Raw genomic sequence first — 65,235 nt, 5'->3', positions numbered from 1 at the left:
TGCCTGCTCCAGGGTGTTGGCTGTCTCCTGGGTGCTCACCTGAGGGGTGGGAGGCTTCTGAGCAGTAAGGGACTGTCCAGTCCTCCGAGCTGAGGATTCAGCGGCCAGTAGGACCCTTGACCCTGCCCTGGAAAAACCCCCTGGACTTTAGCGCCCAGCCCCGTCATGATGCCTTTGCTCTCCCCACTGCAGGAAGAGGGTGGGGTAGGGTTGGCTGGCGGCCCACTGCCCAGGAGGAGGTGGGAGGCCCAGAGGGACCAGTGCCCACCCCTGCCCCCAGCTTCCCCAGGGAGTCTGGGGTTTGTTCCCATCGACAGCAGACACGTGGAGGGGCTGCCATGGGCCCAAGTGTGCCCTTGCACAACCAGAGAGCACTGGGCAAATGTCACAGTGGCCACGCTGCCCCCTCCCTTTCCCGACTTTCCCTGACCACCTCCATCCCCATCCCCATGCCGCCAAGATGCCGGGTACCAGGTGGAACCGACCTGGTTTAGGAAGGATCCCACCTCGGGCCTCCAGAGGAGCTCAGAGGATGGCTGTGGTGTTGGGAGAGCGAGGCCAGGAGGGGAGCAGGGGGCGCCCAAGGTGACTCAGGGCCTTGGTGTCAAGGGATGCCCAGGGGGCAGCCCAGGGGTCTTCCAGAGGCCACAGAGAGGGAGGGCAGTCTGCGAACACGGGGGACTTTCCCAGGAACCAAAACATGTCCTGGCAGCGCCCAGGCAGCCCCCAAGCCACGACCCACCTGCAGCCCCAGAGAGGCCAGAGCCTTGGCCCTAACCCAAGAGAGACCAAAATAGGCCAGCCGGGGAACCGGACAACATACTAGGAGGGTAGCCTTGGTGGACGTGGGTGTCGTTGTGACCCTGGGAGTGTTGTGTGTCTGGGTGTGACCCTGGGTGTGAGGATCTGACCCTTGACGTGGATGTGACCCTGGGTGAGGGTATAACTCTGGGCGTTTGGGTTTGACCCTGGGTATGTGAATACGACCCGGGTATGTGAGTTTGACCCTGGCTGCAAAGGGAAGAAATGGCTTCCTGGGCTCCCCGGGCAGCAGTGTTGCCACGGGGGGCAGCCTGGTCCCTGAGGCACTGGGTGGTGGCCACCTGCCCAGTGGCCTGGAGGAGAAGGCAGCCCTGTCCCAGCATGGGCATCCTGGGTCTGCAGTGGGAGGGGCAGCCCTGCTGACCTCTGAGTCGCCTTGAGGTCGGTCTTCCCTTTCCTTGAAGGATTACCTAAGTTCACAGCCAAGTAAGTGGCCTTGTCGTGCGTCCTGTAGGAGCTGGGAAGTCTGTTGGCTCCTCCCTTTGTCCAGCTCTGCCCGCTTTTGTTCAAGCTGCAGTGTTTCCACTCTGTCATTTCATGATCTCTTTACCCAGTGATGGTGAAACGGAACAGGACCCTATGGTCCTTGCCCTCCCATGTCCTCCGCCTGCCTTTCGTTTGTGGAAAACCTTTAGCCGAAGAGTAAGTTTAATCAGAGACATGAGAAAATGCAGAAACAAAGGAAAGCAGTCAAAGGAGACCACATAATAATAGTTCAGTCATTAAGCATAGTAAGGACACTTAGTTCCTTCTCAAGAGCTACAGATAATATTCTGAGCCATATCCTGGGAGCTGTCTTACAGACACTGATACCCACACCAAGTGGAAGAGGTGAACTACATGGTGACCAGACTGTGGCCATGACATCAGCTGCCACAGTTCCAATAATTGGCCTCAGAGAAATGGGAACGAACCAACGGTGGAACCGAAGATTAACTGTACCTAAAACAATCAAGATGATGCTAAACAGACCACCCCATGGCCAACTTCAAGACGACTATCAGAGCTGACTGTGATGTTTCTACACATAGCCCCCTCCCTCCGTCTATAAAAGCTCTTGTCCAAGGATTGTCGGGGGGGAGGAGTAGGCCTTTGGACGGGAGTCCGCCCTCCCCACTGGCTGCCAGCGTCCAAAATAAAGCAAGCTAAAAATAAATAAATAAATAACCCCAAAATAAAGCAAGCTTTCCTTTCCACCAACCTTGCCTCTTTATTGCCATTTGAGCGGCGAGCAGTCAGACCCCACCTTCGGTTATAAAGGTCCAGCCACTGCCTGGTGTCCTGGTATACACGTATACTTAAAGGAGTATAAGAAGCAAATAAAGGGTCTAGTGGGTAAGTCTCTGTGCTCCCAATGCAGGGGGCCCAGGTTCGACCCCTGGTCCGGGAACTAGATCCCACATGCATGCCGCAACTAAGAGTTTGCGTGCCGCAACGAAGACCCAGAGCGACACAACTAAGACCTGGCGCGGCCAAAAATAGATTTAAAAATAAATATTTTTTTAAGAAAAGAAGAAGCACGTAGAGAGCATGTGTACACATATACGTAATGTCCACAGATAGATGTAGGTATATGGACAGAAGGAGAACAAGATGTACATGTGCCATGGTCACAGTCGGTGATCCGGGTAAAAAGTTTATGGGATTTCTTGCAACTCCTATACATTTGAAATTACTCAAAATAAGCTTTTTTATTTTTAAATATCATTATGTGTGAACCAGGGTTTGGGTTTTCTGGAAAGATGACCCAAACCCGTGTCAAACGAACGTGGTACGTTCGTCCATGAGCTCTGTCCGCACCAGTCCCTTCTCTGGACTCACCGGATCTCTGACCCACCAGGACCCTGAAGAACATCCTTTTTCTGGGCCTAACGCAACCCACCCCTCCGCAGATCCCACATCCCAGCGCCTCTGGAAACCGCTGGCCTGGGCTGTTTCCAGAGCTCCCCTCTCCCAGATTTCCCAGGGATCCTGGCCAGGCTCTGCTCCCCTGAGACTCGGGGTGAGGGTCCCTCTGCATGCTCAGAAGAGCTGTTTTATAGCACAAGCCTATGTCTTCCTGCTGCCCGTCACCCAGCCGCTGTCACCCCCTCAGGCTCCCCCAGATCACTGCCCCAGCGCTTCTATATCCGGACATTGGCCCAAGCGCTGGGAGTGGGGTGAACACTTGCTCCGCCCAGGAGCCGGCCCCTGCTCAGGGGGTGCCCTGAAAGCATGGAGGTCACTGAGATGGAATGCAGGGGGAATCAAGGGGCACAGCAGGGCTGGGGTGAGCAGAAGGGGAAGGACAGACCTCAGCGGCCCCGGGGGACAGGAGTGGGAACCGCACCCTCACAGAGGACCACGCACTGAGCCTGTGGGCCCCACGGTCACAACCCCGTCCCTGTGCCCTAGGTACCAGCGCGCTCTGTGCTTCCGTCCTCCACCTGTGACGTGGGGCTGAGAAGACAGCCCTGAGGGTTCCAGGATGGGAGCCCCACTGCCCTGAGTCCCCTCCAGTGGGCTGCCCCCTTCCTCGCCTCAGAGGTACACTGAGGCAGGCCCTCACTTTTCTGGTCACTCTCAGATAACAGAAGTCACCTCGGTCCTGAGACAGCCTCCAGGTTGGCTGTTAAACCAGCCAGCCCAACATACAAACCAGTGTCTGGGGAAGGCCTTGCTCCCCGCCACTTCCTGCGCCCACCTCGGGCTCCACCAGGCTGCAGGGCAGTGGGTGCAGGGGCGTCTCCTGGCATCCCCCTCCCCTGTCTGGGCAGGGGCTTAGGGGCGCTCAGGTCCTCCCCCAGCACGGCATCTCCACGCTGAACAGCAGGAGATGCACGTCAGACCCTCTGAGCCGCCTCCTTTGACGCTCCTGCCAGAAGACTCAAGGTCAGGAGAAGGCACCTGTCTCCCAAGAAGCCTCCCTCTAGCTGCCAGAGCCCTGCTGCCCTAAGTCCCAACCTCTCACCTCCCTCAAAGGGAGGCAGTGGGCGCCTGTGGTCCCGGGGTCTCAGCCAAAACAGACAGGGAAACCTTTCTGTCTCCGTATCCTGTGCCATAAGACGGTGCTACGGACTGAACCGTGTCTCCCAAAATTCATGTGCTGAAGCTGTAACCCCAATGTGACTTTCAGAAGACGACATGGGACTTTTAGGAAGGTGATTAAGGTTAAATGAGGTCATAGGGTGTGGTCCTAATCTGATAGGACTGGTGGCCTTATAAAAGGAAGAGACACCAGAACTTCCTCTCTCTCTCTCTCTCTCTCTCTCTCTCTGTGACATGTGAGGACACAGCAGGAAGGCAGCCATCTACAGGCCAGGAGGAGGCCCCCCCACCAGAACCCAACCCCACTGGCACCCTCATCTTGGATCTCCAGCCTCCAGAACTGTGAAAAATCAATGTAGTTTGAGCCGCCAGTCTGTAATATGTCGTTATGGCAACCGAGCTGACTAGGACAGATGGCAAAACACATCAAGTGTGCCTAAGCCACCCACCAGCAGATTCCCTTAGCCATCAGGAGACAGCTTCTTAAGTCAAATTAGTGTCACCTTCCCTTCACATCAGCTTCGACAATAACTCCAAGAGCTGGTCTACATGCGGTGCTTCCTTCGCGTCAGGGGTCACTTAGATCCTCAAACTGATCCTGGGCTGGAGGCATCACTCATGACGCAGGTGAAGAAGCCAGCCCCCACCTGCCTGAGGGGAGGGGGAAAAAGAAGTGAGCCCCGGGCTGCCCTGGCCTGTGGTTTGTGCCCCTTGGTGTGCTTCCTCCGAGTTTGCAAAGTGCTTTCACAAGCATCCTTATTTAACACGACCGTTCAACAGATTTACCCAACAAGGCACTGGTGAGCTCCTCCTGCAGCCCACATGCTGCGTGCGTGGGTGCCAGAGGGCCAAGGACACGGGAGACAGACACACCACCGCCCCCCTGCGCTCCATACAGAAGGTGAGAAGCAGTCAGACTGTTACACAAGTATGTGTAAAGTTGCAGCTGTATAAACTACAAATTCGGCGCCATCCCACTCGAAACTCTCACTGGAATTTGTGAGGAATGCGAACAAGGACATTCTAGAATCCGTACAGGACAGGAAAGATCTGCAGACAGCTCAGTGCCCTTTGGAGAAAAAGCAGAGGGAGGACTCGCCCTCCCAGGCACTCAGACTGATTCCAGAGGTGAAAAGCTGGAAGAAAGACCTCGGTTCTTGTCTTCTTTGAAGAGAGAATTCAGCAAAGAGACCAAGATTTTGAAAAAGATAAAAGCATTTCTTAGAATCAAAGTACACGTGGAAGAAGCAGAGTACACGTGGAAAAAAACCAGAATACCTGTGAAAGAGCACACAGGCGAGCTCAGAGTGAGTTGCACCCAATAGGAGTGGCTTAGATTACTTACATAGGGGCAGGTTTCCGGGTTGTCTCTGGTCAATCATTTGGTCCTGGGGTGAGCACGCATCTCTCAGCCAAGACGGATTCTAGCTGGCATCTTCTCCCTCCTTTTGTCCTCACCCTGGACCAAGGACCTTCTCCGCGCATGTGTTGGGCCGGGGAATCCACAGGAATGCGCCCGATCAGGGCCCGATGGGCCTCCTGGTATCCCATCTCGAAGCTTCAGCAGGAGTCAGCTGCTCAGCCTGGGGCCTATATATCTCCTACCTCAAGACCCGCTTCAGAACTTCAATGACAGCAGCCAACTCTGCTCCAAACAAAGGGCCCTTCTGGGGGGCTAAATATTAGAGGGAGCAACGCCAGAAAGCAGAGGAGAAAGGACAGCTTCATGGGAGGTGTTGTTCCTTGCTCCTGACATGGAGACACACAAAGCCAGACCCCATGTCACACCATCTACAAAGGTAGACGCCACGCAGATTAAAGACTTCAATGGGAAAGGTATAATTATAAAGACATGAGAAGAAAATGGAGAATATCCTCGCGACTAAGGGTGAAGAAAGCCTCCTTTAAAATAAAATAAAAAGAATAAGTAAAGTCTTCTTAAGTAAAAGCACAAACCACAAAGTGAAGAACTGATGCATTTGATGACATGCATTCGACTCCACTCAGTGACGAACATCACGTACAAATTAATGGGTGAAACCACATCTAAAACTGACAAGAGGGTGAAATCTCGACTGTGAGGAATTCCTGGAATGAATGATGAAAAGTCAGAAACTCCAACAGATAGATGGGGATGAATAGGAATTATGGGAAAGGAAGCCCAACTGGCTAATGAGTCTATGGGACACTCTCACCCTCACTGGTAACAGGATAAAGCACAGCTTTTAAAGGAGAGGACACTTTGTACCCAATAGAATCACACACAGAATTAAAAAGGGGCATGATGCCAAGTGCTGGCTAAGATGTGAAGAAAGGGGAATCCTCCTGGTCTACCAGGAGGAGAATAAACGGGATTCAGTCATCTCGGAAGGCAATATGGTGACACTCGTGACATGAAGCAGGTGCATGCCGAAGACCCAGGAACTCTGCTCCGGGGTAGACACTCCAGAGAGACCCTCCTAGGGCTCCGAGAAGGGGTCTGTGGAGGATGTCCACCAAGGGATCCAGGGTGGCATCGGGGCATTGCAGACAACCCTGGCATCCTCAGGAAGAGAATGGCCGAGTCAATGCACCAGGTGATTGGTTGACCCAACACTCGGTCCCCACCCCTTTGTCTACCTCCACCTTGCAGCCTAGAGAACGTAAATATTCACTCCTTCCAGATGCCCACACCGATAGATGTGGCTGTCAAAGAGAGAGAAGCAAGTCTGCTGAGGATGTGTGGGGACCCCTTGTTCCCTAACTGGTTCAGCACACTAAGAACGGCAGAGACAGGGAGACGCAGGGACGGAGACGACAGATAGAGCGGGGAGAGACACTACAGGTGCCTGAGGCGAGAGCAGTGAATGGGGAGAGATCTCCCTTTCCACCCTTCCACTGGATACTTTGGTTTTGTGCCTCTCACGTCTCTTGCCTTCTGAACTGGCCTTCAAAGGCATCCAGTGGGGTAGATGCAAGGCCTCCTGCCTCGCTGAGGACAGTAACACTGTTGGGTTCGCGGTGACAGGGTCTGTCTTCCCCTCCACCCTCCCTTCAGTCTCAGGGTCCTCCCAGCTCCTCTGTCTGCTCTGTCTGCTCTGGTCTCTGTCTTTCAGGTTAGAGGCTAAAATTCCCATCACCAAATGCCAATGTGCGTGTCAAGTTTGGGGGGTGGGGACCCACACATACCTCCAGGTAATTCTCTGACACCAACTGGATGTCCTACAATTCCACTCAAATCTGACACTGTCTACCCGGACACAGAGTCGGATCCCACAAGACTGATGCCCTCCCTTCAGATGCCAGTTGAAAGCCCAGGTTGTCACCTGTGCTCCTGACCAGCTGGCTCTAAATTCGAGGTTCCACGACCCACTCCTTCCTTGAGTTCAATACTACTTTTCTAGAGCAGCTCACAGAACTTAGGAAACATGTTTACTCACAAGATCGCTGGTTTATTATAAGTGGATATAATTCAAGAACATCCCAATGGAAGAGATGTGCAGGGCAAGGTATGGGGAAAGGGCATGGAGCTTCCACACCCTCTCCAGGAGCTCTGCTCTCCCCAAATCTCCACGCGCTCACCAACCTGGAAGGTCTTCAAACCCTGTCCTTTTGGGCTTTTGTGGAGGCTTCATTACATAGGCAGGATTGATTAAATCATTGGCCACTGATGATTGATTCAGCCTCCAACCCCTCTCCCCTTCCTGGAGTTTGGGGGGCAGGGGTATTGGGACTGCAAGTTCCAACCCTCTAATCACATGGTTGCACGGTTGGATCTCCTGGCAACCGGAAGTTTCTTTTCCGAAATCACATTATTAATTATTAATTTCCAAAATTAACATAACAAGAGACAACTTCATCACTCTCACCACTTAAGAATTCCAAGGGTTTGAGGAGCTCTGTGCCATAAACAGGATGAAGACCAAATACGTATTTCTTCTTATAAATCACGATATCACAGAGGATCTCTGGAGAAGTCAGCTGACCCTGGACCACATGTGACTATTTAAAGGGAAAACATTGAAACACTGGCTGGAGGCTCCAGCGAGAAGACAGGGCCTGGGGACGGATGTGCCTCGAGTTGGGTGACCAGGCGTGACCACACAGCCTCACTGCGGGGGTCCCCAGAGGTCAGCATGCGTGGCTCTGGCCTCCCAGCTGGGTGGCTCCCTCAGGGGCGATTGTCCAGCCTCCTGCAGGAGCGGGGAACATTCCAGGGAGGAGCACAGAAGGCGGCTGGGCCTCACCTGCCCACCCACACCCTCAGCCTCACCTTTACCCCTTAGCCTCCCTGGAGTCACAGGGTCTCCTGTGGGGGGAGAGGGCAGGGGGAGGGCATGCAGGCCTCACTGCTCACCCAGCACACGGGGCCAACCCACGCCGCTGGAGCCCTGGCTCCCCCCACTTGCCTCCTATGGGCCTGGCCCACCCGGGCCTCGCTTAGGTCTCACTTCCCTCCACTTTGCAAAATCCACCCACTTCTGGCTTCAAACTGCACTGCTAATTCTCCTCGGCTGTTGTTTCCTCTGTTATTCTCTTCTTCCTCTCGTTCCTCCTGGGCAGCTTTAGTCGGGTTTAGGTAAATGACCCTGTTAATCCTCCTCTTTAACCAAAAGTCCTGTCCACAAGTTTCCACCCCGCACCTGGGGTTCTCCCCCAACTGAGGAAGGAAAGGGAGGACTGTGGTCAGGCCAAGCAATCCCACCAGGCCTGCCTGTCTCCAAGCCTTCAGTCGCTGTGTCCCGTCTCTCTGACATCACGCTGCGTCCCAGAACGCTGAGCTTTGCCTGAAAGGGGATGTGTGGAATCTAGACGTCCCTTTTGAAGCCTGGCTTTCTAGACTGTTGCCTCACTAGAAATTCAGGTCAGTCTTGAAACTCAAAGCCAAGTAGTGACTGTCGTGTCATATCCGTTATCGGAGTGGAATTAAGTCAGCAGGAGGGAACCCACGGAACCACCTGATTTATGGGGAACTAGACATGCATCGGTTTGATGTCTGAACAAACACCACCATCCCTCCTGGTACAATGGGCACAGGTAGCAGGGGACTTTGGCCCTACCGGGTCTTCTGGGGAGGTAAGAGACTCAGATTGAAGGATGGGGGGTGTTAATATAGCCCAGGGGGAATGGAACGTGTCCGCGGCCCCGCTGCACCAGCCCTTTCATTACTGACTTCAGTTCTGATGTTTCAGGTTCAGGGCTTCTCATCTCTCGAAGGCTGGAAACTATGGCCATTCAGCAAGGGGACAAGAGGACAAACCTGCAGGTTTCCTGTTTGAAGTTCACGCTCAGCATGGCTCCATCCTGACCCTCAGGTCAATCAGCCCTCAGCAGCGCCAGGCATTCTTCCTACGTTGAGGCCGGGTGAGTTCAGAGCCTTGCTATACCAAGCAAAGGCACTGGGGTCAGCCCTGATACCCAACCTTTCCCTCCAGGCTGGCACCCAGGCTGACCTCACACAGCAGATGTGTCATGAATGGACATGCTTCTCAAATGGAAGCTCTCACGGGCGTCCCAGGAGACGATGGAGGGAAGCACCTTCTCCTGCCAACCCCTGCACAGTGCCAGTTGTGGGAGGGGCTTCTGGATGACGTCTAGCCTTTGGGAAAACACATGCCGTGTGGTCCCACGGGCAGGCGGAGGAAATCCTGCTAGATGCAGTTCGCTGTGTTTTTACAGCTCCTGCAGCTACTCAGAAGTCCAATATCAAATTAGAGGCCTGGGAGAAGCTGTCCCTGACAACCAGATTCCATTCCAGAAACATCATCTCCCAATCCTCAGTCCTAGACGAAAATCCTATCATTTCTGGTAGCCACCAGTCAATTCATGTGCCCAAGAATGCAGCCACAAATGTACCTGATGACTCCCACATCTGCATCTTTGGTCTAAATCTCTCCTGAGCTCCAGACTGAGATATGTACCCCAGGCACCCAAAACCTAACATGTCTAGAACTGAACTCATACCAGTGAGAGGGGATCAGGGATCCCCAGGACAAGGAGACCTTTATTTTTTTAAATAAGCTTATTTATTTGTTTGTTTTTATTTTTAGCTGCGTTGGGTCTTCGTCGCTGTGTACAGGCTTTCTCCAGTTGCAGTGAGTGGGGGCTACTCTTTGTTGCAGTGCGTGGGCTTCTCGTTGTGGTGGCTTCTCTTGTTGCGGAGCACAGGCTCTAGGCGTGTGGGCTTCAGTACTTGTGACACGTGGCCTCAGTAGTTGTGGCTCGCAGGCTTAGTTGCTCCGCGACATGTTGGGTCTTCCCGGGCCAGGGCTCGAACCCATGTCGCCTGCCTTGGCAGGTGGATTCTTAACCACTGTGCCACCAGGGAAGCCTGAGGAGGCCTTTAAATTGGGCTTTGCAGAAGAGTAGGCAGAAATGGGAAAGGGGATGGACAGAAATGGAAACAGATTTGAGAAAATTTTACATAGTAGAATCAATAATGCCTGGAGATCGAGCAGATGTAGTACTGGGGTCAGGTTAATAGAGAGGAATCCAATAATATTAAACAATACATTTTAAAATATTATTTTTAGAATTGATAATACATGTACATGTTCAATATTTAAAGCCTACAAAAAGGTATAAAATGAAAAGTCAGTCTCTCCTTCTCTTGTCCATCTCTGGACTGGGTCCACCAGGGGCCATGAAATATACAATGCTCTGAACCTGACAGCACACCACGGGGATTACCCCCACTCAACACACAACAAATGGACCACCTTGCATTTAACTAGTATTCTGCTTGAACATTCAAGTTGCTCCCAAACTTCTGCTGTAGTGAATGTCCATATAGATTACATATGTATATATGCAAGTATTCAGTAAGACGAATTTGTTGAAGTGAGATTGTGGGCCAAAGGTGTATGCATTTCCAGTTCTGATTGCCAGATATTGCTGAAGTGCCCTCTACAACAACTGTACCAGTTTACATCCCCACCAGCAACATATAAGAGAGCTTTTTCCTCACATCCTCCCCCATGCTCTGTATTATCAATTTTTTATTTTTGCCAATCTGATCAGTGAAAAATTATGGCAGTACGGGCCCAGCCGCTCCGCGGCATGTGGGATCTTCCCAGACCGGGGCACGAACCCACGTCCCCTGCATCGGCAGGCGGACTCTCAACCACTGCGCCACCAGGGAAGCCCTTCATATATTTTAAATTGTATATTTCTTATTATGATGAGGTTGAATATCTTTTCATATGTGTAAAAGTCATCTTAACAAAACATCTCTACTGAGCACCTAGAATATGCTAGGTATTGGGCTTGCAGAGAAGATAAGAAACTGGAATGATTCCTGTTTCTGCCTTAGTCAACTTGGTGGATGAACATAGCACTCACTGAATACAAGAGGAGGAGGAATTTGGGTAAGGAGTGAAGGGGGTGAGAAGAGAGAAAAGGGAAATTTGATAATCCAGGCAAGGGACTATGGTGGCCTGAACTAGCCCAGTGGCAGAGGGAAAGAAAAAGAAAAGACAGAGAGAGGAAGGGCTAAAAATGCATAAAAGATAGACTTTGAGGACTGAATGGAGGTGGAATGCAGGAGAGGGAGGAGTCATATATGATTCTTAGGTTCTGGGTTAGAGAGTTGCCTGAAATATAAATCTATTCCCTGAGAAGAAGACACAACAGAAAATGCAGGAGTAAAAGAAAACATTACGAGATCAGGCTATATGCTTCTGGTCAAGATGGAGTAACAGGACATGCAGGTACTGCCATGCCTGGAAAAAAAAAAAACAGAAAAAGAAAAGAGGTAATGTATAAAATAACAATTTTCAAAATATTGGACCTCAGACTATGAAGGACAGGGATCCTGAGAGCTGGAAAGCAAACAAGATGAGCCCAATTATGGTCCCAGCTTACTGCCTTGGGATAATTTCCAGGTGTGGCACAGGGACAGGGAGTTGAGGAGATGCAGGCAAGAGACTCAGGTGTTTAGGGTTTTCATGACAATGTACCAGAGAGGATACAAGCTGCACAGAGAGAGAGCTCTGAAGGTCTGCATAGGGTCCCCCTTGAGTCTTCAGTTAAGAATGGTCAGTGCATGTGTGAAGAAACCAGGTGAGGTTGGGAAAGAATCATCTCAAAGGTTTAGAGACAACCGTACCCAGCATTGGCACAGAGCTGGTAATAGTGCCTTTTCCCACCATCCAAACTGGATAGTCTCATACTTTGCAGTTCATTGAGTGAAGTACTAAGAATTGTCTAACATCAATCCCCAGAATACACACTGCTCCATCCAGCCTAACAAACCTTCAAAGCGGAACCTGAAAGATTCAAATGGCTTCTATGAAGATAACTGCATCCAAGAACAAAGTTCAAGAATATCTTTATGAAAACAAAAATGCCCAGTGCCAACAAAATAAAATTCACTGTACCTGGTAGTTAAACAAAAGCTACCAGGCATGCAAAGAATCAGGATAATACAACTCAAAATGAACATTAAAATCAGTCAAAACTGACTCAAAACTGACACAGCTATTAGAATTAGCAGACAAGGACACAAAAATATATAGACAGTTATTATAACTGTGTTCAGAAAGCTAGAGGAAAGATGGAGTGGGATGAACTGGGAGATTGGGATTGACATATATACACTACTATGTATAAAACAGATAACCAATGAGAACCTGCTGTATGGCACAGGGAACTCCACTTCGCTGTACAGTAGAAACTAACACAACGTTGTAAAACAACTATACCCCAACTTAAAAAAAAAAGCTAGAGGAAAGACTAGAAAGCTAGACATTGTTATGTCTCAGACCTATGCTGGCCCCACTGAATGAGTTAGAAAACATTTTTCCTCTTCTATTTTATTAATGTAAGATTGGTGTCATTAATTCCTTAAATGTTTGACAGAATTTACCAATGAAGGCCTCTGACTCTAAAGATATTTTTCTAGGAAGTTTTTTTATTAATAATTCAATTTCTTTAATAGCTACAGGGCCATTCCAATTACTTCTTGTGTCTATTTTAATAAACTAGGTTTCAGAAAGAATTTGTTCATTATATCTAAGTTGTCAAACCTAATGACATAAATTCGCTCATAATATCTCTGTGTTCTCCTTCTAATATCAGTAGGATCTATTAACATGGCCCCTCTCTCTTTCTCGATGTAGGTAATTTTGGGATTTTCTTTTTCCTTTTTCATCAGTCTTGCTAGGTTTTCATCAATTTTACTAATCTCTTCCAAGGGTCAGTTTTTGACTTTATTGATTCCTCTATTGGCCATCTGCTTTCTCTTTCATTGATTTCCACTCTTACCTTTAGCATTTATTTCCTCCTACTTATTGTTGGGTTTTCTACTAATTTAATTTTTCTCTAGCTTCTTGAGGTAGAATTGTCATTAATTTAAAATGTGCTTCTTCAGGAATTTTGGTATTAAAATCAGGACAGTACCTAGGAGAGAAGGACATTGCGAGAGGTGGTGAGGAAAAGAATACTTTCTGTGTTATAGTTATTGTTATAATCATCATCATTACTGTCAGTAGTAGTAGTAATAGTAGCAGCGTTATAAACCTTTTGATAGTCATTTCTAACTCTAATGCATGTATCAATTAGAAGATAAAAGAATTTTTTAATTTGTTTAAAAAAATAAATAATGCTTGTTTTCTCATATAAGCATTCAGGGCTATAAATTTCCACTAAACACTGCTTTGGCTCATTGCACAAACTCTGACATGTTGTTTCCATTTTCATTAAGTTGAGATATTTTCTAAAAATTACCTTGTGATTTTGGTTTGACCACAGGTTCTTTAAAAGAGTTTTTGCTTAATTTTAAAATATTTGGGGGGCTTTCTAGATATCTTATTGTTACTGATTTCTAATTTATTTTCATTGTGGGCAGAGAATACACTGTATATGACTCTAAACTTCTGAAATGTATTGAGATTTGTTTTTAAGCTCGGGTAGATGGTCTCTCTTTATGAGAAAATGCCTTCATCCTTGCAAAGAATATGTTTCTGCAATTGCTGGGTGTAGTGTTCTATAAATATCAATCAGGTCACCTTGACAGATGGTACTGTTTAAATCCTCCATAGTTTTACTGATTTGTTGGCCTAATTGTTTTATCTATAAATGAAAGGAGGGTGTTAAAATCTCCAACCATAGGACTCAAAAATATTCTCCCCAAATGATATGAAATAACTTAGCTATGAAATTTCTATGCAAAACCATAGTCTCAACATTTCTTAAAAATAAAGAATACCTAGACTGCAAAATAACTGTCAGTAAAAAGAGAAAAAGCAGCAAACCCCAGCACAAGGTCCCACCCACTGCCCTATCAAGGCTGCCAGAAAAAGACCACAGAGAGGAGGGGGCTGCAGGGTCCAGGCAGATGTGACTCTTCAGAAGGTAAGACCAATCCAGCCTGAAAATGCTCCCTCTGATTCCAAAGAACAATTTCAGGGCTGGCATCACGTTAAGGGGCAGGCATGATTTAAAGGAATTGTCCTCCCAAAAAAGCCAAAGGGGAAGAAAGAAGGGTCCTTTGGAAATTAGGGGAAAACAAGAAGAAGTAAGTACAGGGTCATGCATGACAAAATCCCACAAAAGCAGAGGATTTGCAGCCCCTCTCCCAAAGCAAACTCTCATCCCAAGGACCGTAGTTGCCAGACTGACAGGAAAGGGTCATGCTTAACTAGGAATTTTATTTATAAAATAAATAAGAGGAAATAAAACCCATAGAGAACAGCTGCAAAACATCAGGAAATGAATTTATACACAAACCAGCAGAGGAAAACACACCTATCCTCCAAAAATGAAAAAGAAGAAAAGTGTTAAGTCTACACTCCAAATAGAATTAGATATAGTCAAAGCATTTGAGAATATGAAAACCCATCTGAATCAGAAATCCACATGTCAAGAACAGAAATGGACAAAAACAGAAAGAAAAGGAAAAGAGTTGATTGAACTCAGAAGAGAAGTGGAAGAAAAGGATGAAATTTCTTAGAAAAAAAGAATAAAATAATAATAATAAAGTAGTCAGCAATTAAAAAAAAAAAAAAAGAATAGGGCTTCCCTGGTGGCGCAGTGGTTGAGAGTCCACCTGCTGATGCAGGGGACGCGGGTTCGTGTCCCGGTCCGGGAAGATCCCACGTGCCGCGGAGAGGCTGGGCCCGTGAGCCATGGCCGCTGAGCCTGTGCGTCCGGAGCCTGTGCTCTGCAACGGGAGAGACCACAACAGTGAGAGGCCCGCGTACCGCAAAAAAAAAAAAAAAAAAAAAAAAAGAATAGATCACAAAGTGCCCAAGAGAAAATAGACTTAAATGCAAAACTTTTTTTTTTCTTTTCTGGCTGCTTAGAGTTTATTTTCTACTTGGTGTAAGGCACAGTGTTATGTGTCAGGAAGACTCTCAGGTGGTTTGAATAGTAGAGTGGGGTTCTCTCAACTTCCTTATTGGTGTTTTGCTAAATGCAAATTTAATACAAAGAAATTTAATCAAAGAAAACAGCAAAACAACCATGAGGATAAAAATGACACAAGAGAAAGAAGTAAAGCAAGTCAGAGAGAAAGGAGTAGAAATGGAAGAAATAATATTTGTATTACTGGAATCCCTGAGGAAGAAAAACAAAACAGTGGAATAGAATTATTATTCAAAAGTATAATCCAAGAAAACATTCCAGAAACAGGAAATGACTTGAATCTGTACATCATAAAGGGCTCACTGGGAACCTGAGAAAATTAACCCAGAATGTCCAAGTTCAAGACGTATTTTAGTAAAACTATTACATATCAAAGATGAAGGTAAAATCCTCAAGGCCTCTGGACATAAAGAAAAAAATAACTTAAAAGGCAAAAGAATTAGATTAACCTCAGACCTTTCAAAACACACGAACAAAGCAAGGCAACAATGGAGTGGCATTTTTCAAACACCCAACGAACAGAAGTGTGAAGGAGGATTTAAATACAGCCAAGCTGTCCTTCAGGTATCAAGTCTACAGGAAACACATTTCAAATCCACAAGAACTTAGGGAATCCTTCACCCATTAGCCCTTCCTGGGTTTCTCTTTCTCTTGAGTTGAAAGCAAAACTTAAAATTACCAACGCACAAAAGAACATGCATCCCAGCCATTAGCCCACTCACCTTCCCAACCCAACACAAGATTTGAAGTGGACCCTCTAGCATCCTAGAGACTTCCCCCCTGCACACCCTCACCCCGTCGTGCCCCTAGTAATAAGTGGGATAGATAAGAGGTGTGAGTCAAGTGGGAGAATGCTGTTTGTAAAGGGAAATAAAGCAACCCATCGTTCCTTAACCAAACTTCCCAGGCAGGACAGTTTTAGGAAAGAGCTCTATGGAGGTTAATAATCTAGAAACTGATTATTTAATCTCTCTGTGTGTAAGCACATCCTTTGCAGGTTTTTTCCAGTTTCTGAATTACACACACCTGAGATTGAAGAAACCTGTTTAAAAGCAAATTTGTCATTTCCAACCTTATTTATTTGCATATTTATTCATTAATTTAAGTATATTCCTCTTTGCTGCAAAAAGTGCTTACAGAGGTCTACAGAATACATACAAAACCTAAAAAACAAAAGTCGAAGATAAATAAGTCTAAACATAAAACAGAACAGGGAGTGGGGTTAATATCCAGCATGCCTTCCATGAGATTCTGCATACCTGCCAGAGACAGGCCCCAAAAGTGGCTCTAGATTTCCTAGTAGCCAATAAGAAAAAGAAAACATTACCCGCTACACAGTTTACAGCATATAAAGGAAAAAAGCCATCCAGTCACTTAAGAGAAATGCAACTGTTCTTGAAGCCAGACCAAAAGGGAGTTTCTTCTGGTCATCGAGTGACCCAATGACCATCGAAATTAGTATCTTCATCCCAGCATGGTAGTGAGTAAACCAAGGCCCTTTTCTCAAAAGTCTCTAAAAAGAAGCCAGTATGGAATCTAAAACACACAACAAACTAGTGAATATAACAAAAAAGAAGCAGACTCACAGATACAGAGAACAAACTAGTGGCTTAGAGGGGAGGTGCAATACAGGGGTAGGGGAGTAAGAGGTACGAACTGTTAGGTATAAAAGAAGCTACAAGGATATATTGTTCAACATGGGGAAGAGAGCCAATGTTTTATAATAACTATAAACGGAGTAAAACCTTTAAAAATTGTAAATCACCATATTGTACACCTGTAACCTATATAATATTGTTCAGCAACTATACTTCAATTTTTTAAAAAAGAAGCCAATGTCTTCACCTCAAAGCCCCAGTCAGCCAACTGCTTGCAGTCTTGCTGCTCTGCCATAATCAGGGTGGTTTTAGGATCTCTAAGGCACAGATGTTCTCATAGTCTTCCAGCAACTCTATAAATATTGCGTTTCTTGGCCACGTATTGATGGACGAGGAGACACAGTCTGTACAAGTTTGCTGGTAAGTCAGGGAGCCCTGTTCCTGACAGCTGACCAAGCTGGCCCTGCAGCCATGCCTGGGACACAGATGGTGCCGCTGCCAGAGAGCTCTGGCCCTCCTTACTCAGAGACACCTGCAGACAGACTGACGCCCAAGAACCTAAACCGTGGCCCCTTAAGATGGGAGCAGGGGAACTACTGTGAATAAAGATAAGCATCAAGCACAGGGAGATGGGAAATGACTGAGCAGGGAGTGGTGGGGGTGGGGGACGGGCTAGACCCCTCTGCTGCCCCCACGCGGTCATGGACAGGTCTGTCCTCTCTGTGCCTCCGTTCTCCCAGCTAGAAGGGGGGGCGCGGTGGGGGGGGGGGGGACTCTGGACAGGACCATCCCCTGAGTCTCTGCTTTGATCACCTAGCACCAGGTTAGAGGAAGTGGACGAGCCCATGCTCCAAAGAGCCTCGGGCAACTCCAGGACACCCCACAGTTACAGACAGCCGAGCACCTCACTGCACTCCCCGGGGGCCAGCTGGGTAGGGGAGGCAAAGCCAGAAAGCGCCAAAGCCCAGCAGAGGGGACGGTGAGCTCCGTGTTTCTCTGTCCAGAGGCACTGGCAATTCTCTCATGCCCAAGTCAATACGGGGGTGGTTAAAAGTATATGCGATCAGATAAAACCAGCATTTAACCTTTTCTCACCACTAACCAGCTGCGTGGCCTTGGAAGCACTACTTAGCCGTGCTGAGGGCTCAGTTTCCTCATCTACATAATAGCAATAAAAACAGAATCTGCCCCAAGGGTCATGGGGGGAATCACAGGAAACGGGGCGCTTATGCACAGTTCCCAGAATGCAGTGAACATTCAGGAAGGATGTACTATTGTTTGTTCCTGGAAGCCCAGGTCCCATGTTCCTCCTCTGGTGGCTTTGTTATTGGGAAACACTTTTAATTTCTAGCTAAAGGAGCCACCAAGATCCCTGCCTTCCCACTGCCCCCTCCCTGTCTCCCTCTGTCTCCCTGTCTCCTGGGTCATCCACTTTCTCCCTCTCATGGGAACAGAAAACCATCTCCCCCACCCCCATTCCTGGTGTCCCCCAAACACGTCCTGTGAACTGAAGAACTCACTGTTAGGAAACAAGCAAGGAATAGAGAGAAAAGGAGAAATAAAGAGTTCAGAATCTCCCAAAAAGGTTTCATCTTTGTCCCAGTTCCTGGACCCCTTTCTGAGGTCGTTCTGCTTGCAGGTGAAGCTGTCCTGAGTGATGGAGATTGGGTGGCGGAGCTGTCCTGAATGATGGGGGGCTGGGATCAGGGGGTGCTGTCCTGAGTGATGGGCACCTGGGGTCAGGGAGACTTGAGTCCTTTCTGACCCGGTTCTTCATCTCTGCTGCCGGTGATTGGGTCTCAGAAAGAAGTCACCTCCGTCCGCTTTGGTCTGCAATCGTACTCGGTGCTTTACTCATTTACTCTTTCTTTCAAAAAAAATTGTTGAATGCCTTCCTCTCTGAAGCTTCTGCCACTCCGTTGCCTCTAGCACACGCGTAATTCTTTACATCTTCCATGAAGTTACAGGCCACAGAGGGGCAGGGACCCTCTGCTGATGGGGTCTCAGGATCACGAGAGTACAGGACCCCACTTCTCTGCAGAGAAGAGAGGTGTTTCTGCCTTAGGGCACATCTGTCCCACTGTGCTGTCAAAGAAGGAAAACCAGACAGGCAGCAGCTTGTCTCCAGGGACTCTGCAAGTTAGAGGAGAGGTGGGGCCAGCTCTGCCCTAAGCCAACTCCACTCCCTTAGTCTGCTGGGCTGCCAAAAGGAAGTGCCACATACAGGGCAGCTCAAATAACGGAAGTTTATTCCAGAACAGCACTTAGAACAGTCTAAGTTCAAGGTATCTGCAGAGTTGGTTTTCTCCAGGGCCTCTCTCTTTCGCACGTAGACAGCCGTCTTCTCCCCATATCCTCACATGGTCTTCCCTCTGTGTGTATCTGTGTCCGGATCTCTTCTTCTTAAAAGGACACAAGTCAGATTGGATTAGGGCCCAGCCATACGGCCTCATTTTAACTTAGTCACCTCTTTAAAGACCCCACCTCCAGGGCTTCCCTGGTGGCGCAGTGGTTGAGAATCCGCCTGTCAATGCAGGGAACATGGGTTCGAGCCCCAGTCCTGGAAGATCCCACATGCCACGGAGCAGCTAAGCCCATGCACCACAACTACTGAGCCTGTGTGCGCGCCTAGAGCCGGTACTCTGCAACAAGAGAAGCCACCGCAATGAGAAGCCCACGCACCACAGCGAAGAGTAGCCCCCGCTCGCCACAACTAGAGAAAGGCCGCGCGCAGCAACAAAGACCCAACGCAGCCAAAAATAAATAAATAATTAATTTTTTAAAAAAAAAAGGCCTTACCTCCAAATAGGGTCACATTACGAGGTCCTGGAGGTAGGGTTTCAACATATGCATTTTGAGGAACATGGGCACCCACCACCCCATGCAAAGGCAGCAGAAAACCCATCACCAGCTCCAGACGATTGCTGATTTTCAGCCTGTACTGTTATTGGTTATCTTGGATCGAGCTTTTGATGGATTGTTTTGAAATCAACAAAAATAGAAGAGCAAACATATCAGTGGGGTTGTGGATGAGTATGTCCTAGAACACCTTTCAGTTGGACGGGTGGGTAAGAGAGGGGGACCGTGACAGGTGGGTGAGGGAGGGGGACCGTGACAGGTGGGTGTGGATGGTCAGATACAGCAGTGCTAGAAGTGATAGATGAATGGGATAGATAGAGAAGAGAGAGTACGGACAGTATGTTTATATATACAGCGTTCACCTCTGTGGTGGGATTATAATTCTTATTTTCTGCTTCTTATTTTTCTGGATTTTCATAATTTTCTACAATTAATGTGTATTGTTTTAAAAATAGAAAATATAAATAGATATTTCCACTTAGTTAGAAGTAATACACCCGCATTTTTGCCTGCACTGACAAGGGGACATACTGGAATGTGATCCCTAAACCAAGTTCTGCTCTGGGGAAAATGGTTTCTGAAAGGGCTCAACCTATAAAACTCAATGCTATAAAATTCTTAAGACCCTTATGAACACATAAATGAGTCTTGGAGGTTCCAAGCCAAAGCCATGAGTACTTTTATTATGGTTCCAGAAATGGTGCAGAGCCACCCGGTTGCAGATGGTTTTAATTAATCCTGGAACGGGCAATCAAGCATGTCACTCTAAATGATCCTGAGGACCCGCACTCATTTTAAAGATACGGATAAGTGTCCAAAATACCGGTGGCCCAAGGTGGGGATCTTTCTTGGCCTCCCTCGTCATTTTTATTGTAACAGTGTTATTAATGCTAGTTAACCAGACCAGCATCTGTGCTTCCCAGATATCTTATTGATCATAACTAATATCTATTTGGTGCTAATTCCTTGATTGTGTACTCAATCTTCCAGTTGTAAAATTAGTAATACTTCTGTACTAAAGCAGATCTGTATAACAAAGAGGCATCCATGAATGCACCATATTGTGAGCCCCACAGACTACACGCAGAAGCAATGATAATATTGTTTTATCTTGTCTCAGTTACTCCCCACCATGAATTGGTGTCACTGTGGGACAGAGTCCCTTTCACATCTGCTCTGGTCTGAATGTGTGTCTCCTCCCAAAAAGCGTACGTTGAAATTCTAATGCAGAGCCCTCATGAATGGGATTCATGCTCTTAGAAAAGAGACCTCAGAGAGATCCTTAGCCCCTTCCACCAAAAGAGGACACGGCGAGAACGCGCCATCTGAGAAGCAGGAAGTGAGCCCTCACCAGACACCTCGCAGAATCAGCCAGCGCTGCGGTCTTGGACTTCACAGCCCCCAGAACTGTGAGAAATGATTTCTGTTTGTAAACCCCCAGTCTGTGGTATTTTGTTATAGCAGCCCAAACGGACGAAAACAACATCCTTGTAAACAACCAAAACGCTTAGAAACAAGACCTATGGAGCAGAGAGGCATCGGCCAAAGGAAGCAGCTTCTGTGGCCAGAACCCACTTTCCCTCCAGTTGCATCCATTCAACATCCACTGGCGTTTGACCTGAGGCACATCCATGCAGGGTTGGGTCAGGGGCCGAGGGCTGGCATTGGGAGGAAACGCAGAGCTCAGGCCAACACAGTCTCCGTCGCAAGTAGCTTGACGTGGGCGTCAGTTTACAAACATATGATGTGCGTAGCCTGCCTCTTAGTGGGGCTCAGTAGATTTTAGCAGAAACAAACTGGAAAGGGGACACGTGAAACTCGGTAAGGAGACTCAAAGGAATGTCCTGGGCCACCTGGGTGCACGATGCCTAAAGCAAGGCACACAATCACATCGGTGCTCGGGGGAAGGACACGCCGCAGTCACCTTCCATCTCCAGGCGCTTTGGCAGGACCACCTCTTCTCCCCCCCAGTTCCCCTCCACCCACTATGGGAGCGCTGGAGCCTCTGCAGCCGTCACATTCTGTGACCTGGGAGTTCTAAGAACTCTGTTGACTGCTCTGTGACCTGGTGGCCATCGCCCATCTGAACACAGGACATTCATATCACACGTCCAGCCAGAAGGATCATTTTCAGTGCAAAGGTGAACACAGAGATGAGAGCTTCCCAAAGGGGTGGGTCCAGCCGTGGAGACTGAGCCCCAGGAAGTGGGACAGAGGCCAGAGACCCCTGAGTAAGGGTACACAGATGGGCTCTGGTTGGCCAGATGACTACAGAGAGCCTTCTGGTAGTGATCAGAGAGTCTCAGAAAAGGACTACATGCACAGGCAGGGTTGCAGCTCCATTCTGGTCAGAATCCTGTAAACAGACAGTGTGCATGGTGCCCGAAGGAGCAGAGAGCTTCCTCCCCGGCTTGTCCAGTTCTCCTAGTGGCCACTGACGGGGAAAGGGGCAGGTCACGATAACTGCAGTAGTCAGCTCAGCTGCCGTCACAAGGCTGGGCAACTTAAACAACAGACATTTATTCCCTCTCTGTTCTGGAGGCTGGAAGTCTGACATCAAGCTGCCAGCAGGGCTGGTTTCCCCTGAGGCCTCTCTCCTTGGCGTGTAGACGGCCGTCTTCTCCCTGTGTCCTCACACGGTCCTCCCACTGTGTGTGTCTGTGTCCTGATCTCCTTATAAGAACACCAGTCATATGGGATTAGGGTCCAGCCATGTGACCTCATTTAACCTTAATAAGAAGGTTTTATCTCCAAAGAAAGACACATTCTGAGATCCTGGGTGTTCGGACTTCACCACATGCATCTAGGGGACACGCACAGTTCATCACAACCACCATCCTGGAACCACATGTGTCTTCCCTGACTTCACACACACGCTCACACACAGTCACACGCAATCACACATACAACACGTGCACGCACACTCTCATACTGACTCACACACTCACATTTACACACGTTCACACACACTCGCACACTTTCACAATTATTCCCCGAAGTAACAAGACCTGCTGACAAGTGACTCCCAGGCAGAGAAGACCCGTCTCCCACACAGGAGAGAGCAGTGCAGGGCCCCGTGCAGGCTGCGTGCAAGCATTAGTGTGAGGGGTGCATCCCCCCTAACCAGGGCTCAGGCGGCCTCTGGAGGAAGTAGTGTCCCGGCTGACACCTGAAGGTGGGTCGTAACTGCCCAGGCAGAGTCCGAGAAGGGTAGAGCGTCCTGGCATCAGGACGGGAACGGTGTGTGTAGGCTTGGCATTGGAGGAGCTGGTGGTCAAGAACCATGAGGCACGGGTATATTACTCAGCCATAAAAAAAGAACAAACTAATGCCACGCGCAGCGACGTGGATGGACCTAGAGATTGTCATGCTGAGCGAAGCAAGTCAGACACAGAAAACCAAATATCCTATGATGTCGCTTATATGTGGAATCTTAAAAAAGGGTACGAATGAACTTGTTTACAAGACAGAAGTAGAGCCACGGATGTAGGAAACAAACTTATGGTTACCAGGGGATGGGGGGGAAGGGATAAATTGGGACATTGGGACTGACATCTTCACAGTACCACCTATAAAATAGATAACTAATAAGAACCTGCTGTAGAGCACAGGGAATGCCTACCCTGGAAAAGAATCTAAAAAAAAAAAAGAAGAGTGGATATTTGGCTAGGCCTCACTGACTCATCACATCCTGGGGACACAGAGAGGAGCCCCATGGCCCCTCCTCCGGGATCAGCTGCCAACCGCAGCCGCAGGCCAGTCAGCCACCTCTGCGGCTGCGGGGCTGCCACAGGAAGGCGCAAGCTCCTTTCAGGGTCCCCGTTTGGGCTGGGAGCGGATTTAGATGAGGCCCCAGCGGCCACGAATGCCTGTGCCCTGCAGAATCTGGTCCTGGGGCTGCAGCACCACAGTGGCGCCTGCTGCCTGTACTTGTGCCCCAAGGTTGGGCAGCCCTAGGCCTTTGATCTCATCCTCTGGGCAGTGACTGCACCATGGGGCAGCTCTGTCCACCTGAGGCAGGCTTTTCTCCAGGCAGGCTGCTCTGGGCCAGCCCACACCTGCGGGTAGCGGGGCAGCCTGAGCCCACCGCAGGCCCTAGGAGGGAAGGTGTCCCGGACCGCCCAGGGGTACCTGACGGGGGCCCAGGGCTGTGAGTGAGGCTGACTCCAGAGGGTATCTCTCCTAGGCACTGGGGGAGGGGACGATACTTATGGCTTTAACTGAGTCAGATCATCTGGACAGATGGGGGGCTTTCGAGACAGGGAGGTCCCCTGAGGCCACAGATCCCTGGTGAGCTCTAGCTGGGCAGGCAGACAAGATCGGCAGCCCCGATTCCTCCCAGATTCAGGGCCGAGGAGGGCTGTGGAGTGGGAGGGCAACCGTGCATTCCTGTGGCTTATCTTCAGGCTCCTCTCCTCTCCCTCCCCTCCCCTCCCATCCCACGGTCTCTGGTTGGCTGTGAATTGGCTTTTTCCAGGAGCTCGGATGGAATTCCACCGTATCTTGAGCATCACAGTGAGCCATGAGCCTCAGAAACAACAAAGCCCAGTTTCCTGCTGTGCTGATGGGAATCTCCATCCGAAAGGCATGGTGGGAGGAGCCGGCACCTCCACCCTGAGGGAGGGGCTGCCTAGCTGCAGGGGTGGCCACACAGAAGCTGCTGCAGAGGCCGACGGAGCAGGAGTGATGGGGAGAAACCTGCCCGCTCTCCAAGCTGCTGGGGCCTTTCGTTGGCCAAACGCAATCCAGGAGTCGCCTAGGCAGGGGCAGCTCCTGAGCACAGAGCGGACCCAGAACGGCATTTGTCAAACTTCCTCCTGGTGACCCCAGGCACCCACCATGTGGACCCTCTGCCTCTGCACGTCCATCACAGTTTGGTCCAGAGCCCGCACAGCAGCGCAGAGCCGAGCCTCCGGATAAGGAGAGCTCTCGTAGGCAGGCAGGTGTGGAGGGGACCCCAATCCCTCAAGAAGTTGCCCCTTGTCCACAGCATCCCCAGGTCCAAGCCTGCATGTCACCCGGCCTCCCCTCCAGCCTCCTTTTGTCCTGAGCACATCTGACTCTCCAGCCCCTGCTCAGGCAGGACCAGTCGCCAAAACCCCAGTGACTTGGTTCTGGCAGCCTTTGTGGGTCCTCTCCCACGGCCACCCCGTGTCCTCTGCTGACCGAAGGCCAGGCCTGGGACTTTCCTGGGGCCCCTCGGCAAGTCGGGGAGGAGCCAGGTCCCGGGCACCTGTGCAGCCACACACACGGCCTCTCTGCTCCCACAGCGCTCAGGGGACAGTGCCAGCCAGTTGCCAACCATACGTCCCTTACCCAGTTATGGTCAGAGACATGAAGAGTGACCTTTGGGGGCCTCTTTCGTCTTCCTGGAAACGCGCCGTGTGGCTTGCGGGATCTCAGTTCCCCGACCAGGGATCAAAGCCAGGCCATGGCAGTGAAAGCCCGGAATCCTAACCACTAGGACACCAGGGAACTCCCCACCCCAGTTCTGATGTTCTGACTGATCCCCTTCCACTGACTGCATTCATTTTGGCTACTTTGCAAGTTAAAGGCATCCACTATTAACTGAACATAAATGACAGCAATAAGAAGGTGTCTTCATCCCTGGACACAAAGGGACACCCGGCCACAAGTGGGCATCTCTGGACATGAGTGGGCACCCTGGACACCAGGCATGTGGGGGAAGCAGCAGCAGCGCTGGGCTCAGGTGGCCCCGCTCCCCCTTCTTGGCTGCCCCGAGGCAAGCTGTAAAAACAGCCTCAAGGCTTTTGCTGCCTGGTGACCAAACCAGCCCCAAGGAGAAGGCGCCTGATGAGAGGGACCAGAAATAAGCAGGTAGGAGGGGCGGGGTCAAACCTTTGCGGGGAAACGGCCCCCCTGCCCCTGCTGCTCCCCAGAGGACACCCAGCTTCCTTCCACTTGGGCCCCTGTCCGTGGGGAAAGGGTGGGTCTGCTTTGCTGGAGGCCAAACCGGCCACTAAGTGGGCAGTGGGTGGGAGGAGCCTCTGCAGTGACGACACAGAGGGCCCGTTCCTCCTTCCTCTATCCCTCAAATCCGCTCCCGCCACGGGAACCTCGCCTTGTTTAAAGCCTTTCCGCATCTCCAGTTGTTTTTTGTAAAGTGGCAGCTTCGGGGCTGCCCACCTGCTCCTCAGCACCTCTCCCACACCCTTCAGGACCACCCAGTCTCCCAACCTTCTGACCCACCCGTCATCTGCCAACTCTGCTCTTTCTGGAACCTTCTCCAACAGTCCCAGCAGGATCAGGGCTCCCCCAGCAAGCGTTCCCAGTGTAATCGTGGCCTGCTGTTCGGGGGGATGGTGAGGACATCAGGAGGGTCAGGAGTGCCCTCCTCCCACGAGGACCCGACTGAAGCCACGTAAGCCTCCCACCGTGGGTGACATATTCTTGGTCCTGTTGCCTTGCAGGACAGGAGATGGTTCTGACAGCGGTCCAAGGATCGCCACCTGACCATATCCAGGGGATTCTTCTTGGTCTCCATGAACTGGATCCCTCAGCAGCATTTGACGCCTTCTGGAAACTCTCTGGTTCTCTCACTCCCTCCCTGTTGCCCAGGACCCTCCTTCCTAAGGTCGGAACCCTCGGGACTTTGCCCTAAGCTCTCTTTGCGCCCCACTCAGCACATCCCCTGGGATGTCCACTCCCACATCCCACAGCACATCCCCTGGGATGTCCACTCCCACAGTGTCACCCTCCACGAAGGGACACGCCAGGGACTCCCCAGTCCAGACCCCAGCCCAGACTTTCCATAAGAGCAGCCAACAGTGAGCACCTACTGTGTGCCAAGGTCAGCAAGCTGTGTGGATTATCTCATCCCACCCTCCCGAGGCCCTGTGTGGACCAGGAACCTACCTGTGCAGAGGCCACGCACTTGTCAAAGGTCACGTCGTAAGTGGTCAGGCTGGGATTAAACCCAGGCGGTCCCCTGCAGCACCCTGACCATTGTGCAGAGGTCCACACAGAACACACAGAGCACACCTTGGTCAAGGACACGTCGAGGGTTCCTGCACCAACCCCCTCCAGGGGAGGGGCACCTGGCTGATCTGTGTACGTAAGACAGAGGCAAGTCTGCACGTGCTCTCGGAGAGTACTGGAGGACGAGGGACAAATTGGGGATGGGCTGGACTGTCAGTGTGAGCCCACATGTCGTTCTCAGAGAGCCCAGCCCTGGGCTCACCACACACACTCAGGACCACAAAGGCTCCGCAGGGCCGCCTTTGATGTCCCTGCGTCTGATCTCTGTGTGAATCTGTTGTCTCTGCAGGTGTCACACTCAGCTGTCAGGCTCCACTGGTGTCTGGCTGACTGCTCCATTGTGTTGACAATGACCTGGACATAAATGCTCCACATTCTAATCCAATTAAATCTGAGCTCCTTGGTGGGGTGGTTTTAAGGCCAGGCTATGAGGTTTGCTCTGACCCTACTGGAACTCTTTGCATTAGTCTCTGTCCCCACTTCTCTCTGGTGGTAAAATCCAGCTGCCTGTGGCTTAACTTGTGCTCTTATGGAGCTGCCAGCCTCCTCTCATTCTCACCTCCACGGTGGAGCTGCCAGCCGCTTCCCACTACTCACCACCAAAATGCCCACAGTTCTTGAGAGCTCCCTTAGGCTTGGACTTCCCTACGCTCTATTCTAAATAAAGTCAGTTGTCATGGAGAGAGCTTCAGAGCTGCCTATCCTTACGGCTTCCTCTCCCCTAGGGAAGATCTCAGACCCACCGTCCAGAGCTGGGGTTGTGGCATGACACCCTCACTTTATGAACAGGGTGTTGGGTGGGGACGGCAGCTTCTGGTCTTCTCAGGCTGCCTCTCCTGGGAGGAACCTCCACTTTAGAGGCAAGCTGAAGAGACACTGATGGGGCCCCAGTATTCTCAGCATGCCATGCCTGGGGTAGAGCCCCCCAGCAAATAACAGTGAGGTCTGGCCAGGTGCAGGGAGCCCTGACATCTCAGCTGTTCATGACTAAAATTTAGTCTCTGTAACGTGGAGGTTGGGGTGGAGGGGATGAGAAATCCTGCCCCTCCCAGGGAAATACCGTATCAAGATTCCTTGTCTAGAAAGTGGAGAGACATGGCATCCCCTTGTCTGGGAGCTGGGGGAAGACGGACACAAATGCACACACATATACACACATGCATACACACACACGTTCCCTGTGTGGGCCTGGCACCCAGGACCCTCCAGATCCCAGAAAAGAACTCATGAATAGGTGAAAATGTGAGGAAAGATTCAAATATGAAACTTGAGTAGACATTCCTCTTATTCCTGGCTCCTAAGTTCCTGAACAGGGTGAATGTTGAATGCAGGTTTATTTCCCTTCCTGATGAGGTGAGTGGGGACCGGCACCTGGGCTCCTACCCCCCAGTCCTGTCCACAGCAGTGCGGCAGCTCCACGGCCCCCAGCCCTCAGGACCTCAGTGCAGGGAACTCCAGACTCTCCAAACACACACAGCACAAGGAGCATTTGTCTCAGTCAGAGTCCCAACCTCACCTCGGCCAGAAATGGTGCCCAGGGACTCCCACGCTAATAAATGTTTCTAGAAATAAGTGCACAAAGGACATCAGACTGCCGGACCGGACCTAGAGACACCTTGCTCCCTGCACCCTCCGTCACAGCCCACGTCCTTTGCTGGATCCTCTTCCCCACCCGCCTTCAATTGATACAAAGCAGGGCACAGGGGTGACACTTAGTGTGCCAGATGGAGGGAACCAGCCCTCTGCCATTGTGAGACTCAGCGACAAAATAAAGGAGTGAGACGAAGAGGAGGAGGTGTGAGACGTCCGGGAAAACCCAGGCAGAGGGAAGGGCAGAACTGGGGCTGGGGTCGGGGTGGGGGTCCCAGATGTCCTGGGGTCCCCACCCTGGTGGACACACACCCTCTCCGATTATTCAATCAAACTCTAACCAGGGCAACAGGATTTCTCAGATGTGATTAAGGTCTCAACTTTACTGGCTCTCAGATAGGGAGATTATCCTGGCGGGCTTACCGATCATATGACTCCCCCCCCACCCCGATAAATCCAAGTCCAGAGGTCAGAGGGGTCAACATGATGTACAGTCTCCTTCGCTGGCTTTGAAGATGGAGGGGGCCATGTAGCCAGGAACATGTGCAGGGCCTCTAGCAGCTAAGAGCAGCCCCACCGACAGCCACAGGAAATGGGGCCCTTAGCCCTTCAACGGGCCTTTGCCACACCCCGTGAGCCTGGGCGAGAACCCCGAGCTCCGGATGACATCTTGGCTCCAGTCTGGAGAGACCCTGCACTGAGAACCAGCAAACCTGGACCCCAACTCCAGGCTGCAGAGCTGGACTACTTCCAGCCTTGAAGTCTGTGATATTTGTTACCCAGCAGTAGGTGCTGACACAGCATCCCTGTGCGTTCTTCACCCGACACATTCAGCAGCCCCGCTGCAGGTTCAAGGAGGCAAAGAACTGGGTTAGCCGTGCCCTGGTTTTGCCAATGAGCACAGTGAAAGACGAGAGGGCCAAGGGGCTGACAGAGCACGCAAAGGCATGACCAATAGTCCACTGACCAGGATTCAGGCTGGGCGGGGGGAGGGCAGAGAGCCAGAGCTGGACGGAGCTGGCGTGGGGGTCGGAGGTCTCAGTGGGGCCAGGAGGTCTCTAAAGTTAGCATAGTGAAGAAAGTGCACTGTAGAGCTAAGGGGGGTGGTCGGGTGGCCCGGTGCCTGGCCCAGGATTGCAAGGGTCACCACTGTTGGTAAGGGTGGGGTCCACAGCCAAGAAGGGCCACTTGACGGCCATGTGCACACAGGAGTAGCCTCTTGGTGGGGGCCCAGCTTCTTATGGGAGCCAGGAAGTGAGGACTCTTGGGGAGGGGAAGGCACACACAGCATGTGCTCCAGAGGCCCTCAAACAGGGAGTGACCAGGGCAAGCCAGGGGCTGGGCTGCACACCCACCAAGGCAGCCACGCCCCCCAGGACATCATCTGAGAAGAGGGCCAACATTTTAAAGGTTTGAGATGGTCTGAGACCCGCGAGCACTCTGACCCCGCACCCCGGCCTCCAGAGGCCACGTCATCTGGCAGACGTCCAGCGAAGATGACCAGCGGAGGCTCAGGTAGCGGGAGATGCGCTGGAGTCAGCATGCGTTCACGTTCAGATCACAGATTTCTGGTCCTCGGCCGAAGCTGCCTCACGAAGCAGAAGTGCCAGGGGTTTCAGATTCTGTCCCTACACTGTGCCCCTACCCGCACCTCTGGGCACCTGGAGGGGACCAGCAGGCTCAGGGGACCAGCAGATCTCTGGGCAGGAAGGGGGCGGGGCCTCTGAAGGACACAGGGACTGCCCTGCCAGGTTCTCTCCACGTCCACTCATAGCCATGGCCCACCTCTTGTCCCCAGCAAGACCATGCTGAAGCCAACAGCCCACATCCAAAAGCCTCGGCCCCAGAACTGGAACATGGACAAGGCCCAGCGAGAGGTCTGCGGACAGAGTGCCCCCACCAGCTGCTCCCAGGTCCCCAGGACCAGGCGGGGGTCTTGGCAAGCCCTAGGCGACCTTGAAATGCTGGAAGGATAGTCTCCCCTCCATCCTCAAAGCGCAGGGTGCCAGTGGGAAGCACAAAACCTCTTCAAGCTGGATGGGTAGATCCCTCCTGCCTGCCCACATTCCCCTGGTATGAAGCTCTCTTTGCCACTCTGAGCTCTGACATTCTGGAGCCTCAGGCACTCCCCATCTGTAAAATGGGCATGGGGGACTTGCCAGTTCTAAGAGGCCAGGTGGGGTCTCTGTGAATTCCCTGAAATAAAACTGGAAACCCCAGAAGTAGCATGACTCTTTACTCAGAGAAAGCACAGACATGGCAGACAGAGCTCAGCCAGAACGAGAGTGCAGGGGACCCCACCCCGAGACCGTGCTCACAGCGGGGGGCCGTTAGGAAGGAGGCCCACCCAGTTCCAGCCCCTGGTGGTGGCCCCAGAAAGCAGGTCTCAGGCTGTGCTGTGGCTCCTCGGAACCCCCAACCCAACCCTCAGTCTTCCAGATCTCTAGGTGGGCTCCCTACCAAGAGGACTCAAAGCCTGCGAAGCGAGGACCTACAAAATCCCCCTCCCAATCTCTCTTCCCCCAACCCCCAGCGAGGTGGGAATAGGCACACCTTTCCAGGGCGGTGCCGGGGTGGAGCCAGGGCTGGGGGTGGAGTCAGAGTGGGAGGTGGGGCCAGGACTGGGGGTGGGGTCAGAGTGGGAGGTGGGGCCAGGACTGGGGGTGGAGTCAGAGTGGGAGGTGGGGCCAGGACCGGGGGTGGGGTCAGGACTGGGCGTGGGGCCAGGGCTGGAGGTGGGGTCAGGGCCAGAGGTGGAGTCAGAGCCAAGGGGTGGAGTCAGGGCTGGGCTGGGGCCTGGGGTAGAGTCAGTTGGGAGGCGGGGTCTGGCCGGGGCTGTAGATGGGGCACCACGGGACTCAGTGCTAGGAACCCCGAGGTCCCAGCCCAGCCTGGGTCAGCGCGGCGAAGCAGCGGTGACTTGTGCCCAGCACGCAGGCTCCAGCCGCGGCACGTTTTCTTTCACCAGCCCAAAGGCCGCCCAGGCAGGGTGGGGGGCAGCCGAAGAGTGTCCACCGGCTCTCCACTTTCTTCCGCTTCTTCAGGCGGGGCCCCTCGGACTCACCGGGCCCTCACACCACCTGGTCGGTGCGTTTGCTGCGCCACACCACCACGCCGGTCATGGCGATGGTCAGCAGGATGGGCACTGCGATGAGCGGGATGAGAATTTCGTCTGGGGGGTCCTGCCAGTGTTGCCTGTCCACGGAGCAGTTCTGGAAGAACCGCCTGTGGACCCCAGCGATGAAGCTCTCCGCCAGGGGGTTGGGCCAGTAGCAGCCCACCACGTTGGTCTCCACCTCGGTGCAGTTGGTGAAGCTCTCGTAGTACCTGGGAAGGCAGAGGGCTTGACCGCCTGGCTCCTCTGCCCCTCCTCACTCTGGCCCTGACCGCCGGGAAAGTGGGGGGCAGTCCTGTCTGGCTGCCTGCTCTCATCATGGCCCCAGGCCACAGGGGAAGGCCTCTTGCTATGAGCCCTACTGGGCCTGCTGGGCCAGCAGGGTCCATCTCCCTGGGGTCCTTGCCCAGAGGTTCTCTGGCATGGCGACCCCATGCCCTGCTTCCCACCTCTAGGCCTCAGCCCCGCTTTCATCTGCCCCTGAGCCCCCTCCCCAAAGTGCACAGCCATGTTCTACTCCCCTTCGCAGGCTGCCGCGTCACAAACTCGATTCCCCTCGTGCCCACCCCAGCAGACAATGACCTCTGCACAGAGCCTGGTGTCATCGAGCCCAACTCCTGGCCCTCCCATCTTAAAACAGAGGCAGCAGAGCCCAGCATGGAAACTCTGAGGCCATGAGCTCCCCAAAATACACCTCCTGCCCCGTCCTGCATCTCCTACGTCATCCCTGCCTCATCTTGGTCATCCACATCCGTCATCTGCTTCCTATGAGGATGTGAAGTCCCAACGCCCAAGGTCTGGGCCAGCACTTCTCAGGTCTTCCCAGGGGGTACTCTGGGCCTGGTTTCTTTTTCCAAGACCAAGGGATGTGTGGAGTCACAGCCACTTGGACCTGCAAGGCCCTTGTCACCTAAGGCCACTCTATGGGCCCCCCGGGGAGGAGGTCTCTCTGAGGCAGGCCGAGGGCCAGCAGCCTCCCAGTCAAGTCAACCTGCTGGGGGGGGGTGGGGGGCGTGTCCCACCTGTGAGCCCAGCCCCGGCCTGTCTTCCTCTCAGAAGTCACCTCCCGCAGCCCCCATCTGACAGGACGCGTGGGATTCCCCCCGCCCCAGGGTCTTCCTGTCTGTGTCAATCAACCGGAAAAGGCACTCAGCAAACCACCCATGAGGAGCCACGTCCATCCAGCGGGCTGGCTCTGGACGGTCCTTGAAGCCAACCAAGGGCTACAGCTACCAGGACCCAGAGTTCAGCCCCAGGCCAGCTGGCCTGGGATTAGCGGCCCCTGGGGGTGGTGGCCTAGGCTGGCAGCCATTATCCAAGGTGCTCTGGTGAGAGGGCTGGTCAGACACGTGCCAAGGTGCACCAGCTCCACCACTGCCCACACTCTCTTGCAGCTGGCAGAGTGCTGCATGCAGGACAGGTATGGGAGCGGGAGAGGCTCCTGCCCCAGATCCCCACAGGCACCAGGCCCTGTGGTCCCCCTCCTCCCTCCGGTGCGGACCCAGGGCGAGTGGCCTGGCCTGAGCAACAGGAAGGAACTGCTTCCTGCAAGGAGCTTCCTGTACAGAACCTCGTCTCTGCCTGGAAAGGCGGTGGGAAACGGGGCGGCTAATCACTCAACCAGGCCTTCGTAGTGCCCACTCCTCCTGGCAGCCCCGGGCAGTTTCCCAGTCCAGACGCTTGGGTTGCTGGTCAGGCGCACGTCTGCCCTGCACCCCTCAGCTAACGCAGACAAGGGAGAGCCCCACGAGGCAAAAGAGAGCGGGAAGCAAAGGGTACGGCCTGGAATCTGTGTGCAGAGCCGTGATGTGGCCCCTGGGACATGCTCAGGCTCTGGGACACCTCACCAGGCAGGTCCTCAGGCAAAACCATCACTGCCCAAGACGCACCGGAGGGGGTCTGCCACCCCAGACAGAGCCTCTAACCGGACACCCTGCCAAACCCCGACCCACCCCAGGGCTCAGTAGGGCTGAAACGAAGCAGATGGAACTTGGGGAAGCCCCACGGTGGACAGCAAGCCTGCAGGGGCTGGGGAGTGGTGTGTGGCCCAAGTGACCCCCATGCACAGAAAACAGCACAGGACAGCAGCTTAGGGGTCAGGATGAAGAATCAATGTCCTTCAATCCCAGCTAGGCCACTGACCATCTTCCTGACTTTGCCCACATTACTTAGCCTCCGTAAGCCTCAGTTTCCCCGCCTGTAAATGGGGTTCATAATTCTTATCCGATAAGGTGACTGAAAGGACCAAATGAGGTGAAGTGAATACACTCCTGGCAAGTGCCTGGCACATAGTAGGTGCTCGGTGAGGTCTCGGGGTGAGCCCCAAAGGCCAGGAATGGGGCAGAGCTGAGCACAACACCTATCTCCGTGGATTGACCTACGAGGCCAGGCACAGAATGCCCACACCTGGTGCTTCCCAAGAACGCTGGGAAGTGGCTCCGAATTTTAATAGCAAACGCTTTCAGGATAAAAGACACAGAAAGGTCGGGCACTCAGGCACATGGCAAGAGTTGTAGAGGCCAACTCCCACATCCCAGCATCCCGCCCTTCCCTGGGCTGGGGAGGCAGAAGGCAGGGACGCACACATTTGCACACACTGCTCTCAAGCCCTGTTAACTCGCCAGCCCAAGTTCAGGCTGGAGGTGAAATCAGGGTGTCCTTCACAAGGAAGCTGCTGTTTGTGTGACATCACAGGACCAGGGTCACGACAGGGTCTCTGCTTCCCAAGCGTCCCCTGGTCACCCAGGGCCTCCCCATGTCCTCCCTTCAGTCTGGCTTCCAGAGCAAGAGAAGACGCAGCCATAGGCCAGATGGGAAAGGGGGATGCAGAGGCCGGGAGCGAGGCAAACCGCCCCCATCAGACTCCCTCTCCCGCCAGGCAAATTTCCCTACTCAGGTGGAAGTCGGCCCCTCTCTCTCCAACTCCCAGACCCCCCTCCTGGCTGCCCCCTCTGCTGTCCTCAGGCCCCAGGGCTGGATGTCTGATCTCCTCGCTGAGGCTTTAGCAGGTGACAAAGGCACAGGATGGGAAGCGCCCACCTCATCCTCCCTTACCCCTGACCCCTGTGTGTCCACTCCAGGCTTGGCGTCCAGGCCAGGCTCAGAGGACAAGAAGAAGCCTGGCCAAGCCCCTAGCCCCCTTTCCCAGCAGACACAGAAATTTCATACCACTTGGTTCAGCGAACAACTATGTCTGCGAGGGGCCTGCCACTGTCCCCTGGGGAGTTGGGCATGGAAGCCCCTAGAACAGCCACTGGGGGCAGAGAGCACAGGGGCAGGGGTGTTGGAGGGGAAAGGGCTGATGCAACTGAGCAAATCCGGGGCTCCCAGGGAGGATGGGGCCTCCAGGCAAGCACGGCTCACAGGACAGTGTGGGTCTGCAGCGGCCGCCAGCAGCGCACCAGGTTGAGATGGTGAAGTGGGAAGTGGAGGAGGGCGGGCACAGCCCGTAGCTGATTTCTGAGGAGGTGAAAGGGCCACCTTGACGCTTGATGCTAGGTGTGACCAGAGGAGATCAAAAACCTCGGGAGCTTCTAGAACGTGGGGCTCTCTGTGGTGAGGCACTGCTCCCGCCGCACCAGGTAGAAACCAGCGGGGTTCAGTTTCTCTGGGGTCCACTGGTCCTGACTACAAACCCAGCCCTGGCCGGTGCTGTGAAGAAAACCCAAAATGACAATTTCCACCCAGCATGGACCGTGAAGAGAGGCAGGCACGCCAGGGCAGGGCACTAACCCAATTCAGGAAGGACAGTGGGTGTCAGGGTTTCCCAGAGACATGACCTCGCTCAGAGGAATGGGCGACACACAGCCTGGAGTGTCCAGTTTGGAACTGCCAGGGTGGTCCGTGCGGGGAGCGGAGGGCTGTGAGGCTTGGAGTGGACCTCGGAGCATGCGGGGCACAGACGCCGAGGGCAGGATGTGGGCAGGGCAAGGGCGGGCCACGGGTACACGGTCAGCAGGGTACAGACGGGCTGTGGGCAGAGGGCAGTCCAGCCACGGGCAGGGCATGGGCAGGGCGAGGGCAGGGCGAGGGCAGGGCGAGGGCAGGCCCAGCGCCTGAGCAGGGACACTCACACGATGAACTCCGACAAGTTGCACCACTTCCAGACCTCCACCTTCTTCATCCTTTCAGCAAAGGTCTGGCCGCAGTGGGGCAGCATGGCCAGCATGCGCTTCTCATTGCAGCCGCCCACTGGGGGACACTCCCCTAGAGAGGAGACAGCCATGAGCACTGCTGGAACTGCTGGCATGAGCCTTGAAGGGCTCCTGCTGATGACCCTCAAGGCCAGCTGGGGTCTTCCTCCTTCACCTTGACCTCCATGTGACCTGGGGAGGTTGAAGCCAGTGCAGAAAGAGTGACTCACTTGGAGGCATCCAGGAGACAGGACCCAGAGGGCCCGTGGCCTCCCAGGGCGGCATGGGAAGAAGCAGGTAAGAGGACAGCATGCAGAGGGACAGGGGTCCCGGGAGTGGAGAGGCTGAGGGCTGACGGAGTCCGGGCCGGGTGGGGGCAGGGAGCAGGGGCGACCACTGCACCTCGAGGGTGAGGGCACCCGCAGCATGTCCCAGGAAGGGTTCTGCGAGTCTGATGACAGTCCCAGGCCTCTGGGCAGCGACAGAGGCCCCTTGACAGTAAGGACTGCCCACCCTGTCAAAGCCACCCCCTTGAACTCCAGGAGGCCAGGGGCTGAGGGCTGCAGGGTCCAGCAACAGCGGCCAGGCCTTTGAACACTCTTGGGGTCTGGCAGGACCCCTGCCCCAGGATTTCTCATCACTCTTCCTGAACTCTGCCCCCAACACTTCCTGTGCCCTCCACCCCCAGAGAACACCCTCCTCCCACGGGGAACACCCGCCTGTCTGACCCTCAGGACCCATCCCCCCACCCTCTCCAGGCATCCGATTTCCAGGGGTCAGTTCCCCCCCTCGTAATCTTCCTTCTCGTGACCCCCAGCTTTGGCTCCCATCATATAATCAAGAGAAAGCCCTGCTGTGCATGTCCTGGAGTACATATGTTGTATTGATATATGTATGTGTGTGCATCTATGTGTGTGTGTGTGTCTTTGTGTATGCTGCCCTGCCATGTGTGTCTTAGTGTGTGTGTGTTGTGTTCACATCTGTGTGTGGTGTGTGTGTGGGTATATCTGCCCTGCCATGTGTATCCTGACGTATGTATGTGTGTATGTATATATGTGTACTGCCCTGCCGTGTGTGTCCTGATGTGTGTGTGTGTGTTGTGTGTATACGTATGTCTGTCTGGTATGTGTGTGTCTATGTGCACGCTGCCCTACTGTGTGTATCTGGTGTATGTGTGCCTATGTGGGACTCACAACTTGACAACTTACAATAACCTTACAATAATGTAGACAGTGTGGTACTGGCATGAGGGTAGACATATAGATCCATGGAATAAAACTGAGAGTGCAAGAATCAACCTTCATTTTAGAATAAAATTATTTTCTATAAATGTACCAAGACAATTCACCAGGGAAAGAATAGTCTTTTCAACAAATGGTGCTGGAACTACTGGATATACACACGCAAGAGAATAAAATTAGACCCTTTCCTCACAATTTACACAAAAATTAACTCAAAACATGTAAGAGAGCTAAATGTAAGAGCTAAACTATAAAAATTCTTAGGCTAAAAGGAGAAAGTCTTTGTGTCCTTGTATAAGACAAAGTCTTCTTAAATATGACACCAAAAGCACAAACAACAAAAGAAAAAGACAGAAAATGAACTGTATCAAATCTTTTAACTTTTGTGCTTCAAAAGACACCATCAAGAGAGCAAAAGACAACCCACCGAATGAAAGCAAATGCATGAAAATCAAGGGGCTTGTATCTAGAAGAGATAAAGAACCCTTATGACTCTATAAAAAGAGAGCAATGACCCATTTAAAAATAGGCAAAGGATCTGAATAAACATTTCTCCAAAAATATACACAAATGACCAATAAGCACATGAGAAGATAATGAACATCATTAGCCATCTGGGAAATGCAAGTCAAAACCGTAATCGGATATCACTTCACACCCCCCAAGATAGCTATTATCAAAAAGATCTAACAGAGGTGGGGGGAGCGGAGGGGAGAAAAAAAAAGATCTAACAAATGTTGGTGAAGATGTGGAGAAATCTGAACCCTCATATGCTGCTGGTAGAAACGTAAAATGATGCAGCCACATTGAAAACTAGTTTCCTGGAAGTTTCTCAAAATGTTAAAAATACAATGACTATATGACCCCACAATCACACTGCTAGAGGTAGTAGTGTAATTTCTTTCCATAAAAGAATGAAGTACTGACACGTGCTACAACCTGGATAAACCTTGAAAACATTATGTTAAGTGAAAGATGCCGATCACAAAATACCACATATTGTATGATTCCATTTTAATGAAGTCTGCAGAATAGCCAAATCTATAGAGGCAGAGTGCAGATTAGATCACTTAAGGCCGAAGGGGTTGGTGGAATGGGTCATCACTGCTAGTGGGCATGGAATTTATTTAGGAGTGATGAAATGTTCTCAACTGGATGGTGGTGATAGTTGCAAAACTCTGTAAATATACTAAAAAACATTGAACTATACACTTTAAATGGGTGAATGTGCGGTATGTGAGTTATATCTCAAAAAAGCTTTTTTAAAAAATAAAAGTTTTTTCAAACATTCAAAAGTTGAAAGAAGGTATTACAAGCACACTCAAACTTCAATTAATATTTAAGAATTTCCTTTAGGGAGAAGGAAAATAATATCAGAAGTAAATATTGATCTTCACAAAGGAATGAAGAGCACCAGAAATTGTAACTCTAGGAGTAATATATAAAGTTTGTTTCTCAATATTTAAATCTTTTAAAAGATAACTGACTGTGAAAACAAAAACAATAACGTACTGTGGGGACTTCCCTGGTGGCGCAGTGGTTGAGAATCCACCTGCCAGTGCGGGGGACACGGGTTCAATCCCTGGTCCGGGAAGATCCCACATACCGCGGAGCAACTAAGCCCGTGAACCACAACTGCTGAAGCCCACGCACCTAGAGCCCGTGCTCCACAACAAGAGAAGCCACCGCAATGAGAAGCCCGCGCACCGCAATGAAGAGCAGCCTCCGCTTGCTGCAACTAGAGAAAGGCCACACGCAGCAACGAAGACCCAAAGCAGCAAAAAATAAATAAATAAATTTATTTTATAAATAAATAAATAAATAATGTATTGTGGATTTACAACTTAAGTTTAAATAAAATGTATGACAGTGATAATATAAAGGGCAAAAATGGAAGGTTCTTGTGCTATACGTGAATCGATATAATATCATTTAAGAGACTGAGTCTCTCAGGGTGACCACGTGAGGTGTCTGACTTGGCCACACACCAGACTCACCCAGGCCACAGCCCAGGGCCTGAGACACGGACCAAGAATCGGTGTTTGTTAAACTGCCCCTACGCCCACATGATTCCAGTGTGCTGTCAGAGCTGACAAGTGGGAAGAGCAATGCTTGCTCACAGTTACGTGCACACAGGCACGTGGAGATCTTGTGCAATGAAGATTCTAACCCCGCAGGCCTGGGGCACCAAGATGCTAATCTCTGACAAGCTCCAGGTGGGTGATGCGAGACCCAGGCCCACACTCTGCAGAGTGAGAGACAGAAAATGGGAGCGCTGAAACCAAGAGTCAGAGGGGAGTCAGACAGCCCCGTGGCTCTGCTCCCCAGCCCAGACACACTCACTCTCCTCTCTGAGGCTCGGTTTCCCTATCTGGAAATGGAGCCGTGACACCTGCCGTGACACCTCCTTGCCCAGCTTCCCTCCACTTCAGTACTGACCAATGTCCACTGAGTGCCCTGTCCTAAGTGTGGTCCAGCTCGCCGAGCCCTGCAACAGCCCGACAAGACAGTGCCACTGTGACCGGGGAAAGTCATCGACCTGCTAAGTAACACGGTAGGGAGCCAAACCCAGGTGCAGCCCTGGGTCCAGGGCCGTGCAGGCCCGCAGTTAGTGACTTTAGGGAACGCAGGCTCTCAGGCTGAGGTGGAGGCAGATGATGAGAAGGCAGCCTATGCTCCTTTCTCCCACTGGCTGCCCTGTTCCAAAGGCATCTTTTCCCCGCAGCTCACTGACAGGCTCCCCACCACAGGCTCTGAAAGTCCACCTGATGTTCTCTACATCCAGCCCTTGTACCCATTCCTGGGCCTGGTCTTGTCATCCCCTGACAGTATCCTCTCAGTATCCTTCATGGCTGTTCTGGGCTCCACCTTCCTCCCACATGGGCACGGGCCCGGCAAGTCTCACACCGTTCGCCCCTGCTGGCTGCTGCCACTCCTCCCAGCCATGGCCCAACTGGACCTGGCCCGTCTAGACCACCTGGACCACCATCTAGACCCAGCTGAACCTGGATCCATGGACCTGGACGACCTGGACTTTAATCCTCTGGACCTGGACCCCCTGGACCCCTTGGGCCTTGAATACCTGGACCCTGGACCTCCTAGATGCCACCTGGACCTTGAATACCTGGACCCCCTGGACCTCTTGGACCCCTTGCACCTGGACCCCTGGACCTGGAACACCTAGACATCCTCAGCCTGACCCAACGGCCACCTGTCGGATCACTGAGACCCAGCCCAGGGCTTTCTCCTCCTCCCCTCCCACTTCTCCCCACCACTGGAGCCCCTTCCTCCTCTTCCTTCCTGCTTCCTCATGGACAGAATCTCCATGAACCCAGAATCTCCACATACCCAGCACCACAGGGGCCTGGCCAGGGCAGGTTGAGAATGTGTCATCACGGACCACGTGGCACCCTGAGGCAGGTTTCCTGGGATAACTTCTCCCACCCATGGGGGCAGGCGGGGGATGCTGTGAGGATGCACAGGGCAGGCCCCATGGGACACCTGTCTGATCAACCACAGGTGCCCTCCGTGAGGGGGTGGGGAGACTGCTAATTACGGCACCATTTCTTTTTTTTTTTTTTTTTAATTTTATTTTTGCTGTGTTGGGTCTTCGTTTCTGTGCGAGGGCTTTCCCTAGTTGTGGCAAGCGGGGGCCACTCCTCATCGCGGTGCGCGGGCCTCTCACTATCGTGGCCTCTCTTGTTGCGGAGCACACGCTCCAGACGCGCAGGCTCAGTAGTTGTGGCTCATGGGCCTAGTTGCTCCGTGGCGTGTGGGATGCTCCCAGACCAGGGCTCGAACCCGTGTCTGCTGCATTAGCAGGCAGATTCTCAACCACTGTGCCACCAGGGAAGCCCATGGCACCATTTCTGATGCACAGGCTTCAGGGGCTCCCAGCCAAACCCAACAACCTGCCCTGTGTTATAACAGTGAGGTAAACATGCAGATTCCTGACAACACCAAGAAAGCGTGTTGCTGCCACCCACTCAAGCTACCAGCTGCATTAGTAAAGGTCTCGGGAATTAAGTTGAAATAGAAAACCGTTTCAGTTGGTTCCATCAGGGAAACAAAGAAAATGCACTGTGTTCCTTTTGTCTAGGGGACTTCCAGACTCTGGGAGATGATAAACAGCCAAACAGATGCATTTCCAAGAGAAAGGCCTTTTATGGCCAGTCACTTGGAAATGAAATACAGGAGCTCTCGTTCTCCTCTTGTGCAAATCAGCATCAAGCAGACTCGGCAGGCTCTGCAGTGATGGGCCATGGTCACTAGGGCTGTGGGAGGGTGTGGTTTCTGAAAGGTTCTGCCCCAGTCCCTGCAGTCTAAGGAGTTCCCTCCTCACCCTGGACCTCAGTTTCTGTACCTATACGATGAATAGGGACGTCAGAGGACCTTCAAACACCTTTTGGCTAACCACCTCCTTGCAATCACTGCGTTACTGGGGTACTTGATATCCCGCCACTGCCTCTGGGCTCGCTTGAGTCCACAGAATCCAATGTGACAGGAGGTGGCTCAACAGCAGGACAACATTACTCCCACCAGTGACAAAAACAGTGACAGTGACATGTTCATACACATACACACTGGCATGGGCACTCTGTCTGGGGGTGCTGTGAGCCGCTGGTAGCCACAGCTGCTAGCAAACTCAAGTGCCCACAGAATGTGTGCCAGGCGCTGATGGGAGCTTCCCATACACACAACCCTTTCATTCCACACTCTTGGTCCCCGTACATCGTTATGGGGACTGAACTCATTGAATCCAAATGGCAATCACAACAGCCCTTTATAGGTTGCTATTCCTGCATCCACACTAGAGTGGGGGAAACTGAAGCTAAGGGCCAGTAAGTAAGTGTCTCATAATCTTGGGGTTAAGCTGCTGCAAATGTAGGCCCCCAGAATTCACACCCAGACCCAAGGGGCTGGTCAAGGGCTAGGCATGAAACCGAGCACTAGGCCTTGGGTTAATTAGTAGAACTTCAACCAAAAGTGAAAAAGGATGGGGGGAGAGGCTTTTTAAACTCAAGTAAGTAAATTTAACTTAGTCCAACTATTATTTTTGGTTTTACACTGGCCAGGTGAATTGCCATGACACACAATGTCCTGATTCCATATCTTTCCATTTGTGTGTTGTTTGTTGTTAAAAAGAGGGAACCTCATTTGGGTAAGTCGAGGGAATTGTTGGACTTCACCCTTCTGTTCTTGTGCTACAAGAGTTGAATTTTGTTCTTTGTGTGTATCTTTGCAGTTGTCTTGGGCATAAATGTGACTTCTATGGGAAACAAAATCTGTTTTCTGAATGCAACACCTCAGGGTGCATCCTGCAGAAGTGGACCACTTCCAGTTGCAAAGCAATGAAATGTAAACAGATGATTATCCTTTGTAATACAACCTGGCCATGATACTCCCTAGATTCAGGGGGAAAAATTTGCCCTTTAATGGGTCCCTAAACTACGCTACTATTATGCATTAGAGCTATTTCACAATAGAGAGGAAAAATGGGATAAGATTTATAAACTAATAAGTTTTGTATTGAAATAAATACCTGATTCATGAATAAGTTTTAAAATGAAGGTATGGGACTTCCCAGTGGTGCAGTGGTTAAGAATCTGCCTGCCAATTCAGGGGACACGGGTTCCATCCCTGGTCCAGGAAGATCCCAGATGCCACGGAGCAAATAAGCCTGTGTGCCACAACTACTGAGCCCACCTGCCACAACTACTGAAGCCCACACACCTAGAGCCCGTGCTCCACAACAAGAGAAGCCACCGCAATGAGAAGCCCACGCACCACAATGAAGAATAGCCCCCACTCGCCGCAACTAGGGAAGCCCGCACACAGCAACAAAGACCCAACGCAACCATAAATAAATAAATATATATATAATTTAATTTAATGAAGCTATGAGATCTCTGCCTATCTGGATATATGTATGTCTATGTATACATTATAATTATATGTCTTTATCTTTGGATAGTATTACCAAAACTAATTTGTAAATGAACGTTACTTAATTGGCTTAAAGAAAAGTAAGTGCTTACAAATCAAACATTTCTAAATACAACAAAAAACTAACCAAAATGAATTTCAGGTTCATGTGATCTGGGGAATATTCAGTATTAAATTAATATCCAGCATTAAAGTTAGTTTAAGTATAGTTAATACAGACATGTCTTTAGAGTCATCAACGTTAAGTATGATAATTTTTTTGTACCTAGGTTTACTGAAAGTCAGTAAATTCATATTATATCTACTGAAAAACTTGTCAACAAGAAAACTAATTTTGTATGATGATACTGTCATAAGTAAAAAAAAATAGAGATAAGTGGTATAGAAGCTTTTAGGTGAACTCTTTAGAAGTAATTATGTTTTAGTCTTTCCAGATTCTTAGTAACTTGAAACTTTCAAGCTTTTCTGAATTAAGTTAAATGATAAACATTTCTTGAAGGTCTAGGTCATTTTTAAGATAAAGTACTGGAACATTGATTGCTAGACAAGTCTATCTTCTTTCGTCTTACGAGAGAAAAAAAAAACTAAAGATGTTTGGGTTTATTAGACACACATCTTGAACCACTTTAAAGAGAGAAATTATGCTATAAAAATGTATTTTTTTAAAAAATATGTTTTTAGAGGTTAGAGAACATGTTTATAAGTTTGCCAATCAGAAAACGTTGGAAAAAAAAAAAAAAAATAAAAACTAAAGATGTTTGGGTTTATTAGACACACATCTTGAACCACTTTAAAGAGAGAAATTATGCTATAAAAATGTATTTTTTTTTAAATATGTTTTTAGAGGTTAGGGAACATGTTTATAAGTTTGCCAATCAGAAAACGTTGGTATAACAAAGAGTTCAGTTAGTTGGCTTTTGGGTTTTGCTGGCGATTAAGGTTTTTAAGGGTTAAAAATTCTAATAAATATGCGATTAAACTATTAAAAATAATAAGGAAATCATTTCAGAATGTGAAGAAAATATGTTGTCAGCAAGAGAAGGATGGAGATATTTTTGTTAAAGAAAAAGGGAAAATAATTTTGTCCTAGAGCTCATTGTTTCTAGATGGGAAAAAATAAGGGACAAACTTATATAGATACAGAAAGTTGTAGAAGGTTTATGGAAAAGGAACCTTAAGAAAAGAGTTTTGTGCATGGTCAGGATTGATTGAGATTAGATTGAATTTAAAAGCAAAGTAATACAGGACTAGAGTTTGTTTTTCTCTCTCTGTGAAGAGAACAAAGTTTTCCTGGAATATTGAGAGGCTTTGATAACAGACTGTAAGTTTCTTTCTCTAGCTAACTTTGAGTTTCCCAAAGGGCCCCTGAGCCATCTCAGAAAGACATATTAAACTAATTAAGATTATTTGGTCTATTAAACTACATGGAAAACATTATATGAAAAAATTTCTCTAATAAAGTTGTCACAGAGTATAACTACTCGTGACCTGTATCACTGCTTGCTTTAAGTCTACTGCTTGGAGCACGTGCAATGTTTGTGTGACAATTTGATATAATTGATAAGATGTATAACCTATAAAATGTTTCCCTGTCAACATACCTTTGTAGCTGTTTGTTATGTCTGATTAGTTTTCCCCCAACATGGATAACTAGGCAAACATATAAACAAAAAGTAGCAGTAGCACCAAGGGACATGATAGACCCAGGGCAGGCAGCAAACACAATCAAGGGACAGATACTTTGATCATCAGTGCTTTCTACTGAAAGATTTGCAATCAAAAGGGGGAAATGACAGAAGAAATTTTCACATATTGAGGTATAGGGAAGTCTTTCTGGTTTACATGATTTAACTCAAATTTTATGCTAATTTAAAACAGCCTTTTTGTGGTCTATTAAACATACATTGTATGTCTGCTTTAACCATTAAGGGAAAAAATACATTTGGAGAATAGTACAAACATGCATTTTGATTATTATCCTCATTGTAATATATCTACTAATTTTCAAATGTTTGTCTAGGTGCTGTGACAAAGCGATCAAAGAGGGAAGTAATGTTTTCATAATACAAAATATTGATGCTAAGCTTGGAAATAGGGACTATTTCCAACTCTGTGTCCAATTCCCCAAACTGAGGCAGGACTAGGCCTCATTTCACCAGGAAGTAACCAGAGTGATCATCACCCCATTCCCTCAAAGATTTGGGCAAAGTTAAAACAAAAACGGAACCAAAACCAAGTTCCTCTGCTAAGTTTATGATCCCAAAACTTTCTTCCCTTTCATATTCTGCACCTCTTCCTCCTCAGGATTGGAAAATATCAAAGAAAAGGGGGAACTGAAACCAAGCAGGACTCTGCAGGACCCTCTCAGGTACAGAAGCCCTTCTGGGTCCCCTGTTTCTTGTTTGTAGCAAAAAGCTTTAGTCTCCTAGGGGCCTCCCCTGAGTCACAAAAGCCTGGCTCAAGAATTAATGATTGAAAGGATGTAGACATGTAGTGACAAGTATAGCAGTTAGGCCTAGAGAATGGTAACAAGTTAAAGAGCAAATCAGCCATAGAGCAGTCACAGAATCTTTATTCCCTCCCTGAAGAAGACAGATAACAGTGTCTGATGCATACTCCTGCGTTGTTTTGTACATACTTGATAAAAACCGCCACCAGAGGGGAAAAGCTACCTGCGTGATGATCAGACTGTCGCCATGACACAAGCGGCTCCATCTGTTCTGCACGCAGTCTCCTGCACATCCTGGAAGCTTTCCTTTAAAAGCTCCTGCCCTCTGATTGGCAACGTGGAGCTGGTTTGGGGGATGCTAGTCTGCCATCTTCCCAGGTTCCTGGATTCCTGAATAAAGCATCTCTTTCCCCCCACCAACTCCTGTCTCTCGAACATTGACTTCTGAGCAGTGAGCAGCCCAAGCTGAGGTCAGTTTTGGCTCCGGGTGGGAACAGACACAGAGGCAGAGGCCCAGCTGAGTGGACTTCTGCTTGACCTCACTACCCCAGGGCCCTGCACAGCAACAACTGCTTCTGAATTAGGGTTTGTAATTTTCAAAGAAGCACCTTCCCTGATGGGCCCTTCAGAGCCCCTGATGGGCCCCTATGGTCAAGAGGAACCGGCCCCCCCTGTGGCCCTGCGCCCTGGGAAGCCAGGCCCCCCACGTGGCACAGCTCAGAGGCCGCGCAGGGACAGCAGGGTGTCAGGATCCAGAGCATAGATAGCCAGCAGCCCTGAAACCCTCCTTCAAGATGCAGCAGCCTCCAGGGCTGATATGGCCTCCATCCCACCTATGACAAAGCAGCACATGACCAAGAGCAGGTTTGCCTCTCCCTGCATCTCCCTGACGCAGTCAGGAGCCAGTTCCTGAGGCCCTCACTCTGACCAGACCAGCGCCGGGCTGTGTCTGCTGAGAGGCTGGCCTGGTCCCCACCCCTGGCTGGGGAGCCTGAGCCCAGGCTCCATGGGAGGGGGACACTGGGACCAACAAGACAAGACAAGGTGGCCTCTAGAACCGTGCCAACGTGAGCCCAAGATTATTAACACAGAAGATTTCTGCACAGGGTCTGCCTTTGGGCCTTCTCAACTCCATGCTACAGGTGGGTGAGGAGAACCTCAGCTTCCCTCATAGTGAAGCAAAAGATTCCTCTTCCATTACAAGGACCAAAATCTCCATCCAAGAGCTTTGTATTTGAAGGTTGCTGAAAAGCCACATCAGTGCACTCCTGATTTCTGGAAGCCACCAATCACCCTTTCCTTCAACACAAAACCTAGCTAACCCTAGGGCTCTAACCCCAGAATATGAAATGAAGTCACATTTTCTCCACCCTAGGCATCTCCAGTGGAAGGGTAACCTAGAGTTCAAGATGCCGATGGGCCTATGCAGCCTTTTCCAAATTTCACGTCATCAAAGCTGACAATGGGGCTTCCCTGGTGGCGCAGTGGTTGAGAGTCCGCCTGCCAATGCAGGGGACACGGGTTCGTGCCCCGGTCCGGGAAGATCCCACATGCCGCGGAGCGGCTGTGCCCGTGAGCCGTGGCCGCTGAGCCTGCGCGTCCGGAGCCTGTGCTCCGCAACGGGAGAGACCACAACAGTGAGAGGCCCACGTACCGCAAAAAAAAAAAAAAGCAGACAATGATATTTCAAATAAGCCCAATTTTGCATCTTACAGCAAGGGAGACTGAGACCAGTAAGAGCAAGGGAGCATCCCAAAGGACCCAGGGGACAGTGGCCCCCACGGACAGGGCCTGAGACCCTTGAACCCCAGGCCAGGGCTCCCTCCTCCCAGAGCTGGCCAGGCTCAGACCCTGCTCTGCAACTCCCAGTCTCAGCAAGTCTCTCCCACCGAAGCCCTCCCCAAACACGCATACCCTATTACTTGTTCTTGGATGATTTCTTTAGAACGATTTTTCAAAACAACCTTTTCATTCAATCCATTCCCAATCTGTGAGCAATGTGTTCTCCCAGGAGTTGTGTTTTCTTGCTGGAGAAGGGATCTGAGAGGGGAAGCCTCGGAAAGCCGCCCCCTGCCCCCTCCAGCCAGTCTCTCCAGACACACGCACACACACTCACACTGAAACATTGTCCTCGGAAGGACAGGCACAGCAGGGAAGATCTAGCACTCCCAGTTCTGGATTCCTCTCATCCACACCCCTGCGCCTGGTGTGAACGCAGGAGCCCCGGGACGAGGAGCGCACTATCTCACAGGAAGGAGGGAGACGGACATGCTCGCCGCCGCTGCTCGCTCGGGGTGTCGCGCTGGCATGGCGTCCCCAGCTCCAGGGCAGCGAGGCTGGGGACATCGCAGCTGGGAGGGGCAGGCCCAGGCCGAGTCTGCGGCTGGCGATGCAGAGCCCGCAGGAGACCCTGCACCTTCCTTCCTAGTCCGGTCCGTCGCCATCGGCTTGGAGAGAGCCTGGGGACCGCACCCGGTCACCCCTCGCCCCTCCGGAGCGGGGCGCGCCAGACTCGCCCAGGTCGGTGCAGGGGAGGAGGTGCAGCCAGGTGCGGTTGCAGGAAGGCAAAGGCCGCGCGGATCCCACAGCCCCAGGGGCGGTTGGGCCCCCGGTGCCGGACCGAGCGTCCCCTTACCGCAGAGCAGCAGCAGCAGCAGCAGTAGCGGGAAAAGGTGCGGGCGCCGCCGCGCTCTTGTCTCCATGACTGACCAGCTGTGGCGCGCGGTCCAGCTGTGTGGCGCACAATCCAGCTGCGGCGCGCGGTACAGCTGAGTCCCGGCTGGGGGCGCTAGGGGCGCCCGGGGGCGGAGCCCAGGCGGGGATGGGGCCGCAAAAAGCCCGCCCCCAGGAGGTGCCTTCCCCCAGGATGTGCTCTGCGCCCCTTAGGATGCGCCTCCCTCCCACCCAGGTGCCCTCCCTCAGGTCGTGCTCCCCCAGGACGTGCTCCCCCTCAGGACGCTTCCTCCCCCAGGACGCTCCCATCCCTAGGACGAGTACCCTAAGGACGCGCCCTATAGCCCAAAATATGTCTTCCCTCACTGGACGGTCCTTCCCCCAGGACGGATCCCCTCCCCAGCGCAAGCCCCCTTCCTGCAGCCCTGGGGGCGCGGCCCACCGCAAGTGAGAGCCTGGAAGGCTCCGCGCCCGGCTGGGCTGCGGGGCAAGATGAGGGGCAGGTGAGAGCAGCCTGCCAAGGAGCGGGCAGGATCCTGCGGATGCACCCACCCCCACCCCAGCCCGAAGAAGAGCTGGGCATGGTGTCCGGAGAAGGACTGCTCTGCGTCTCTGTGCCATGATAGACCGGGCAGGGCAGCGCCCCTGGGGAGAGAGCTGGCTGAGAGTGGGGATATCTCTGTGTGAGGGTGCGGAGAGGAGCCCTCAGGGTGGAGCGCAAATGATCCGCGAACGCTTACTGGCCTCAGCCCCCAGGATACTTTCCTGGGGCCTCGCCTGTGCCAGGAGCCTCTGCACCCCTCTGGACTAGAGCGGGTGGGGCCATACACGCGTGCACCCGGCTGCACTCCCGCACACACCCCACTGCCCACGGCTAGAACCGCGTCCTCAGGCCCTGGTCCTGCCCTGTGCCCTCTGGAGGCCTCAGGGGACAAGGCGAGGGCCAGGAGAGTGACTGGGTACCCCTAAGGACCTGACCTAGAGGAGTGTCATGGGCTCCGAGGGGAGGGAGGGAGGGACCCGGGATTCTCCAACCATGGATCACTTCACCTGGCTCGGTCACCTCTGTCATTCTCAGCCCCTGGCATAGACTCTGGCCCCATGGACAGCTGGTCACATTGTCACTGATGGGGACCCCTCTGCCCTACGGTGCCCCCAGTCCACACACCCCCCCCAGCACGTGCTGGTCTGAGGGCTCAAGAAGCCAGGTCAGGAAGATGGGGGTCCCCTCAGGGACTGGTTGCTCTCAGCCTGGGCCCTTCCCAAGTCAGAGGGATGGAGCAAGTGGGCTCCCCACCTGGACAAGGGCTCCGCCTCTCTGAGTGGTGGAAGATGGGTAATACCCCCACCCTGAAGTCCAGGTCCTGCGAGGGAGGGTTGGGTAGAGGGATTCTAGTACAGGCATCGCAAAACAACTACCTTGCAAGAGCTGAACTGACCTTTCTTGCATGAGGAAGTCCACTTAATAAGGGATTGAAGCTTTCTGTGCTTTTTCTGATTACAAACAGAATTATTTCAAGGGAGAATTCAAGCTAGTTAAAATTGACCAGCCGTCCTGCCTGCCTCTGCCCTAGGTGGTGGCAAGCACAGATGCAGGGGCGACTCAGCACCTGTGACCCAGGCCTTCCACGCGTTCAGCGGGGGCTGAAGTCTCAGCCAGTGTTTCCTGCCAGCTGCCCTATCTCAGATGCCCTGCACCAACGGAGACAAGTCAAGAGCACGGCCCAGGTGTCCACCAGTGTCCCAGGAGGCCACAGACTCACAGAGGCCTGCACCACTCCATGAGAGAGGCTAGGCCAGACCTCGCAGGCGATCATACACAGCTAGCAGGCTGGAATGGGGGAGATGGGCCAGATGCAGGGGGCAGATCAGACAGCACCCTGGAGCCTGCCCCAGCCTGGGGCTGTGGCTCCACACCGACCGGTACTAGGGAACGAGCACCCCGGGAGGCAGGGCGCTGGATGAAGCTGCTCCCCTGTCTGCGATGCCCTCCCCTCCCCCATCCCGTAGACTCGGGTTCCTGCACCCCACTTCCATGGAGCTCCTCCGTGCCCCAGGGCAAACTCCCAAGGCCTACAGGCTGCCCACGCATCCCCATTAGAGGGAGTGCCTGAGAGGCAGGGCCTTGGCTTCCGTTCCCCGTGCACAGTGCCGTGGCCCACACAGGGCACGTGGTCTGCTGGCGCAGGTGGTTTCAGGCAGGTAGTGAGAAGGGGGTTAGGAGAGTCCCAGAGGGGCCATCATGCTGGGACCCCACGCTGCTGCTCCCACATTCATCCTGTCCTGGCACCCGCTGGGCACACTGGACCCCCCTGTGCAGAGCTGTCTCCCCTGCTGAGAGCCGGCTGCTCCTCTTCTCTCCAGAGAGGTCATCAGAGACGCTTCAAAGGTCATCAGAGACTCTTGGCTGCCCCTCCCCCCACCAGATCCAGGCTGGCATTAGTGGTTGCTATGGTGTGTGGATCACAGAAGAAGGGACGTTCTGGGAACTCCAGGGCCAGAACTTAAGAGATGGGCAGCTCTGGCTTGTTGCTGTGCAGAGCTGCTTTTTCACGGACAAGGAGAAGCCACGTGGGTGGCCCTGGGGTTAGAGGTCACCTCGACATTCCTCCAGCTGCACTGAGGTCCTGGCTGAGTCGGGGCCAGCCTCCCCCAGGATGGTGAGGAAGGACACGTATTTGCTGTATACACCACTAGGTCTGGGTGCAGGGGTGTGAGGGTGTGATGTTCCCAGGAAGACAGGAGGGGCTCTCCCTGTGGAAGGATGAGCTTGAGAGGGGAAGGTGGGACGGTGGAGGCTGGGTAAGGGGACACCCTGGACAGGTGGGTTAGGGTCAGTGCTCATGACAGTGGGTGCTGCCCTAGGATGTTGCTGTTTGATCCACAAGCAATCTGCCCTTAAGAGGGGGACAGGCTGTAGTCTGGATCCCTCCAGGGATGGAAGCCCCTACTCACAAAACAGCCAGCTCCTCTGGGCCAAGCTGATGACGTTTGGGAGGCCAGCTGCAGCCTTCGGGCCTCAGGGCAGAGAGAACAGGCCAGGCCCAGGGGATTTCCTGAGCTCACAGGCTAGAACCATCTCCTCCCCACATGGATGGATCCAGAAACCCACCTGAGGGTCTCCCAGCCAGCCCTCCTCCTGTTCCCCTGAAGCCCCAGCTGCCCTCGGTTCAGCTCACACACCCTTGAGAACAGGTCCAATCAGCTTATATAGGAACCCGCCCCAAGCTCGAAAACCCTCAGGGAGCTTCGAGTTTTCCGTCTGAAGCTGAAGGGGATAACTGCCCTGCCTCATTCTCAGGTCAGAGGTGAGGATTGAGGTCAAAGAGGCTTCTCTGTGCTGAGATTCATAGGCACTGGGGGATGGAGGTGGAGATGGTGGAGGTGGAGGTGCTGGAGGTGAGGATGGTGGAGGTGGACATGGTGGAGATGGCGATGGACATGGTGGCGATGGAGATGGCAGAGCTGGAGATGGTGCAGACGGTGGTAGAGGTAGAGATGGAGATGGTGCGGGTGGAGACGGTACAGTGGAGATGGAGGTGGAGATGGGGAGGACCCAGATGGCCATGGCAGGCCCAGAGTAGCCATCATGCCTGTCGGCCTCGTCTGGCTCCCCCTTGCGGCACAGCCTCTCTGAGCAGGTGGCGTCTGCATTGGGAAGGCAAGGCCAGCAGACCCCACCTTCTCCAGCAGGCCTGCAGGCAGCTCCCCGAGGGTCCTCTCCTCACCCCTGCCTGGCCACGGGCCACCAGAAGGGAAAAGAGCAGTGTGTTGATTGAGGAGGGGCCCCTGCAGGGTCCAGGGACCCATGCCAGGTCCTCTGGGAAACACAGGCACTGGACGAGCACAAGGCCCTCCCCTGCGGCTCACGGTAGGCTCAGGCCCCGTGGAGTAGGCTGAGCCCTGAAGGGTGAGCGCAAGTGGTCTTATTCCCCTGCGAGCGGCCTGGCAGCCAGTGCCACCCAGAGACCAGCTCAGACGACGTCATGAGGTGGGGAGAACCCCTGCCCCTAGGGGAGAGGACAGGGCTCACTGCTGGATCCCACAGGGGCTGCTCCCCGTCTGTACTGCCGGGCCCCAGGGTCTGAGACCCCAGAGAGGAAGCAGCCGCTCCTGCACCTGCGTCTTCTCACGTGTGACACGGGGACGCTCGGTTCCCACGCCCACGTATGATGCGCCCAGGCAGCGCCTGGCCTCTGACTCACTCCTCCTGAGGGTGCGGCCCCCCCGCCGCCGGGGTCTGCTGACCAGGCATCCCTACAGCTGCGGTCCTGCGTTCCTTCGTAGGCCACCCAGTCTCCGTTCACAGTCCTCTATATCAAACTCTCCCATGCCAATTACTGTGTGGCTTCTCTATCCTGATCCAGCCCTGACTGACACAGTATTCTCATGATATTTATTCAATAATTTTTCTTGTAATGGCTTTAGGAGCAAATTCTCTCGACAGTAAAGGAGCTTCTTCTCTAAGTGGAGGGTTTGTGAGCAAATGGGATCAGAGAAACACGGGGCGTATCGGCTCCACGCATCTCGCCCAGGAGCCAGCATGAGAGGAGCCGAGGCTCCTTCTGGGAGACTCCCCTCAAAACCCAGACGGTGGGAGACTTGGCTGGACAGGCCGGCGGAGCGGGGCAGGTGCACGGGTACTTGGCGCCCCCTGCCGGTGAAACATTGTCTCTCCATCCTCAGCGAAGCGCCAGACGTGACCCCCGCAAGTGATGCGGCAGAGGGTCTGTATACAAAGTAGGGGCGGCAGGGAGATCCCCCTCGGCCGGCCGGGAGAGGGACCTGACCCTCAGCTGTTTCCCAGGGCCCAGAACTCAACTCTCTGTGTTGCTGTTGTTGTTTTTGTCGTTGTCGTTGTAAAACACACATAAAATAAAATAAAATAAAATTTACCATCCTAACCACTTTCAAGTGTACAGTTCAGGGGCATTAAGCGAACTCACATGTTGTGCTACCAACACCACCATCCATATACTGAACTTTTCATCTTCCCAAACTCTGCCCCCATTAAACAGTAATTCCCCTTGTCCTCTCCCGCAGCCCCTGGCAACCACCATTCTACTTTCTGCCTCTATGAATCTGCCTGCCAATGCAGGGGACGTGAGTTCGATCCCTGCTCCAGGAAGATCCCACATTCCGTGGAGCAACTAAGCCCATGCGCCACAACTACTGAAGCCTGCGCACCCTAGAACCCGCATGCCCCAACTACTGAGCCCGCGTGCTACAACTACTAAAGCCCGCGCACCTAGAGCCCGTGCTCCACAGCAATGAGAAGCCCGTGCACCACAACGAAGAGAAGCCCCCGCTCGCCTCAACTAGAGAAAGCCCTCACCCAGCAATGAAGACCCAACGCAGCCAAAAATAAATTTTTAAAAACAAGAAACGTGGGTGACCTCAGAAGCTGAGAGCCAGCGAGGAAGGGGGACCTCAGTCCTACAACCGCAAGGAAGTAAATTCTGCCAGTGACACAAACAAGCAAGGAAATGGATCCTCCCCTGGAGTCTCCAGGAAGAAGGGGGCCCTGAGACACCCTGATTGTAGCCCAAGGGACCCAAACTGGACTTCTGACCTACAGAACTATAAGAGGATAAGTGTGTGGATTTAAGTTGCTGCGTTTGTGGTCAGTGGCACGGCAGCTCCGGAAAGCTCATCCACCCTAAAACAAATACAGTAAGTCCCCTACGTATGAACGAGTTCCGTTCCGAGAGCGCATTCGTAAGTCCAATTTGTTCACAAGTCTAACAAAGTTAGCCTTAGTACTCAGCTAACACAATCGGCTATGTAGTACTGTGCTGTAATAGGTTTATAATACTTTTCACACAGATAATACATAAAAACAAACAAACACAAAAAATAAACATTTTTAATCTTACAGCACTGTACCTTGAAAAGTACAGCAGTGCAGTACAACAGCTGGCACACAGGGGCTGGCATCGAGTGAACAGGCAAGAACGTTATTGACTGGAGGAGGGAGAGGAGGTGGGAGATGGTAGAGCTGAAGGATCGCCAGCAATAGGAGACGGAGGGCAAGCTGCAATTTCGCTCATGCCTGACGTTGATGGAACACACGTTCACATCTTTGAAAGTTCACAGCTTGAAGGTTCATATGTAGGGGACTTACTGTACAGCTCACATCTTGCCTTGGGCTCCCTGAAACAGACCCCGACACCAGGAGCCGGCATGAAACCAACATGAGTGGTTTCTGGGGAGGCCCAGGGGAGTGGGGTTCACTTGAGGTGGGAGAGGCGAGAGAGGGCGCAGGGGAGGAAGAGGAGGTCCAACCCCAGAGGAGTGTGGGCCAGGCCAAAAGCAGTGAAGCCCCCAGGGGGGGCTCAGGGAATGTCCGTTTTATTTTGCGTGCAGTAGGCCTGCTCTGCAGACCTGATTAGATGGCACTTTCAGCAGGCCCCTCTAACCACAGGGAGGGCACAGCCGACAGATGCTGACAGGACTCCAGAAAGGATGGACAGAGTGAGAGAGAGTGACGAGTCAAGGACGGCTGCCCAGGGAGTGCCCCGGCGGTCCAGTGGTTAGGGCTCCACGCTTCCACCGCAGGGGGCACGGGTTCGATCCCTGGTCAGGGAACTAAGATGCCACATGCCGTGCGGTGAGGCCAAAAAAAACCAAACAAACAAACAAAACCCAAAAACAACCACAACAACGAAATACAATTTTTTAAAAAAAAGATGGCTGCCCAGGACGGCAGCTCAAACCCCCAGTGGGTGCTGGTGGCGGTCCCTGAGTGGGGAGAAGAAAGATGTGGGCTGGCGGGAAGGGGTCTGCTTGAGCCCTGCAGGGGAATGTCCCCAGGCAGGTCCATGCCTGGGCCTGGAGCCCGGGGGGCAGGTTGGGTGGAGAAACAGGCCTATAGGCCTTTGGCATCCAGATGGCATCTGAAGCCAAAGGAAAGCACGAGATTCCCAGGTAAAGTGTAGAGTGAAGAGAAAACGAGCCCAGACAGAGGTTTGGGCGCTCTGACGCTGAGGTGTTCCTGGAGCACCATTTCTGAACCACCCAGACCCCGGTCCTGTCACTCGAGTTTCTAGAAAACACAGGCTTTGGAGCCAGCCCTCTCGGCTGGAAACCTCAGGCTGAGGGTCCGTGAAGTGAGCACGTCGCCACGTCGCTGAAACTCTGAGCTTCAGGATTTTACCTTGAAGATGGAGCGCAGGGTCCATGCAGAGCTGCAGTGGTACCCACGTGAGCCGGGCCGTGTGCTCTGACCCTCCCTCCACGCCATGCCGCACCACACACACTGCCGAGCGATAGCAGAATTCAAGGAACTGAACAAATTGAACAAAAGGACAGGGCCTTAAACAGGCAGCATTTAAAATCAAGGAGGAAAGAGTGGGCTTGGAGCAATCTGTCAGCTTTGAGGGAAATTAATTACATTAATTCCTGACCTGATACACATTTGCACACATATGATTTCCAATGAACCAAAAGAACTTAACGTTAAAAAATCCATCAGAGTATTACTAAAACTACAGAAGGATGTGTTTATAACTCTGGGCTAGATTAGTCCGGGTTATAGCAAGAAGGCATAAAGTAGCGCACAGTTCTGACCACATAAAATTTTACATATTTCACAAGACAAAAAAATACCATAGATTGGTAATAAAAACAACCTAATGAAAGGAAGTATTTGCAACACACAGAATTCATATCCAACAGGTAAGAGGAATGTCTACAAATCAGTAACAGCCTGACAGGAAAATGCACGGGCCACAGAGTATGAACAAGCAGGGCACAGGAGACGATGAAACGGGGGTAACATAAAATGCGGTCACCTCGCTAGTAATGAGGGAGACAAAATTCAAACAGGTGTAAATTCTGATGCCATCAGCGTGCCTGACATCCACAGAACAAGCGTGGCTGGCTGAGGGGTGCTGCTGAGCACCAAGCCACAAGGCCCGCTCCAGGGTGCTGGAAGGAGATGGACGCTGGCCACTTCAGGAGTGACCCTGCCAGGACAAAATAGGAGGCCATCTCCTGCCCCACCCCCTCCAGTCCCCCTCTGACGCCTCCTACTGCAGAATCTAACAGGAAGCCAGCTGGCAACGCGGCCTCGGAGATGTGGCTCTCGGATCCCTCGCTCTGTGTGACTATTTGGGTTTAATTACCCGCAGTGAAACAAATTACAGATTCAGGTCCTCAGTTGCACTAGTCACGCTAGTACTCAAGAGCCTCCTGTGGCTGCATACTGGACATACTTCCACCGCTGGAGAAAGTTCTGGGGAGCAGTGCTGCCCAAATCATAGGGGCGGGCAGGCTGGTGGCAGTCCACGATGGCACTCTTGTCCTCACAATGTCTCCTAAGGGCAGAGACGGGGGCCGTCTCCCCAAACCTCCCTTCTCAGGCTTGAGAAATGTACGCATTGCGGAGGTGCTCCCCACTTCCCTGGGGACCAGCAGAGAGACCGCCACACTCACCACCTGCCTCGGCCATCCCCCTCTACTCCTCCCCTACAATCACCTCTTTCACCACGTCCAGACTGGGGTGGGACATACATGACCACTGCCCATCCATCCATTCACTCAGCAGGTATACACTGGAAAAGTCCCACTGGGACTTTTCCAGCTGGACCCTGACAGATATTCCGGCTGAAGTTCACATTAGTGATGGCAGACCTGAGATTGGGGTGGGACATACATGACCACTGCCCATCCATCCATTCACTCAGCAGGTATACACTGGAAAAGTCCCACCATAAACAAGCTTTCCTTTTCCAGCTGGACCCTGACAGATATTCTGGCTGAAGTTCACATTAGTGATGGCAGACCTGAGCCTTCAATAACATGACCTACTTACCTGATCAATGACCTGATTTGCATGAAGTCCCTCTGTAGCACATGGTGGAGCCTGGCTTGTCCAACTGCCCTGGCTTCAAATCTCGGCCCTGCTCTCCTACACACCCCTGTGGCTGAAATGAAAGAATGGTTGTCTGTCTCCTGTGGGAAGCATGCTCCTTGAACAGTGCCAAGTCAAAAGTATGCACCCAATGTATACCTGCTGAATGAACAGATGGATGGGTGGTGGTCATGCATGTCCCACCCTCTCTGGCTGGCAGATCACTCAGCCTGCCAAAGCTGGTGAGCAAGAGAGCCATTACATCTGCATTTTGAGAAGCGGTTAGGACGGACCCTGAGGCACAAGGTCACAGGGAGAGGGAGGTAGGAGAGAGTGAGGAGTGGAAGTGACGTATTTAGGGATAACATTGGCAGGACTTGGCCAGAAGCCCCCAGGGTTCTGGCCAGGCTTGGTGGTGGAGGTGCAGGCTTAGCAGGAGAGGGGCTGGCCGGAGCTCAGAGGAGAAACAGGGCTGCCTGGGGATGGGCCGTGCAGAAGCCCCAGCAAAGCAGAGGGCTCGGCCACGTGCCTTCAGGACCTCGCCATTTAGAGGCTGGTTGCAGGAGGTTAAGCCTCCCGCCAGGCACAAAGGAGGGGCTGCCAGGCCAGGAGCGCCTGGTGTCACAGTGGGCACAAGAGGACCACACATCACGGGGAGCAGGACGATGAGGGCTAGGGATGCCCACAGAGGTCGGCAGAATCCTGGCAGGAGTGGATTCAGAGGCGGCCGGGTCTGCTCTCCCTGCACTGAGCCTGGAGGGGAGAGCTGTGTGCAGTCTCCCCAGCCACAAGGGACCTCTGCTCCTCTCTCCAGGCGTCTCCGTGCCCTCGCTGTCCACTTAGGACGCTGACTTTTCTTATTCTTGGAAACCACCATTTCCTTCGCACTTAGCCTCGGGGGCCCTCCTCCATGTCTGCTCCCCTGGATGACTGTGCCTTGTCTCCACCTGGCTCTGCCCCCAGCTTCACACACCAAGATCCAGCTCTGGAGTCGTCTCCTCTGAGCAGCTATCCCTGGCTCCTTCTCTGACACCCCCTCTCACTCCTGGGCTCAGGGGTCTCTGTGGTTACAGCTCTCTGCCGCGACATCTGGTAGCCCCAAGCCACCCGCTCCGCAGCCTGGGAAACGGGTTTTGCCATCAAGTACTGGAATAGAACTGTCTTTGCCGAACTTAATGAAACTGCCCGGCAGCATGAGCAGTGGAGAACACTGGTCTGCGGAGAGATGGAGCCCAAATGCCAGTTCTTCCTCTGGTCTAGCTGCATGCTTCCCCCACCTCTGTGCGATCCACGGTTTCTCCTTTCATTACCGAGTCCAAGCTCGCTCAGCTCACCGCACGACAGGCCAAAAAATCAGAGACAGGTGTTGAGGCAGGGAATACGACTTTATTCGGAAAGCAGGCAGATCGAGAAGATGGCAGATTAAAGTCTCAAAATAACCATCTTATCGGGGTTTGGATGCCAGTTTCTTTTATAGCACAGAGAGCGGGAGGAGATGAGGAAGTAAAGTAAAAAAGCCATAAGTTTTGCAGATATCACCTGGAATGACCAGCCTCGGGGAGGGGAGGTGTTAATTTCTTCTTTCTTGCAGCCATCCACAGGTGGACAGGGTCCGGATGTTTGCCTGAACAAAGGCACTTTGGTTTAACATTCAGGCAGAGGGGCGGGGTTCCCAGAGGCAGGCCATTGTGTAGAGACAGTATCCTTTTAGTGAACAAAAGCGGCGGAAAGCAAAGGTTAAAGTAAAAGGAACAGATCCAACATGTCAAATTTGGCTCTTCCTGCTACACTTTGGCTGTGCAAACTGCTTTTTAATTTTTTAGATGAGATTCATGTAAAATAATAGAACGTGGAAGACGCCAAATTGTTTTTAATTAATTTGTTATGATCACGCTACCACTCGGTAATTGTAAAACTGTCTTTTAAAGTTAAAGAGTGACATCAGAAACATGGTGGAGTGGAAAACTACCTTTGTCCTTCCCCTTGGATCTATACCTGGTAAAACGTCCACAGCTCAGCAAAGGCTCCTCTGCCAAACACAGCAGGACGGGGAATGTCCACACATCAGTACATCTAAAGGTGGGTGAACTGAAATAGAGAAGACAGAACCGTGGGAACAGTGGAATGGGTGCCTGCCTGCAGTCCCAGCCCTCTGACCACGGCAGCTGAGCCCACAGCTTCAGAGAACCCAGGAGCAGCAGAAGAAGGGGCACATATGACTCAGGCGTCCCAGCTGCACCGGCACCCGTGGCCACAGGTAACTGGGCAGCAGTGGCAGTGAGCGCTGGGGGACCATCCTCCCAGCCGCTGAGGCGCCCACGACACGCCCCCATCCGCAGTGGTGGGGCCCGGGAACCTTACAACACCAGACACAGGAGAGGTGCCCCGTGGACCCTGGCTCCCTTCCCCTCGTCTTCCCTCCTCCACAGGGAGCCTGTGTCTCCGGGGATCCCAGACATAAGGAAAGAGCCCACCATCCCAGGGATGACAGCAGCCCTGGCAGAAACAAGGCAGCAGTGACCCCAGAGGCACAAGAAATGACAATGAAGGCACAGAGCCACACTTTTTACAGAGACGACGAAGCTGGAAAGTGCACTGAAATAGAACCAGAGGCAGCTCAGCTAAGAGAAACCAAAAACTTGTGTGATAGCGCCACCTACTGGAAAATAAAAGAAAGGACTCTTAACTCCCAACCTGTCCAGCCTCAAATGTACCAGCAAAGGAACAGTTCATCAAACAACACAAAGAACCACAGTAACACTACACAAAAAGAAAATGACAATTCTCCAGACACCAAACTGAAAGTCATGAAACACTGTGATCTGATAGTGAATTCAGATAGCTGCCATCAAGAAACTCAGAGAGGGCTTCCCTGGTGGCGCAGTGGTTGGGAGCCCGCCTGCCGAGGCAGGGGACACGGGTTCGTGCTCGGGTCTGGGAGGATCCCACGTGCCGCGGAGCGGCTGGGCCCGTGAGCCATGGCCGCTGAGCCTGCGTGTCCGGAGCCTGTGCTCCGCAACGGGAGAGGCCACAGCAGTGAGAGGCCCGCGTACCTCAAAAAAAAAAAAAAAAAAGAAACTCAGAGATACAAGAAAAGTCAGAAAGGCAGTTTAACGAGCTCAGGAATAAAAATGATGAACAGAAGGTACACTTTACCAAAAAGACCAAAACTCTCAAAAGGAACCAAAGAGAAATTCTGGAGCTGAAGACCTCAATAAATGAGATGAAGAGAGTATTAGCACTGGAAATGGAGCAGACCATATGGAAGAGAGAATTAGTGAGCTCCAAGATAGAAGATAGAAATCTAACAATAATACAAGTAAAAGAGGAAAGAGAAATAGGATATTCCTTTAAATGAGGAAATCCTACAAGAGCTATCTTTTAGGAAGGGCAATATTAGCATAATGGGTATCCCAGAAGGAGAAGAGAGGGAGAAGGGAGCTTATTTAAAGAAATAATAGCTGAACACTTCCCAAATTTGGGGAAGGAACTGGATACACAAGCCCATGAAGTTACAAGAACACCTAATTACCTCAACGCAAGAAGACTTTCTTTGAGACACATTATATTAAAATTGCCAAAAGTCAAGGAAAAAGGAAGAATTTAAAGGCAGCCAGGGAAAAAATGGTAATCTACAAAGGAACCCGAATTAGGCTATCAGCAGATTTCTCAGCAGAAACCCTACAGGCCAGAGGGAGTGGAGTGACATTCTCAAAATACTGAAAGATAAAAATTGTCACTCAAGAATACTCTATACAGGGACTTCCCTGGTGGCGCAGTGGTTGGGAATCCGCCTGCCAATGCAGGGCACAGGGGTTTGATCCCTGGTCCGGGAAGATCCCACATGCTGCAGGGCGACTGAGCCCATGTGCCACAGCTGCTGAGCCTGCGCTCTGGAGCCCGCGAGCCACAACTACTGAAGCCCGCACGCCTGAAGCCTGTGCTCCGCAGCAAGAGAGGCCACCGCAATGAGAAGCCCACGCACTGCAACAAAGTGTAGCCCCCGCTCACCGCAACTAGAGAAAGCCTGCGTGCAGCAGTGAAGACCCAACACAAAAATAAAATAATTTAATTTTTTTAAAAAAAGGAATACCCTATACAGCAAATTTGTCATTCAAAAATGAAGGAGAAATAAAGACTTTCCCAGACAAAGGTGAGGGAATTCACCACTAGACCTGCTTTACAAGAAATGCTGAAAGGAACTCTTCTACTAAAAACAAAACAGCAAAAATACACAAAACTTTGAGCAAGGGGCTTCCCTGGTGGTGGAGTGGTTGAGAGTCCGCCTGCCGATGCAGGGGACACAGGTTCGTGCCCCGATCTGGGAGGATCCCACGTGCCGCAGAGCAGCTGGGCCCGTGAGCCATGGCCGCTGAGCCTGCGCGTCCGGAGCCTGTGCTCCGCAACGGGAGAGGCCACAACAGTGAGAGGCCCACGTACCGCAAAAAAAACAAAAAAAAAAAAAGGAAAGCAGAAAAACAGCTATAGCTATCTCATTTTCAGGTATAAGTAACAAACTTACAACAAAAACAGGGATAATTTGAGACAACGAAAACATAAAAGGGGAAGAAGAAAAGGATGAAACTCATATAGGTAAATGAAAATAAGATACTATCAGCAGAAAAAGGACTGTTTTAGACTCACAGACATAGAAAACAAACTTTTGGTTACCAAAGGGGAAAGGGGGGAGGGGAGGATAAGTTAGGAGTTTGGGATTAACAGATACACACTACTACGTATAACATAGATAAACAACAAGGACCTGCTGTACAGCACAGGGAACTATAATCAATATCTTGTAATAATCTATAATGGAAAAGAATCTGAAAAGGAATATATGTAACTGAATCGCTTTGCTGTACACCTGAAACTAGCAAAACGTAAATCAACTATACTTCAATTTTAAAAGGTTGGGGGGAGATGAGATTAGGAGGCTAGCTTTGATGCTGTATTTCCATAATAATTTACACAAGTTTTTTTTTATAAATTTATTTATTTTGGCTGCATTCGTTCTTCATTGCTGCACACAGGCTTTCTCTAGTTGCAGTGAGCGGGGGCTGCTCTTTGTTGCAGTGCATGGGCTTCTCATCGTGGTAGCTTCTCTTGTTGTGGAGCACGGGCTCTAGGCACAAGGACTCAGTAGTTGTGGCACACGGGCTTCAGTAGTTGTGGCTCACAGGCTCCAGAGAGCAGGCTCAGTAGTTACGGCGCACGGGCTTAGTTGCTCTGCAGCATGTGGGATCTTCCCGGCCCAGGGCTCAAACCCTTGTTCCCTGCATTGGCAGGCACACAAGATTTTTTAAAAAGAAAAAGGACTATTTTATCTATGAGACATTTTATACAAACCTCAGGGTAACGAAGAAAACATAAACACAGAGCAGAGACATGAAACACACACACAAAAAAAAAAAGGAAACTGAGAAAAATACCAAAGAAGACCACCAAACCAAAATGGCAGACAGAAACACAAGGAAAAAGAAACAATGGAGGTATAGAGAAACCAGAAAACCAAAGATAAAATGACAGTACTAAATCCTCATTTATCAATGATCACCCTAAGTGAAACTGGATTGACTTCACCAATCAAAAGACACAGAGTGGCTGGATTAAAAAATAAGACCCAACTATATGCTGCCTCCAAGAGACTCACCTCAGCTCTGGAGACAAACATAGGCTCAAAGTTAAGGGATGGAAAACGATACTTCAAGCAAATGGCAGCCAAAACAAAGCTGGTATAGCCATACTTATGTCAGACAAAATGACTTCAAGCCAGAAAAGGTAACAGGAGACAAAGATGGACATTATGTATTGATAAAGGAGACAATTCATCAAGAAGACAGAACAATGATCGATATATATGCATCTAACATAGGAAAACCAAAATGTTTAAAGTAATTATTAACAGTTCTACACGGAGAAATTGACTGTAACACAATAATAGTAGAGGAGTTTAACACCCCAACATCAGTGGAAAGATCATCCAGACAGAAACTCAACAAGGAAACAACACTCTTAAGTGAAACATTAGACCAGATGGATTTGACAGATTTATAAAGGACATTCTATCCAAACGCAGTACAATACACATTCTTCTCAAGTGCACTTGGAACTTTCTCAAGGATAAACCATATGTTGAGACACAAAAGAAGTCTCAATAAATTTAAGATTGAAATCATATTAAACATATTTCCTGATCACAACGGAATGAAACTAGATGTCAACTACAAGAAGAAAGTGGGAAAAATCACAAATATGTGGAGACTGAACAACATGCTACTGAACAACTACTGGGTCAACAAAGAAATCAAAGGAGAAATCACAAATTACCAGAAGACAAATAAAAATAAATATACTACATAGCAACATGTGATGCTGCAAAAGTGGTACTAAGAGAGAAGTTTATAGCAACACAGGTCAACTCAAGAAACAGGAAAAATCTCAAGTAAACAATCTAACTTTATACCTAAAGGAACTAGAAAAAGAACAAATGAAGCCCAAAGTTAATATAAAGACTGAAATAATAAAGACCGGAGCAAAAATAAATCAAATAGAGACTAAAAAGACAACAGAAAAGATCAAAGAAACTAAGAGCTGGTTCTTTGCAAAGACAAACAAAATTGACAAACTATTAGCTAGACTCACTAAGGAAAAAAGAGAGAAGGCCTTGATAAATAAAATCAGAAACAAAGAGGAGGGAAAAAAGCCAGATACCACAGGAATACAAGGACTATAAGAGAATATTATGAACAGCTACACACCAACAAGTTGAACAACCTAGAAGAAATGGACAAATTTTTAAAATCATACAAACTTCCAAGACTGAATCAGGAAGAAATTTTAAAAATCTGAATATACCAATCACTAATACAGAGACTGAAGCAGTAATCAAAAAGCTTCCAGGGCTTCCCTGGTGGCGCAGTGGTTGAGAGTCCGCCTGCCGATGCAGGGGCCACGGGTTTGAGCCCTGGTCCGGGAAGATCCCACATGCCGTGGAGCAACTAAGCCTGTGCACCACAACTACTGAAGCCCATGTGCCTAGAGCCCGTGCTCTACAAGAGAAGCCACGGCAATGAGAAGCCCACGCACCGCAACGAAGAGTAGCCCCTGCTCGCCACAACTAGAGAAAGCCCACACTCAGCAACGAAGACCCAACACAGCCAAAAGTAAATAAATAAAATAAAATTTTTAAAAAAGACAACAGCCATGGTCACCACAAGAAGAGCTTGAGCCCAGGTGTTGTTCCACACCTGATCCATTCATAGCCTTGTTTAACCACCAGAGTCAGAAACCCACTTGGACAAGATTAAGCACTAGGTTGGCTGGCGGGGGGCCACCTGGGACCCCTGCCCCCGCTCTCCCATCTCCCTCCCCGTGCTGCAGAGGGACCCAGGCACGGACGTCCATCTTTGGCCAAGACAGAAATCTCCAGATCGAAAAGGCCTGCTGGCGGGCCCTACCATCACCACCCTTGTGTGCCAGAGACCAGCAGCGGCTACCAGGAGTGGGGAGAGCCCCGCCCCACAAACACCCTTCCAGAAAGGAACCCTGGGACCCCACACGACGGTCTCCACAGTGTTTCTCTTCTCCGGGTTTTACTTCGTAAAGAGCATCAGCCATCCCTGTGTCTGCATAGCGCCGAGCTCCCCTGCAGGCTGCTCTGTGCCACACGTGTTTGGTGTGAATCCTCAAGAGGTATATTCTCTACTCTGTTCTGGGCCACAGTTTGAGATGGTTTTCCTTGCCATGTTCTGTGGGTGGGAGAGTTTGATTTCTAGATCTCTGAGTCCTTAGAGCCCCGTCTTGGGCACATCCTGGGTTTTGTCTCCTGCTGGCTGTGTCCAATATCAAGTTCGGCTGGCAGGGCAAAGGCCACTTACGGCTCTGCTGAGCCTTCTTGGGGTCCTTTCACCTAACTCAGCTCCTGATCATTTGCTGCTACCCAGCGAGGTTTGTTTTCCGTTCAGGACTTTTTTCCTTGTCTTCACAAGGAGGCTCAGCCGGGACACCTAGGGGGAGTCCCCTCCCCTGGAAGGTGCTGCTCTTGGTGCTTCCATTCCGCCCACCCCTCTTCCACCTGGAGTTCTGCATCCTTCTCCCCAACCAGTTCCCAAATGTGGTGTCTTGGGGCTCAGCCAGGAACCCCTCCCTGCACTCCTTCCCTGAAAACCCCATGCATTTCCCATAAGCTGACAGCTCCCCTGATGTTCCGGACACTTCTGGCCTCTGGCTTGCTGTATATCCGGGTCCCAGTGGGTCTGCCTTCAAAGTGCATGGATGCCCCTCACCACACAGCACCCCACCTCACCCCTGCTGCTGTAGAAGCCACCTGGTCTCCCCCCTCACCCTGCCCACCCCTCACTCTGTTCTCCACACAGCAGCCCAAGAGGTCTTTCTAAACACGCACCAGACCCTCCCCTGCTCAGGCCCTTCATTTATTCCCATCACACTTGGACAAACGTGCAAAGCCCTTTTCCTGGACCATCGAGACGTGGGGTCTCTGTCTCTGCTGCTGTCCCCTCGGTCCCCATGTTCCCACCGTTCCAGCCCCTCCAGACACTCCCCACTCTTGTTTTTTTTTTTTTTTTT

General features: G+C 51.5%; 1 protein-coding gene across 1 annotated transcript; it reads right to left on the bottom strand.

Annotated features, from left to right (window-relative positions):
* Positions 1–30,919: 30,919 nt before the first annotated feature.
* RAMP3 (receptor activity modifying protein 3) lies at positions 30,920–47,849 on the bottom strand. Its single transcript, XM_024746751.1, has 3 exons — positions 47,758–47,849; positions 35,427–35,559; positions 30,920–31,565 (listed from the first exon to the last, which is right to left on the bottom strand). Exons 1-3 carry the CDS (start codon positions 47,822–47,824, stop codon positions 31,310–31,312), a joined length of 456 nt encoding a protein of 151 aa, XP_024602519.1. The 5' UTR covers positions 47,825–47,849; the 3' UTR covers positions 30,920–31,309.
* Positions 47,850–65,235: the final 17,386 nt, after the last annotated feature.

This window comes from Neophocaena asiaeorientalis, unplaced genomic scaffold (genome assembly GCF_003031525.2).
Source record: "Neophocaena asiaeorientalis asiaeorientalis breed wild unplaced genomic scaffold, Neophocaena_asiaeorientalis_V1.1 scaffold137, whole genome shotgun sequence".
In the NCBI taxonomy this organism is placed as follows: Eukaryota; Metazoa; Chordata; class Mammalia; order Artiodactyla; family Phocoenidae; genus Neophocaena; species Neophocaena asiaeorientalis.
Note: the sequence above shows the minus strand (reverse complement) of the source record. Positions and strands in the feature narration are given on the sequence as shown.

Bases quoted from the DNA above. Each gene is read 5' to 3' on its own strand.
- RAMP3 (XM_024746751.1), bottom strand. From the start codon at position 47,824: ATGGAGACAAGAGCGCGGCGGCGCCCGCACCTTTTCCCGCTACTGCTG. The intron at 35,560-47,757 runs GTAAGGGGACGC...TCTCCTCTCTAG, and splicing joins GCTGCTGCTGCTGCTCTGCG to GGGAGTGTCCCCCAGTGGGC. The intron at 31,566-35,426 runs GTGAGTGTCCCT...CTGCCTTCCCAG, and splicing joins AACTTGTCGGAGTTCATCGT to GTACTACGAGAGCTTCACCA.